The sequence below is a fragment of the Manacus vitellinus genome, unplaced genomic scaffold (genome assembly GCF_001715985.3).
Source record: "Manacus vitellinus isolate BGI_N305 unplaced genomic scaffold, ASM171598v3 scaffold_13_pilon, whole genome shotgun sequence".
Classification (NCBI taxonomy): domain Eukaryota; kingdom Metazoa; phylum Chordata; class Aves; order Passeriformes; family Pipridae; genus Manacus; species Manacus vitellinus.
The window spans coordinates 1,188,183-1,260,271 of NW_021938999.1; positions in this window are offsets into that span (position 1 = coordinate 1,188,183).

A 72,089-nucleotide genomic window follows, 5' to 3' on the forward strand; every position below is an offset into this window, starting at 1 on the left:
TCTTTGTGGTTATGGTAGAACTTCACATAGGCAAAAGGTCTGTCCACACAGAACAACTTCGAGACTCATGAATACGTATTTTCTCCTTTGCGACACATGCTACCATAAAGTATAATGATAATTTCTTACAAAAATGATATCACCTGAATTGTATTCTTCTATATACACATTAAGATTCAGCTTGATATTCCAGACAACTGATTTAGATCCAAAGTGTTTGCCTGTTAAAACGAGATTTTATTTTACTTCTATCAAATTATATCTACTCCAAATGAAGATATATTTAGGAAATTAAACCCAAGCTTATTCCAAAATTAAAAATAGGTAATTCAGTTACTGTTGCATGTCCTATGTTGCAAATACTGCTATGTGGTTTCACTTCCAGGACAACAAATACAAGAAGCAGAATTGTGCCAGAGTGTTTTCATACCTGATGTGCAAAACTAACGTTCCCCAAATGGGATGTCAGATCACTGATCATGCCAGCTTTTGCTACTGGCATCGAGCCAGTACTTTCCCACAACACATAAACTACTCAGTCTCAAACACTGAAAAATTCTTCTCAATCCTGGGAAGCTCAAGATAAAAGTATTAAGGCATTCTTCCCACACGAAACTCAATCCACATTCCTTTTGCAATTAAAACCACAAAAACAAACCAATCCAAGAAAAGAAACCAACAACAAAAAAACCCCAAACAACAAAACAAAACCAAACATCCAACCTTATAAGCACCCAATCCATACTTTGAAGACTCTCCTCAAATATTACACAAAATTCATTGGTTCATATAGTTAAAAATGGGACTTATGGTCCCTAAAAAACATATGATTTATATGCGATAAAGTAAACCATATTATTGCTGCTGACGTACCTATTAAAGAGAATCTTAGCTCTATATTCATAGAGTTGGATAATATCACATTTTGGAGTTCAGATAGATAAAATCCCCAAGAACAATTTGCTGAACCTCATTCACAAACTTACTTCCCAATTTCATCACAGAGAAGTACATAAATCTCACAATAAAGATTTAAGAGAGTGAGGTTTAATGTTTTCTTCTGCCAAATGATGAACAAACTATTTCGTAATTGAAGCACTGCTGTAAATACTACCTGTTCAAAAGTTTAAAACTACTGATTTGTTTTCAGTCATGTTCTTTCAAGAAAAAAAATTACCACCTTGATTTCATAAGAGAGCAAAGTCTGTTCAGTTTTTCCTCAACAGGAAGGAGTAAATAGAGCTTTGCAACACATTAATCTGTAGAATCACCAGGTCTCACTTGAAACAAGGTGTGCCAGAATCTAGCAGACATTTCAGATGTACAACAGCTTTCACATCTTTGTATCAATAAAAAATACTAAGCTTGTTATTAGTATAACACATCACTACCACGTATCTTATCCTGCTCCATACAGAAAATTTCAACAGAACTACCACATCAAAAGGTACGTGCCTGAAGAACAATAATCATACACATAATTACTACGACTTCAAAAATCACAGAATGAGTAAGGTTGGAAGGGACCACAGTGGGTCACCTGATCTGACCTCCCTGCTCAAGGAGGGGTCTCCTAGAGCACATGGCACAGGATTATATCCAGACAGTTCTTGAATATCTCCAGTGAAGGAGACTGCAAAACCACCCTGGGCAATCTGTTGTTTAGCCTGGAGAAGAGAAGGCTCAGGGGACACCTCATTGCTCTCTACAACTACTTGAAAGGAGGTTGTAGCCAGGTGGGGGTCGGTCTCCTCTCCAAGGAAACGAGCAACAGGACACAGTCTTAAGCTGCGTCAGAGGAGGTTTAGGTTGGACATTAGAAAGAAGTTCTTCACAGAAAGAAGGGTTGGGCATTGGAATGAGCTCTCCAGGCAGGTGGTGAAGTCACGGTCCCTGGAGGTGTTTAAGAACAAACTGGATGTGGCACTTAGTGCCATGCTCTATTTGACACACCAGTGTTAGGTCACAGGTCAGACTCAGAGGTCTTTTCCAACCTACTTGATTCTGTGATTCCAGTGCTTGGTCACCCACACAATAAAGAAATTCTTCAACATATTCAGGTGGAACTCTCTGTGCATCAGTTTCTGACTGTTGCCTCTTGTCCTATTGCTCAGCACCACAGAGAAAAGCCTGGCTCCATCCTCTTGGCCCCCTGCCTTCAGGTACTTATAGACACTGATTAGATCACATCTCAGTCATCTCTTCTCGAGACTGAAGAGGCCCAATTCTCTCAACCTATCCTTGTAAGATAGATAGATACTCCAGCGCCTTGGCTATCTTTGGTGCCCACCCCTGGACCCAATCCAGAAGTTCCATCTCTCTCATGTACTGGGGACTTGATAGAACTACATATGACCACTACATAAATTTACTTGAGGCTGTGGTTACAGCACATCACTTTACACTGAGGCCCATTTTAAATATATTTCTCAAGGAAGCAAGAAAGCAGAAGAGGAAAGGAGCATTACAAATACTTCCTCTATAGTTCCAGATTTACTGCAGGAGAACTGATCAGCTCCTCTGCACTGTTCTTCTCCCCAAGCACAGTAAGACTCTAGATAGTAGCTTTCAGATGTCAGAACGAGATGATCATCTTTTTAATAAGATTTATTTATTGCACAGACCACCACACCCATCACGGAGCTGCACACTGAGACTGCAGACATGGTGAGGCACAGAGGTTCTATATACTTTGCAAGGCAGAGAGGATTAAGCCTACTAATAGTAACAAGGGACATCTTCGCACACTGCAGCAAAAACCTGCAAATCTACGCTACCAAGCATTTAAGCTTCTTTAACAAAAGCTCAGCATTATCTGAGGCTGCATGTTAGAAAGGAGTTTTAACCTTTGCTCAGTAGCAAGCTGATCTCACCAGGAAGCTGGGTACGTCTCAGGAGAAAATACTCCCTGGTGACAGCCACCACTCACAGCACTGTTGGTATCTCTCTCTCTTGCTCTAAGGGATACAGAAACCCATGCTCCATCACAGAACCTCTTCTCATCCACTCATCTACCGTGTGTAGGCAGCATCTGGCACAGTTTTGGTCCTTTGCAGGATTAACAGAGCAAGTCACTGGCCAAGCGGTGCCCCCAGCAGAGAAAGCATTGCACATCAGCTCTGGGGAGAAGGGGCAGCAGCAGCACAGCAGGCTCAACACACAGAAGGACTGTGCTATGCCTACAAGGCACTGCACAGTGGGATCACACTGCACATATAAGACTGTTGCTGGTAACTGATAACCTCCATGCTGTGTGAGGCACTCAGAACCACACAGCTCCTGTGGTACAGGCAAGTCATTACTACTGGTCCATATTAGCACTGGTCAGGTCACCATTTGTGGGTAATGAAGTGGAAGATGCTTGGAAATGGAGAGGAAGTCAGTTAGTGACACAGTCCTTAACAGCTCAAGTGACTCACTTCTTTCTACTGAAGACACACAAGACAGCCCAGTCCCAAAATCTGCAGTTTCTAGACTGGCTTCTAAGCATGAAGATATTAAAATAAAGATCTATAACCTACATCTTGGCTGGGTACAGTATCAAAACCAGTATCAAAAACATAACCCATATCCAAGAAGAACTAATTTGAGGAACGACATCCCTCAGTAAATGCAGTTCCAAAACCATTCAGGTATCACTAATGTTCAGTTCATCAGCAACCACACAGCCAGCCATGCCAATTCCCTCAACCACCTCACCTAGTAAACTCAAGAGTATCCAGGCTGATCTAAAAGCAGAATTAATGTCTGGGAGCAGGTCAGCAGCTTTCTACCAGCAGCAATACTAGCTTATACCAGCTTAAATGTTTGTGAAATGATGACTCAACTAAATGGTGATCAAGTTAAACAGATCAAGAAACAACAAAAGATCTTTGCTACTAGGAGATGGTTACTTTCTCCGCAGAGAAAAGACAACTGGAGAATGGGTGGGAGAAGTGAAGGAAGTCAGCCAGACACAAGAAAGCAAGTCATATAACTAGAGGGGAGAATGTGTCAGGTATTTCAACGTTAATTAAGATTTTAACTGGACTGTCATGAGAACTAGCACATGTTTGTATATATAAACACATTGTGCAACTTTCTGCCATTAAAACTGACTCAACAACAGTGCACATTAAATGCAGGGCAGAGTTTACTCCAGCAGTTCTCTCTGTCCTGATAGTCTTCCAAAATTTCTCCTCTCTTCCACAAAGTCTGTTCCATATCCTCTTAGCACTGAGGATGTATGAGGCCAACAAGAGGTATGAAATGCTAAATTACAGCTTAGTCTGCAAATGAAGATACAAACTATTTTTGCATCACAAAAATATGGTACTGTATATGGGGAGCAAAAACAGTTAAATAATTCCAGAAGAGTACCTATTGTTAATGCCCTGTAAAAAGTTTAATGTGATTGAATTTACAAATGCGTAAAATACTATTTAATAAGTAGTACAATGACTTGTACTACTGAAGAAGGATAAGGTTTTTAAATTTGTGGATAATACCAAGATGCAAGCAGATGGAAACAAATTACAGGGTAGATTTAGATTCACAAATTATCCAGAAACATATTCCCTTCAAGAAAAAAAATCCTAAAATCCTCTTGGGATGTATATACCCGTAACAAAAGCATGAGGAGGCTATGCTTGGATTCATGGTTAAACACAAAATTTTAGATGATGAAGCAGGAAGCTAGGAGCACCTACTTATAATTTGCAAATGCTTAAGCTAAGAAATGCTAAGAAATGAGGTTTCAAGCAGCAATACCAGTTTAAAGTTACTTCCTTGTCACCATTCTGTCGTGGTCTCATGTCACAGAACTTTAGGTCTAGATAACATCAAGAACCATGAAAATTTACAAGACAGGTGAGCTCCCCTGCCAGGCTGCTCCAGCCTACTCACCATTTCTCCAGCCCAGACCACATGATTTTGCTCACTAGGGAACCCCAATGCAGTAAAAGAGAACATAACTTATGACAGATTAGTGGACAACTTTCAAGAGTGTTGAGAGGCAAAGCGCAGCAGCATCAGGTTGCTAATTTTGCTCACCCATCTCATGGTCTCACTGCAGGACTCTCAGATTTCTGAAACTAATGTAAATGATATTCTTCCTGAGAATTTACATACAGTCTTGGTTTCAGATCAATGTGTGACTTCTCCGAGGGATCCTTCTAAACTGCAAAACAATTACAATAATTCCAGTACTGTTGGCAGCAAAAAGGTTATGCAGCTGGCCACTGGCAAATAAAACATGAAGATTTACATTAATTAAGCCTTAGATCCTATAAATTCTCAGCAGATTTTAGTGAAAAACTTAGAACTGAACATATAAGTAGAAAGACTCGCAGCCATAGCACTCACGTGTCAATTCCCTCACTTCACTGGAACTGCTGGTTTAAAAACCAGAACCTAAGTTCTATTTGAATAACAAATTCTCTTTCAACAATTCAAACCTTTAAGAATGTGTTCTCTGTGTCTGCTGTGGATTCATCTAATGGACACCTAATCTTTAGGCTACACAACAATCTGTACACAGGCAAGTATAGTACCAATTCATCTTATGACCTTACCAATAAAAAAAAAGGAAAAAAAAAAGAAGAAAAGGAAACAAATTCCTTTACCTGTAGTATAATGTTTCCCCAAAAACCTGAAAACTGAACATGCAGGAATTCACTTTTTAAATATTAGCTTCCCAAAGTTCCACTAAAATCTCAAACTCTATATTATCACTCTCTTCTTAAACACAGAGTTCTCATTAAATGTGGGTGGTCACTGGATGGCTGTGGTCAGCGGTTCAATGTCCAAGTGACTAAAACAGTGATGAGTGGCATGTCTCAGGGGTTCCCTAGGAGAATAGTGAGACACTAGCACAGGTTTGCCAGAGAGGCGGTAGATATCCCACCCCTGGATGCATTCAAAGCCAGGTTGGAGGGGGCTTTGAGCAACCTGGTCTACTGAAAGGTGTCCCTGCCCACAGCAGGAGGGTTGGAACTACATGCTCTGTAGGGCCGCTTCCAACCCAAACCATTCTGTAATTCTGGGTAGAGCACATATGCCCTGAAGCACTCGGGCCGCACTTAAGAGAGGCTAAGCAGTAACTTGTGGTTCTGTGAAGCAACTTTTATTAACTATTTACTCTTACTGGGTGAAACGGTCAGGACCTTTGTAAAGAGACTGAAGTAATGGCTTGCAACAAATCCTGTGCTTCCTCCACCCCGAAGTGATTAGATGTTATTGCATTACAATACCAAGCTATCAGCTTGTGAAGAACCTACTCGCAGGCTGAAAGCAAGTCACAAAACTTGCTTTGCCACACAAACCAACAGATGAAAAACATTTCTTCATACTTAAAAGAATCCCTAGGGGAGAATACGTGCTAATGAAGACACTCATACCTTGAGTACTTTTGAAAGCTTAAAAAAACCCCAAACCAAAAACAACACGACCGTTGTACAGTCATTAACCAGCTATTTCTGGTATGGGTTTGTTGTTTTGAATTATTTTTTTCCTAAATAATTCCCCTATTAATATTAAATAAATAATACCATGTTGAAAGAGAGGAGCAGTCAGACAGATTCACCAGCAAAGAGCCAACAATGGGCCCTAAGCCTGTGTGGCATTATAGGGCACACAGAACATTACAAAAAATATCTGGTATACGTAAAGATCTTCACACAAGTCTGGAGTTATTACGTCATTATTTAACCTCTTAAATGAGAGAAAAAGGGCAGACAAACGGGTCAGGTGAGTTACACATCCCCCCCCAGCGGCTCAGCCAAAAATGTGGCTTAACATATGGCAGCACTTATCTACCAGAAAAAAAAGTACATAAATTTCTGTATTTTTCCTACTTCATCAACTCAGAGGCCAGAAACCAGAGACACACAGGCTGCTTCGACAAGTATCTCTCTGCAAACAGGACATTCAAATTCCTTATGAGTTCACTGCTGCCCTCCGTACAGGTGTATTTAGTGTTTCAGTCAAGCCCTACGATCCATCTGCCAATAGCGCCTGCGACCAGGCAGGCGCTTTCTCCATAGAGAAAGCGGTGGGAACACCACCACCGAGAAGCAACACCACTTATTTTGCACCGCGCCGTCTTTGTTTCAGCACCAAGGGGTGTTTCAACAACGCCAACACTTCACTTGTTTAACTGGACGGGGTGTCCTGTCCGGCCGCCGCCACCGCCCCGTGGCCTCCTCCAGCTCCTGCTCCCCGCCTCCGCCGGCGGCACCGGGCACTCGCCCGGCCGGAGGAACGGAGAGCGGCTTGCCGCCGCCCCACCACACCTCCAGCCTGGCCCTGAGCCCCCTCGCTGGGCAGGCCGGCGGACGAGGGAAGAGGACGGGGAGGAGAGGAAGCGCCGGGAGGACTTCCGCCCGACGCGCCGCCGGCTAGCGGGCCCGGGACGGGGATGCCGCCTTGCCTCTGACCCGCAGCCCGGCCGGCCTCACCCGACGCGGGCGGGAGGGAACGAGGGAAAGGGGTAGGGGCCGGGGAAGGGGCGACCGCCGGGCGGGGGCGCTGAGGGGGAGGCCGGCAGAGGCGCGCGCGGCGGCCGGCGAAGGCGCGCACGCGGAGCCGGTGGCGGGGCGCAGCGGGCGGGACGCCCCGCGGGGGCTGTGCCGCCCTCGGCCCCCAAGAACGGAGAAGCGAGCAACCACCTGGGCTGGCAGGGCGCGGGCACGGCGTGCAGCGTCCCCTGCGGCGGCCGCGCCGCACAGGCTGCCCCGGCCCGCCCGCCCCGAGCAGGAACGAGCGCAGCCCTCGCCGCCGCGCACGCGGAGGGAGGCGGGGCGGCCGCACCCGCCCCCTGCCGGTGGCGACCGGGACCGCGGCAGCTCCGCCCGCAGCCGCGCCCCGCCCGCCCCAACCGAGGCGCAGGGGCCGTCCCGGGGACAGGGCGGTGCTTGCGAGCCGCGGTGGTTACGCGGTCCCGCAGGTGCGAGCGTGCTCAGCCACGCATCTGTACCGGGGATGCCACGTGTGCCCCAGGGTCAGTCTGGTGCTCGGTCCGGGAGGGGCTGGGAGACCAAAATGTTTTTGCTTGTTTTCTGTTATGTTCTACACACCCATTTTTTTCCCCAAGCACAGCACAAGTTTTCCTCTCTTACCGAACAGGAAAAAATATTTTCGGCTTTAAAACAAACAAACAAAACCCCCCCAACTTTTCTCTTAAAAACACTGTGGTCAGTAGGACAGAGCCAGACTGTGTTATTGTGTAAGAAGAAAAGGTAATCCCCATCCCTTCCTTATCCTTTTTTTTTTTTGGCACTGATGTTTCTCTAACCCCACCATGAGTTGGGGTAGGTAGGTGGGTGGGTATGGAGGTAGAGGTAGTTGGAGTAGGTAGGGAGGTAAGCGGGAAGAACAGCATTTTATTGTGAGGAAGACTTCTGCTAGCCTAACTCCATCAGCTGGACTGTTGCTGGGGTGGGTATGGAAAGTGCTAGGGCAACAGAGCGCCAGGCTCTTGTCAATTCCACTATTGTCAAACCAGCAAGAGAGCATTTTTACAAAATCAGCGTGGCACTTCTTTTAGCGGAGAACAAAGCCACAGCCAAAATGTAGGGCATATCGTGCATCATCAGTGTCAGGTAGACAAAAGGAAGTTTCCATGTATTATTTTAACAACTTCTGTCCAATAGATCTTTCTTTTATCCGTTTTAAAATAACAGTCTTTTATACCAAGTGGTCCTTGGTATGGGATGGTTATTTGAACATCAGTCAAGCAATTTCTTTAGTAAATTTTCACAATACATTGAAATTTCAGGCATACTGTATTCTCAAAGAAATATCCAGTGGGAGCACTACTAAAGAAAAGGAGGTATTTATAACTTTTAATTCTAAATGATGATATAAATATATCTTAGTTTGACAGTTATTTCAGTGCTTAATATATGAAATTTCACCATGTTCCTCTGATTACTTATTAGGTGACAGTCTACAGTAAGAGATTAGTTAAGTCATTTTTTATGCTAATAGAGGCTGACTCCTTTGATAAGCTAATGTTTGCAATAGAAACAAACATTTTAAAAATATTATGTAAGTAGCAGTATCAAATTATTAAAAGAAGAAATAATATTATCTGCACAATAACTAACACCCCAGAATACATCTCTATCGAAGTCAAAGAAATAAGTAAGACTTGAGAATGGCTACAGCTAATTCTGTTGATTATTTATCTGGCTGAAAGGGTGACACAAGGCATGGAGAGCGAAGAGTCACAGTTCCCTGGAAATGTGGCAGCTGATAGAACAAAAGACGAAGGTGTATGGCAGCCTCCATAGTGTATCAAAAAGGCTCCAAGTTCCTCTTTTCCCCTTTTTTTCTAATTTACTTTATAATTTTCCTTTTTGTTTTTTGGTGGTTTTTTTTGGTAAATTGCCTTATAATGATCATTAAGTAGAGGTCTTCCATAAGAAATACAAATAATATCTATACCTACAGGACCTTGCTCTTTATTATTGTCTGTGATGTTCTGTAGATTAAGAAGTTCAGTATGAAACATAATGTGTTTCATAGCTACGTACATTCTAAATGTTTCATCATGACCTAATGTGTTCTAAATCTAAATTTTTAAAATTCTAAAATGCTTATATTTATTTAAAAATAAAATAACAAGATAACTTGGTTTTATGATTACACTGTGTAGGAAAAACATATACTGTAACTATTTATTTTGCAAACATCAGAATCCAAAGTGTCTTAAGAACTTGAATACACTGGGCCTGAACAAAGAAGACCTTGTTGCCTTACTCCTCTCTTTTACAAGTTTCTTTGCTAGTTTCTAGCATTTGACCTGAACTTTCTTGTCTCTCTCATAACTACTTTTTTTTACTAAGTGAAATTTGTAGCACGGCACTATGTTTTTGGTTTTTATTGAAAATTAAAACATTTCCTTCATGTAGTTACAGGAAAACTAAATGTACTGCATGCCTCATTTAGCATCCCAGGGCTAACAGGGATAAATGAAAATTAAGTAAAATACAGAAGCAAACCCTTTCAAGTGCTTTACCTTTAGGCCGTTGATTATTGCCTCTGGCAATAGATTTTCTGCTGATCACTAATCAGTCTTGATTCTCAGTTCTGGTATCAAAGCAGTTCCTGGTGACTTTTAAGAGTACTATTCCCCTGCAAACCTATACTTCACATTTAAACTTCATGCTATAAACTAATACTTCTTCCCTAGCAGATCTCTCCATGGTGCTTTCAATGAGCCAGCCGCAGAGACCCATCTCTCCAAAACTTAGAATATCTGTGGCACAAAAGTTATTTTTCTCAACACAGTAGCAGAATCATAGGAAATACTTGTCTTTGCATTTGGTAACATCAGTATTACAGTGCTGTGATAAATAAGATGCAAATGCTAGACCATCTTTTAAATATTACAGAGAAAAAAAAAGAGAAAAAAATTCCTTAGAGAACACTGCAGGCAGTTTGCCTGGAAGCAATTGGAAAATGTGATTTTAACTGAGTAGTGAGTCATTTAATTATAAATAGAAACTAAAATGTAAAAGCACAAGAAGAAACCTGCTCCTCTCTTCTCTCCTGTCTCTCCAAACATGTGAGAACATGTATGAAAAAATCTTCCCTAAAATGACATTTTGTTACCTTTCTGACTGGTGTTATCAGTTTTATATAGACAGTGAGGGTGTGTGTCTGAAAGAGAATGTATTATTTAGTGTTTGCCCTATGATGGGATAGGATTTAAAATATATACCTTCTCATTTTTTGATTTCTCACCCTGTTGCTATCAGAAGTGAATTTGCAAGCAGCCAAAATAGCAGGTCTCTGATATGAGATGTCTTAGTAGCAATGGATTTTTTTTTTTAGTTGGTTGGTTGTTTTTTTTCCCTTAATTTAGGTCTATTTTTATTTCAAGTTAAATGCATGTAATTGTAAAAGGAAATCTCCGCATTTAAGTGAGCAACATTCCACTGAAGTCAGTGTAGTTGCAACTGCTAAAGTATTGTTCAACTCTTATAGATTGACAATAGCAGAGACCAAAGTGTTCTGTAAATTACATATATGGGATAGGTTAGAGGGAGCTTTCTTATCTGATTTGCTAAAGTGCTTTAAGTGTTACAAGGGCTATTCCTTTTATATGATATCCTATTAATTCCTTAGGAAATATAATATTCTTTGTGAAATCAGGCCATTTGGTGCCAGTGGGGACAGGATATTCTGTCATTTAGACAGAAGTGGGAGGTGGTAATTTTCTTTTGCCATATGAGACTCATAAAGATTTGTCTTAACATCTGATACATAGGTGTTACTACAGATGCTGTGGCTTGAGGACTTATGAGCCAAGTGTAAAAAGCTGGAGACCCATGCAAAATCTATCTGCAGTGATAAAGAGCAAAAAGCAGATCTTTTGCAAAACCTTCCATGTGGATATCTTATGGTTCCCACATATGACATTACTGAGTCTAAACGGTCTTCCAAAAAGCTTTGAAAGTCCTAAAAATCAGTTGTCCAGTTTTAGACGAGAAGCATATGGGGAACATTTCCAACTGAGATTGTACTCATTGAGATCAAGAACTAGCATCACCAGCTGGAAATTGGAGATGCCCTGAGACAGACAGACGATATTGTTCGTGAGCTGCCCTGTGAAAGGGCATGAGCACCACTCTGAACATCTTGTGGCAGCATGAGAATTCTTCTGCACAACGAAGCCACTCCAATTATAACTCCTTGTCATAGAAAGCATGTGAAGTTTGCTTCAAAGTTTATTAATCTTTCATTTCAGCAAGATATTGTTTCTCACCCCTAAGCTCTCAACCAGATCCTACCTTTCTCAAGGCAGAGCTCCATGTATCCCTGCTACTCTCTCACAGAAGGTAAATTCCTCCTCTCCCTCCCAGTCATCACTAAACTGCCTGTAACCATCGATTGCACGATTGTGTGAGCTATCCCATGACATCACTGTGATCTCAAAGAGATACTGTAGCCCTGAATTTGCATACCTATCTCTAACTGCTCCTGTTGCTTCTGCATGCTGCATGCATTCATGGATAAATATGTCAGATAAGGCACCCCATTGAGCCAACGTCCCAGAAAAAGATCAGGCCTTTTCTCGTAATACCATACTGTTGGCACTTCCTCATTGAGGTGCATTTGCTTAAGTTGACCTCTTTTACCCTGTTCTGTTTATTACACATCATCTCACACCACTTCCTTACTTGATTAAGGGCCATTATCTCCCTCCCTTTTAGTTCCTAGTTTAAAACTCTGCTTACCATGTTGGCCAGCTGCATGGCAGAGCTGCTTTTGCTCCCCTTTGTCAGGAGGACCTTATTTGTTCCTAGGAGTTCCTACCCTGAGATAAAATATTTCAAGCATAAAAAACCCAATCCCTATTATTGATGCCAGCTGGTGATCTGCAGTATCTGCCTACTCCTCCTCAAGCCCTGCCTTTCTTTTCTCTGGCAGGATCAACAAGAAAACCACCCGGGCCCCTACGTCCTTGAGCCTCTCCACCAGAGCCATATAGTTATGCCTAATATTTTCACAGCTTCCCCTGGCAATATCATTGCTACCCATGTGGAAGAGCAGAAGAGGATAATAGTCTAAGGCCCCACAAGTCTTTATTTGGTGTCTGAGATACAAGCCCAAGCAACAGGGAAATACCCTTTGCCAGCAGGTGAAATCAGCCTGTGAGGACCTCCTTCCCCATAGCAGGGAGTCTGCCCCTGTGATCGTTTGAAGGTTCCACCTGGTGTTGTTGCAGGGTCAGGCTTAGCTGGTGCATCTGCTTTGCTGGACTGAGCTCCTGGCCCTTCAGCTGCTGCCGGGGCACTCAGTATTTCTTAGGTGCAGATCTGCAGATAGGAGTGGGAGCCTTTCTCCTGTTGCTAGAAACCAACAAGCTCCAGCCCTCATCATAATTTCTTTCCTCCCACCTATATAAGTACGTGAGGAATGTGCTCTGTTTTTCACAATACATCACAAGTGATGAGAGAGGAGTTGATGGACAGTGTCTCCATGTCCACCTACACTTTAGTGCTTAATAAAGATAACCACTCTTCCTGTCTTACCAACATATAAACCATTGTAAGCAGTTATCATGTCTGTGTTTATCCAGTGTAAAGGAAAGAATCCCATCTTCTGAGAAAACTCTCAGGGTGATGGGGCAAAAACAGAGCTCAGCAAATACCTGCAGGATAGAGACAATACTCAGTTGGGCCCTTAGGTGCTACTATAATAAAAGCTATTAAATCCTATGTATCCAAAAGCAGAAAGCAGCATGTATAATTAAGGATTCTGCTAGCTCACACAGTTGTCACCAGCATGGAATGACCAGACTCCATCCATTTAAACCTCAAGTGATGAGTAAGATAAAAAGTTCAGGGACTTTGGTGATCACTGCATCTCTACTTTCATGCTTGGCTAGACCACAGAAAAGAAATTGCATCCTTAGCTGTAGATTGATAGGCACAGCCCTGAAGAGGGGATTCTAGCTCTAACCACAGAGTTACAGAACTGGTAACAGAGGCATCTGACTAACCCTGAAAGTAAAAAAGAGAACTTGGACACACTTTAGGTACAGCAGACCTAAATGCAGATGGTTTTAGGTCAAAGAGATTTATTTAGAGATCAGACTAGGCTCCAGCTAGTACAAGCAACTGAACTCTAATGAAAGGATCTGTGGCAACTGTGGAAACTCCAGGAGCAGATACCTCGTGATATAGCAGAGCTCACTAGTCATAAGACCACACTGCAAAAATTATTTCTTCAAGGGCCAGAAGATACAGTACCCTGAGATTAAAATACTGAAGCTGTGGCAGTTTGGATGATGAGGTTAGAAAACATTGCTTTGCAGTTGTGGGGAAAGGAACCAGAAACATGAGAACCTCTGGAATGACTTGGAAGGTGTCATTTAACCCATATGCCCTCTGATACTGTTCTCTTGCCACCTTCACACTGGTGTTACACCTCTATGGATCTCGCTGCTATTGCTGAGCATCTCAAAGTAGCACAGTAACATTCACAGTGAAAGGATAGCGGACTCTAGTTTTGCCAGCAGTTAATCAACTCCTGTCTCAAAAGCTCTTCACAGTCCAGCTGGGACAGAAGTTCAGCCTTGCTGAGCAGTAAAACAAGTGCAGTGGAGACTTTCTATTCACCACAGACATGGCAGTTTTCTGAGTTCAGCAGTTTAGGAGGAAAAAGTATTTCTCATTGATTACTTCCTTCTGCCACAGAGTTTTGATATAGTCACTGAAACTCAGATCTCTTTGATGGAGGCTTATCTCAATAGCCACAATGGTATGGTATGGTATGAGAACCAATCAACTTTAACAACAGTCTCATTAAGTGTGATACCTTGTCAGAACCGATACCTCCTTCTTGCAGCTGGACACACCTTCCCTGTACATCAGCACTTTTAACTGTTTCTCATGCTGCTAGGTGCAAGCCTAATACCACAGATTTTCTGAAAAAAGAATAGTATGACTTAGTAAATTTTAAACCCATGTATTCCATACGATACAATTACAGATAACTTAAATTTTAGTTCAAATAATGACACTGGAAGAATGTTTGCTTTGTTTTATAGCAATGTACTGTATGAACAGCTCTTACTATTCTTTTGTCTTTTGCCGTGTCTATTCACCCAGTTTGTTAAACTTGTGTACAAGTCTCAACTTAAATACTAGCTTGTAGGATGTCCAGAGAGCAAAATCTCCTAGATGCACCCCCTCACGCCACCCCCAAAAAATGTAGAGGTGCACAACTTCCCAAGGAAAGCAAACTTCTTCAAAGAGGCATGAACTTGTTCCTCCATCAGGTCTGCACACCAGGACATGTCCTGTCTTTCAAGCCTGTGTGTTTGCAGGAAATGTCACTAGTTCAAAAGGATGTGAGACTGTACATGTGACTGCCTGTGTATGTGCACAAAATGGTTTGCACGTCTTAAATAAAGTACTAACTAACAGCCCTTTCTAGCAACATTCCCAAAACAAATTAGAAGGCAATTTTGGTTTTTATCATTTGTATTTGCCTGAATGTGTTTTTTCTTTTTCGTCATTGTTTTTTGGTTTGTGGGATTGTTTATTTGTTTCTTTTTCTTCTCTCTCTCTTTTTTTTTTAATTTTTTAGCAATATATCTTGTTGAAATAAAAATCTATTTACTACTTTTAAAAAATTATGTATGCAAGACTTGACTTCTAAACTTTTATTACTTGCAATGAGTCTTTTATCCTGCAAATGGAAACACCATGAAGGAAAAGGAAAGAAAAATACTGGAGGAGTGAGAGTCTGTTGTGCTGTTGCGCAGTTAGTTTCTAGACAGGACATATTGGAGTTAAATTCACTTGACTTTGACAGGACAAAAATGTTACTGTAACAGATTTGTGTTACAAAGGATCCTTTTGATGTATTTTCCTTCTTGAAGTGCTGTACTTCTGTTAAAAATTCACCAAAGATGTTTCCCCCAGTACAGTGGTTTAAATTATCCCTAAAGCCACTACTTTTAGAATTTGCCAGAACTGACTGCTTTATCAGATAAAGTCACACATAGTTTCCACAGAGTATCGGGAAGTAGCTGAAAAGGGCCTTTGTTGGTCTCCTAACCCACCTTTCTATTTCCCTTCAGAATCATGAACCTTTCCTTCAGACTCCATCTGGTGAGGGAGGGTCTAGTTTCTGCAAGACATCCATACCATTACCTATCTATGCTTATGATCCTAACGTCTATCCTGAACCTGTGATATTTGGTCTTTTTGGTGTTTGAAGTAGCATTTCTTTTTCCTTTTAGAATTTTCACTGGTTTCACAGCAATTAATGGCATTAATCTGACATCTGCCTACCTACCCATAAACATGTTTATAGTCACAGAGTGATTGCTATTTACCTACTACCATTTTAAATTTAAATAACCAGAAAATCCTACACTTTTTGAACCTGATTTTGGTGCTACAGGATTTTATTTCTTGTAGCATATTAGAAGCTGTCTAAATGAACAGAAACTGCTTACAGAAAGATATACCAGGATTTCCGTAGGAAATATCCCCTTCCTGTATTTAGGACTAATCTGGTATTAATGTCTATCTTTAATCAGAGGGAGGCCTCTAGTTCAATTAATTGTTCTGAATTTAAGAGCATTTATGGGCATATAAGAAATGTGTCAGTGGAGAGCAATTAATTATCTTTTGGTATCAGCTTCACTTGATAACAATTTCTCTAATTGGAGCCTGAATGATGGAGCTAGAACTTAGATTTCAGCCAGAGGGAGGGATTCCTGGAGCAAAACCTCAGAATCAAATGCCACTGAATGTTCAGAATGCTTTGCTCATTAATCTGATCCTACAAAACCATGTGGGAGTGCAAAAAAAAAAAAAAATCCGTAAAAAAAATAGCTTTATCTACTTCCAACAGAGAACACTCTGGCTAGAAAATTTCTGATGAAACATTTTCTCGTCGGGATATGCCATTCACTGAAATCAAAATGTTCCACAAAAGAATTTCCATTTTTGACCGATTTCCAATGGAATCCAGGCAGGTTTCCAAGACAAATGAGCCTGCCATTTCTCTTCTTAACAGCCCTTCTGGCTGGTTCTAAGCGATCTTGGGCTTACAGACTGCTTTGCTTTGGGACTGACAGAGTGCTGAGAGCTGGGAAGGAAGGGACCTCCAGTTTATGGCTTCTTGGCAATCCCAATTGCCCAGACATGCGGGGGGTGAGGCTGACAGGCTTCCCCAGAGTTGAGGCAGCATACCATGAAAAGACTCAACACTCCTTGGTTTCATTCCAAATTTTGAAATATTAAAATCTTCTACTGGAAAAAAAAATGCATTTCTTCATGCTGCTCTAATGAGCCTGTATTCCAAATCAGAGCCTAATCCTGTAAGTGTGTGCATATTCATTTGTTACAAGCTGTTGTATGAAATTAAGAAAAAAATTTAAGGGGTTCTGGCAGGCTGACTACACACAGGCTTGTAAATGATGAAGGTCACACCTGAACGTGAGGCAGTAGTGCCCATGGTAATGTGGTCACATAGCACTATTGTTGCTAATGCTTTTCTTCACAATAACTGATCACTTCTATCAATATATCTTTGAAGTGATAGTCCATTTTAGAGGCAAAAAACCTGCTACTTGTAACCACAAAACATATCAATATCATCAGGTTTACTATTTCACAATCTGGCATATTCTGCTAAGAGTCTTAATTAAAATAAAATACCTTCGTTTTGCCTTAGATGATCATCCAATTCTTTCAGCCAATACAAACAACACCTTCCCTGCCTGTTCTTTTCTATCTTCACTTCTCACATGCTAGTCTTACAGTCCTTACAGCTCAGCTCACAGAGGGAGAATGTGACCATTTCTTTTCCACTTCTGTATGATGGCATTGCCCTGTCTCAAGCTTAACCTAACATGGCAACATGACCTGTGTACTGATGCTGCTTTTGCTTGGTGATCTACAGAAGAAGGACAATAGAAAACAGCTATGGAGATGGTAGTGACTTAAAAGGCACACCAGATTTTTCCAAAAAAGGCTACTTGCTATTCATCTTTTTCATGGTTGTTTGGCATTCACACACTTATATGTTTGGGGAAAAGCTCCAATATCTCTTTCATGAAGCACAAGGTCAAATATAGAAAAATATACCATTAGATTTACTAAAGTTGTTCACCTGGAGCAGGATAAGCCAATGCACTGAGAATTAACTGGCTGAGTAGGAGCACTGGTGGGGGTCACAGTGGATGCGAAGTTGAATATGATCCACTGACATGGTGATGGGGTAGGAGCATGTGATGTACAAAGCCTGAGGGAGTTTGTTCAGCCTGAAGAGGTAGCCAAGAGAATAATACAATTGCTGTCTTAAATTGTCTAATGAGGGAGGGATGATTTAAAGATAAGATATTTATAGTTCTGCATTGAGTGGGAGGATAAACCTGTCAACTTCTGCAAGTCCCTCCTAGTCAACATTTCTGTGATTATGTAAAATTATATTTTCTAAAATTTTATTTGATTAACATTAAACACAATTTTCTAGCTGAAACCAAGACCTCTGGAAGTTTCTTTATTGCAAATGAACAGAACATCATGGTGGGACATATTATGAAAAGAAAAGTTATGTTATATCCATGATTTTTCCTAACATTTTTTCTGCAAGTATGCAGTACTAGCCACGGTCAAATACAGAGCTGAAGTGACTCGTGACTTATCTACTAAGGAAAATACTAGTTCTAGATTCCTAAAGGAAATTATAATGGGTCTTCTGCATTCATAGAATGTAAACATTTGCTGAAGGTCGTAAAAACTCTGACTGTCTTCCAGTCAACAGTCACAACCAATAGGCCCAGTATGTTCAGATACTGTCTCTGAGGCAACAGGAAATCCTGGCACTATGCAACATCCATCGAAGTTTTTGTATTGATTCCAACGGAGCTGGATTTCAGGCTGATAGTTTTAATCTGCCCACTTACAATACTGTAAGCCAGTGGAAATTTACCACTCATTTGCCTAAAATTGATAAGTATGTGTATTTTAGAAAGTAAACTAAGCCAAAGAGTGTGCTTTTTTTAGGATAAATATGTGTTGGCAAAGATGAGGCATTGAATGGATTCATCTTTGACTACTTGCCTAATACTCCTTGCACATATTAAATGAGTTTTAAAATATCCTCACTTTTGCTATTATGCTGAATATACTGTGATGAATATGGGGGAAATCCTGACTCCTTTGAAGTCATGGCAAACTTTCTGTTGCCTATAATGGCCAACATCTTGTATGGACACAACTGTATGAAGCACATGAAATGAAATTTTGACAAATGTGAGCAAGAGCTGCTGGCAGAGTTGCATCTAATACCAAATTATCTCTTATGTGGTGATTCAGTTTTATTTTACACTTAGTCAAACATACAGTCATGTTATGGGACAACAACTACTATGCCATAGATGGAAAACACAGAGTGACTGGGCAGCAGATGAAAGGCTGGTGTATGAGTCTGTCTCAAAGCTCAAAGCTTTTCTTTCTATCTGTTACAGCATTCTTAGGCTAACCCACACTTCAGTTTCTTGCCTAAAGGATTATCTTATTCCTCAATTTTCTTTCCAAAATACTGGGGCCCCAATTTTACTCTCATTTACTTCAAAATAAGAGGATTCACTCCCTCTGTGGATATACTTTCATTTGCTGTATTGCAGTACTTTGTATTTAATGGGCTATTTTAAAATAAAATTCAATTTTTTTTGTTAAAAAACTTTTTTTGGTGTTTTGACTCAATCTGAAATTTATGAAACTTTGGGTTCCTTTTACTATTCGTCTTGGCATGCTTTGGCAGTTCTAATTCCTCTTTATGTTGCAGTGCTTGGGAACTCTACTGATGACTATTCTTCCTCTTGGATGGGATTTTTTAGTCTTATAACCTAACATTTCTCCGGAAGACAAAAAGGAAATATTGGGTGTAAGAGCAAGGGAAGGAGTTCTTTTTCCATGGTCAGTTGCTCTGCTCAATTGATTAGATAGTCAGGGAAACACAAATGAAAAGGCATTTAATACATATGAAGTTAAGTGCAGGTCAATTTGGCACAGAACGGAGAACCCCTCCCAGAGGGGTCGGAGATATCAGTAGAAGATTAGTTACACTATGCTCATAATTTCTGACATGGCTTTCCAGTCCAATATATCTCCTCAGACTTTCTATTCACAGCTTAGCTCATATACTGTCTAAATAGTTTCTGAGCTCCCTGAAATAATCTAAGAACCTAAATTTATTTGTAATGTGAATGGTCATCACACCCCAGTTACACTGCGATCTGGCTGAACTGACTGAACTGGCATCGTGACCACAATGGAAAACTAGTCTGCAGCACAGTGTGCACACTCTTGCTTTACCAATTTTAGCAGTAGGTGGCTGCTTTTATGAATAGCCTTCTGAACTACTGGGGGATTTTACCACTTTTCAAGGATTCCTAAGTATCTCAGTGGCTGCGCATCAACAAATCCAGGACACACAGCCACTTCTCAAGTGCTCTAGTGTATGGGCACAGCATGAGAGGTTTATAGCTTATGGGACCCACTGTGCAACTGATTTGCATATAAACTGGAAGTAAAACTCATTTTGAAAACTGATTTTGCAGTGCATGCATCGAAGTTCCATCTGTACATGTGTAACAGTTCTAATGAGTCTGGGATACATCAGGTACATATACAAACACATAGGAGCTGTGTTAGTCTGAAAGAAGATTGCAGGAGTAGTATGCAGGGTTGAAAGTATTATGACCTTTCTCTGACTTCATTGAGCTTCCTAACTGAATGAGATGCTATCCTCATACGCCTGCAGCATCAGTGGTTTTAGACAACATAAATCCTTCCCCAAAGGCTGCAAGACAGTTTGAAATAAGAGGGCCAGGGTGCTCATCATAAAGAAAACAAGTATTCTCATCTCAGCCTCATGCCCTGGTAAACTCTATGTAAAACTTCACAATTACAGATTTAGAATTAGTGGCTATGCATGAATTGTGACTTCATTAAATCCCGAGCATGACCTCCCCCTCAGCCTGTCTGACCAAGATGTACATCTGCCACACGATCAGACTAGAAAATGTCGTGTATGAAGAGGCACTGCTGTGTCTATGTGCTTTACATACTTAATGGCCAGTGTGTGGAAACTTTCTCACTAGTAGAAATCTGCTCCCTATAAGGACATGGTGCTATCCTTTTATCCCAGTGCTTTGAGAGCTCTCTCATGCAGCACAAAGCAAGGAACAAAATGTAAATCTGAATATCAGGTACCAAGTCAACAAACAAAACCAAAACATTAGTCTTCAATGCTGAAAGAAGACAGAGAGAGTAGTGTTGCAGTAGCTGCTAAAAACTAAAAGTAATTTTGTTTTCTTTATATGCAAGCAAACCACCAAACCTGCCCACAGAACTTCCTGAGTTTGAGCAGGCTGCACACATATGAGCATGATGCAGTATATTTCTACTGTGATAATTCCCATTGTGTAGAAAGGCTAGTTTTGAGTAAGCTGAGCAATAGTACAGTCATAGAACGGTTTGGGTTGGAAGGAACCTTTAACACTCACTGAGTTCCAACCTCCCTCCCTTGGGCAGGGCCACCTCTCATTAAACTAGGTTGCTCAAAACTCCATCCACTTGGCCTTGAGCACTTCCCGAAGTGGAACATCCAAGACTTCTCTGGGCAACCTGTTCCAGTGCCTCGCCACCTTCACAGTAAAATGATTTTTCCTAATATCTATTCTAAACCTACTCTCTTTCAGTATAAAGCCACTTCCCCTTGTCCTGTCACTACATGTCCATCAGAGGGTCTTATCACAAACTAATACACTTACTGCTTCTTACTTCTCCCTTTTTACTGACACACACCTGTACTCAGAGATAACTTCTATTGTAAGACATAGCTGTTGCAACACTGGTAAATACAATATTATTTTTCCCATTAGACTGATAAAGGAAACAGTGAAGCAATATCAGTTCAACCCTAACTGTAGTGACTTGAGGTATTAATGTCTGTAGAGCTACAGGTTTTTCCACTTTGTCTTGCCAAAGTACTTCAGCTGAGATGTAGAGCTTGTAAGGTGTTCTGATCCCCAGCCTGGGCTGAACAGAAACTATCAGTTGATGATCATTTTTGTGATGTAAACACAGACCTGTGTGAGATAACGGTCTCAATTCTCACTTTAAACTCCAGATTAAAAAATAAATTAGTTCAAATGCTGCTGTGCCTTTTAGACCTTCGAGCTAAGGCTTTGAGGGAAAAAAGGTATCTAATTTTTTGAAATTGTTGCTTGATGAGAGGGATATTAATATGGTGGTAGCAGGTTACAGCATTTAACACTTTAGCCTTGACATTTCTTATTAAATATTTAACTGCTGGAAACTGTACTTCAGAAGGACCTGTGAAAATGAAACCTGGTTTTGGGAACACAGAGTCGATACTGTAAAAATAAAGAAAAGGATATGGGTAAAAGAAATATTATAAAGTTGTCACATGATTTCTTATCTCCAGAACAAGATTTGTGGTTTTTTATATTTATTTGAATGCATAATATTTTTCTGTGGAGACAAAGGTCTGTAGACTCACTAGAATAAGTGCATTTAATTCGCAAACTGGTTTGGTTTTGCTTTTTTTTTTCTGGGTTGTAGATAAAACACTCCTTGTGTTTTTAAAGCAGACTGTTTTCAAAACATGATGGTCAAAATAAGACAAACAAGCAAAAGGTGGAGAACCTCACAAAGATACCAACACTGTACTCCTTTGTACATGACCTCAGTAGTATAATTTCTTCTGCAATGATAACACTAGGAAACATCTCAGTCATTTTGCTTTTGAGAGCTAAAAGATGGTGTTGATCTATGTCTCTGTAGGAATTTTACTCTGACAAACAGATGAAATATGGCAAATTAAGAATTATTTCTCTAGTTCTTGCATTAAAGAGCTACTTTTTTCCACAGAAATAATATGATAAATCAAGTAAATTCCCTAAGCACGCACAGATCTTTTTTATTATGTATTTGTTATAGACTGCACTTTGCTATCCATATTTTGCTGCATCATAAAAGAGCATTTAAATTTTGATTTTAGCAAGGCCTAGTAACACCTATTTTGAGAAAGGAATGCTCTAAGCTGCTAAGGAGTGACCCTGGCAAAGACTGCTTCTCAGAGACAGCCTGCACAAGTCCATCTCTAGTTGTTCCTGAGGACACTGGTTCATTATTTCGTCTTCAGTGTATTTGATCACTTGAATTAGTGATCACTTGAATTTTCATAATAAGGGGAGAAATACCAATTTAATGGCAGATTAAATAGACTGTAGTCATCTTACATCTCAAAAGCACAAGAAGTGGATGAACAAAACACTGATCACAAATAATGACAGTATTGCATACTTGGTACAATCATATTTAAACAATAGAATAAGATTCCTGCTTACATATTTGGAATATACTAAGCAGTTTATATTCTGTCTTATTCTTTCTTAAAAAAATCATGCATGCAGAATATCAAATCTATAAAATATATCACATCAACAGGCCTGGGATTTGAAGACCTCTCTTCACCCCAGCTGAAAGTCAACCATTCCTGAAACGAGTGTCAGGAAACTGGCTTTGTGCCTAGTGACTGCAGTGGAAGTGAGAATAAGTTTTTTTATATATGCTGGTAAGTCATTTAGCATGGTCACCTGATTTTTTTATCCATTTGAAAGAAAATGTGAAGGAATGCTTTAGTACTTCACAAAGCATGAGGCAAACACACACATACATTGCTCAAGTAATTGAGTGATGAAAGCTGTGTAAGGACAGATAAGTGGTCATGAGATGGAGTTAGTGGGGAGCTGTGGGCTCTCAGGCACTACATGCTCCCTGTTACTGCACACATCTCATGCCTGTCCCAAATGACAACCAAATGACCAGTAAGGGTTTCAGTCTCTGTCTGCTGGCAGTACCTTCAGCTCTTCTGCTGAAAATGCCAGCACGGATGCTGGTTAGTGGCAGGAGCAGTGATGATTTATTTTGTGATGAAGATGGACTAATTTCAGCAGACTGTACTACAACATCTTTCAGTCATTATGAGCCTTACTCAATTCAGATGAGCAACAGATTCAGAAAACGAAGAGGAGCTCAACTGCGCTTTGGAAGTGGCATTGCCATTTCTATTCCTGTTTCTATATGTATGTTTCTGCATTTTCTTAACACTGTTTCTGAGCCATAGTTATTTCTGACAGCTTGTTGCCTAATTTAATTCCCCAAGAAGAGACACAAAATTGGATGGCAGATGAGATGCTTTTATTAGACACACCTATGTCCATCAATATACTGGGAAGGATCAGGCAATCGATTCTGCCTTAATCTTGACCTTCCAGCATGTTCATTGATAATGGCCACAGTCACAAAGCAACTGTATGTGAGTCACTAGCTAATTTGTCCATCTCTCCACTGCTCTTTGGATGAGTCTGGATTGCTTTTGGATGAATGTGTTCTCTTTGTGTTCCTCCATATACAGACACCACAAAAAGTTTTAGATTGTGGCTAGCCCTTCTTGTTTCACACCAAGCTTGATGTGCAATTCTGTGTACGTGCATTGATTTACTGTAACAACAGTGTTGCCTCTTATTTCTTATTATTTTCTTAATTACCAGAGTGGTTAAGGCTTTCGGCTTGCCAAGAGAACTATGGTGAGCAACAAGCAAATCTCCAGCTGTGCAAAGGGTTTCTGTGTCATATAGTCCATAGGAGGAAAATAACATGAGGTTCAGAATAAAGAAGAACCCATTTGCACAGGAAATACCTCTGTGCTTCCATTTCTCCCCTAAAATAAAAGGAGATATTATGGTATCCAAAATGATACTGACCAGCAATTACAAAGAAAGACTTTTTAGTGGCAACTTTTATGCACAGTAAGTTATAAACATATCATGGAGTGTCATGACTGTATTATGGAAAATATTCAAGTTTTTGTATGTTATAAGTATATGAGATAATGCATTCGTATTCTGCTCTGCTGGTAGTCCCAACCTTTTGAAATTCCTTGACTATATTTAGTATTTTGCAGGCAAATCAACGGAATGCTTATGAAACGGAGTTGAATCTTCTTGTATCAACGGTGCATGTGGCCCTGTACAGATGGTCAGAAAGTATCAAGCCACTTTCTAAATGTTCAGTTCAATGCATGATGCTGGAGTATAGTTTAGATAACTAATCTTACACAGAAGTTTCTGTCTTTAGTTTAAAGCAAAATGTCAGTATTCTTTGTGTATCTAATTTCTGTGTATATGACCTGATATGCAAAATAACTTTAGCACACAGAGGTGCATAATCTAAAAGAATAATGCTTCATACCATGAGACTGAATGAAATAGCATAGAATAGCATAGTTAGTTAATCTTTTTTTACAAATTATGAACATAATATAATAATCTTTGTTTATAATATTGCTTCAGGACCAAGAATAGGCTGTCCTATATTCCCAGAAAAGTGCTGCTATGCAAAATAATAACAAGCAGAGGTGTGGGCTGATATCTGTGGGCAGACTGTACTTACAATGCACTCATCTGTGTGAACAATATGAAGTTCCATCAGCTCTATGACATCTCTGGAAATAATAAACATGTTACAAAAAAAGATTTGGAGCCTTAACTGAATTGCCCAACAAACCTTCTCCAGTCAATAAATAGAGATAGGCACCTGCAATTGGCTTGGCTGAGTCACTCTTTAAAGATATCTCTCCCATTTGCTGTAAAATAATACCCTAAGCAACAAATTAGGACTTCAGTTAGGAGCCTAAAATAACTGAGATGAAGTGCGTGAGTAGCAGCCCAAATTTTGCAACATCCAAGAAAATATTTGCACTTTTATATTTTAAAAGGGTATTTTCTTCTTCTTTTTTTTTTTCTGTATGCTTCTGTTGTTGCAGAAGGGGCACTAGCAGGGAGGCTCAGTTCTGCCCTGCTAGAATGGAGCTGACCACTTTCTCAAGAGATAGCAAATACTGGGACTGTAATCATTTCACAATCAGAGTATAAGGGGATGTCTTCTGACACCATTTCACCTTCTCAGGTACCTACAGAAAAAAAAATCCTGATCTTGCTCTTTATTACTGCTCCTTAATTGATTTCAAAAACAAGCAGCACTGCAGACAGAGAATTTCTAAATGCCACTTCCATGTCTCTAGCAGCCCGTCCCTTAGCAAGCAGCATCATAGCTTACAACAGTCGCACCTGAAGTGTGGTAATAATTACTCAGAAAAAGATTTGTTTGTTTGTCTGAAAGGAAGCCTTTTTCTCCTGAAGTTTTCTTGATAGGAATGTCAACTAAAGCCACAGACTTCCAAGGCTGGACTAAATCCTTTTGTTTTTTGGGGATTTTGGTGGGGTTTTTTTCATATCAGTAAAAACAAACTCTGCATAATTCAATTTCTAATTGAATCACTCATCTCAGACATAGCTGCTTGGCTAATTACTCTGGAAAATTTTTTTTTACTTGACTTGCTTTTAAGAATGACTACTTCTGTGATACTGCAATGTAAAAGTAATAAATTATTTGGGAAGTAAGGTGTCTTTGTGATCTAATGACTATGAGAAAAGAAAAATCTTCATGCTAGTAAAGTTTATTTTTAGTGTCATGATTTCTACATTAACTATAAGATAAATGCAAGCTTGGCATATCACATTTTGAAATTTTCTAGATAGTTTATGCTAATTTATGTGATATGCTGGATTAATCTGTCAACTCTCAGTCAAAATCAGGATGTCTGTCATCGGTTTTATTTACTGGAATGCAAAAATCTGACTGCATGAAGCAGAAGGACTTCATCTGAGTAAAGGAGCACGGTGGAACAGTGAAGTTGACAGAGGTGAAAGGTTGACCCTAGCTCTAGGGCATGATCACAGCTAGTAGCAAATGAATGGGCTTTCAGAGGTGTGCTTAGACTGAAGGAAAATTCAAAAGGAATGAATAATCTGTTTTCAGTTCTTTACCCTTTCTCAGTGCAAAGATATGGATCTTGGTACATGTTTAAAAATAAAGAGAACAGTAACAAAGAAACACACTGCCAACTACTTTTGCTCCTACATAAGTAGCCAACAACTTCATTTTTGGCTAGCTGCTCAGGATGAGGGGAGTAGCAGCATTACATAAAAATGCTTCTTTGTCAAGTATATTTTTACTCCAATTATGTTAGAACAACATTATGGTTTCGTGAGTCAGCAGTCCCAAAGGAAGCCGAAAGCAAAGGTTTCTTGTATAAAATTTCACTACCTGTCTCCTACAGAGTGAAACTAAAAGATGCTTTTAGTGCAGCATGACGGTGGGGAAGATAGGTGCAAGCATATCAGCAGATCAATAATTGAGCAGATACAGGTTGGGATTCTTCCTTGCAGCATGCTGTGGGGCCAGAAGCTTAGCAGAACCCTGCATTCTCTACTACTATGGATACTAACAGGCAGAGCTCCTTCAGCCTCTTGTGCCATCCCTCATGACTTCATGCATGGTTGCTGGTATTAGCTATTTAGATGATACAGCACTGTCAGTGGTCATACTGCTTTTTCAATATTTTTTTCCTAAATTTTAGATGTTCAGGGCCCCTTATGTTTGGATTTATTGAGAAACATGGCTAAACGAGGGAAGAATCTGACACAGAAATTAATTAGAATTGGGAAAGCACCATTTGCTATGCTTGCCAAAGCTTGAATGCATTTTAAATCTGAGAATATTCTCAGCTCTGGAAGTGAAGCATGATTTTTTCTGTAATGCAGCAAAACAAAATATTGTAAGTTGATTGAGAGACTTTGGCAGTGAGGAAGGAATTAGGAAGATAGAAAATTAACATTCTGAATGGTAGAAAAGCTTTGGAAGGATGGTAAAAGAAATTAGAAGGAAAGACACTGTGATAACTAACATGTATATCTTGATAATAGAAAACAAATTCCAAACTTGTGACTCTTCCTAGCATAGCATCTTATTATTACTTTTCCAGAAGTTCAAGTGATTAAATGAGCACTAGGAATGAAAGCTAAAATTTAAATTCAGAATTAGGGCATTAAAATAGAGGAAAGATTTTAAATTCGCATATTTAGAATCTGTAGGATGACAGAATTCAGGATCTCTGTGCAATTTTAATTTGCTCCTTCAAAGCACAGACATTGTGCTTGTCTTTAATAATATGAAACTGTACTTCCATTTTTCACTACTTTCCCACATCAGCCCAGGTTGGATTAAAAAGAAATCTCATTTTCTTTACAGAGCTTTCAGGATTGCTGTTAATAGAAAAAGCTAAGTAATTCAAAATCATTATTATAGTTATCTCCACAATGCAACTGTTACAATATATAAGCAGAGGCAGAGAAATGAAAACCCAGATTATCCATACAAAATATATGTCAATTGATATTATAAAAAAAATTAAATCAGGGCCCTAAATTTTCAGAGCATGAGACTCACTTATCAGCCAAGGCAAAAGATTAAATATAAAAAAATGTCTAGAATCACAGAAACAGCCTGTATCTGAGGAAGGTTCAGTCTCCCAGAAAAGCACTCAACTGTCTAGTCTTAAGGTCATCACTTGATATCCTGCTTTTCCCTGGCTTACCCAATGCATGTCTACTTATGTCTCTAAATGAAGCAGCCTACAATCTCTAACTTCACAGGTACCAGATTTGTCCCAGAGCATCGCCCATTCTTTTTGTGAATCTGGAATATCTTGTCATTAACTTAAAATTAAATGTGATATTATAACACTCACACACAAGGAAGAACAAGCTGAGATTGCACGAAGAGCCCTAACTGGAACATCTTACAGGCTTGTGAATGCTTGGCTTTACTATCTCATTTTTTTTCAATGGTTGTGTTAGAAGATTGGAACCTAATTTGAAACAGGTTTCCAAAGAGAACATGATCATCAGAATAGTGGAGTTGCACTGGTTCTTCAATGTTGGTAATAAAGCAGCCAACAATCCAAGTAATCTTACAGTAACTGTTGTGTACTCAGATGCTCAAATGAGTAAAAAAGAAGGAATAATTACAAATTTCAAAGCATAGTGCATTTTTTTAATTAAATGGTACGGGACAGTATACTGCAAATTCATTCTTTTGCATGGTGTGTTAATTACCTGTTATATTTGAGATGGTCGAGTCTAATCCAGCTCACACTGAAATGTGTGAGAATCTTTTTCCCATCTTGAACAAGTGCAATGGTATCTCTGGATGGCTCTAAGGTTTGTTGACATTTCACCTGAACAATGCAGATTCAGCACCTGCAGTTTCATCTTACTGTTGTTAGCACTTTTCTCCTAAAAACAGTGATTTCACAGAGCTAAATCATTCTTTCACTTGTCTGTGTGAAATTATGCTTTGCAGTCATTGTATCATCATGTATTTTTAAGCTTATGCCCTGTAGCAGCTGAACCAAAGAATAAACTCTGCAGAATTGTGAAGAGAATGTCCCTACCTAACTGCAGCTTTTCAAGGAGCTTGTTATTGTTCTCATTACAGCTGCACAAATATGAAACTAGAAAGAGATGGAAACAGCAAAGAGTTATAACTAGCAAGCTTCTACAATACCCATAACTACAATGAAAGTACAACCACAACAGCAATCCCTTTTGGCTGGAAAAATACCAAGTGTGATTTGGACAGAGTTCAACACTTCTGCAAACTCTGTAATAATAATTATCACTATTGCTTGAATGAAGAACTCTGTAAGGTCAAAAAAACCACCTCTTTCTCAAACAATCCTACTCCATGCTATCAGGACCATGTGGGCTGTGTCTCATACACTCTCCTCTGAACACACAGAGGGACCATTGCATCAATGTGCAGGAACAGGGGTATACTGCATCCCAGGGCTCCTATGTCCAACTGCAACACTCCAACCCCTATAAATTTGCCAGCCCATTCTTGGTTCTCCCCAGGGAAACCTGTCCATCAGTGCTGCAGGGTGGGTGCCCTAGCAGATGAGTCTGACTGCAGCTGTGAATGTAAGGAGGGGGAAGAGAGAGGCAGTGCACAGTGCTGGTGGTTCCCATATCCATGGCTGGGGATGACACTTCACATCACCTTCTTTTCTAAATCAAATTTTATGTTTTCTTGTTTTTTATTCAGTACAGATTGGCCAAGTTTAACATTTCTTGTAATAATTTGCTGTGGTTTTCTGTGCTTTTTATATTATCACCATATTTTTCTTGGGATTGCCAGATTTCTAACAATGTGACTAGATCTTACTGCTCTGATTGAATTTCCCACTGGGCAGCTTCAGGAAATCACAGAATCATAGAATGTTTCCAGTTGGAAGGGACCTCCCTCAACCTGCTGGCCATGCAGCCCAGGATAAGGTTGGTCTTATGGGCTGCAAGTGCTCCTTGCCTGCTTGTATTGAGCTTCTCATTAACAAAATGAGTACTCTCTACTGCTTTGCATGTGAAATGAGTTGGAGAATATGATTTCTGTAATACATGGAATATCACAACTGCAGCTGACTCATTGACCTTGGCTTGGCTGTCAGACATGCACCCAGCTGGCCTCCCCCCTCAACATGACACAAGGAGAAAATAAGGTGAAGAAGCTCATGAATAAAGAAGGGAGATCACTTGCCAGTCATTGTCACAGGCAAAATAGTCTTGACTTGGAAAAGATTAATTTAGTTTATTATCTATTAAAAAAAAAAGAGAAAAACAGTAAGATAGTGAGAAAGAAAAAATCAAAACACCTTCCCCTCCACTCCAGACCTTCGTCCCAGGTTCAACTTCAATCCCTTTCTCCCAACTCCTCTAACTGTTCTACCTCCTTCTACCCCAGGTGGGACAGATGTATGGAGAATGGGAGGTTGCAGTCAGTCCATTACTTCTCCTCTCTGCTCCTTCTTCCTCCTTACACTTTCCTTCTGCTCTAGTGAGGGTCCTTCCCATAGGGCACAGTCCTTCAAAACCAGACTGTTCCATCGTGGGTACCTCAGCTCTTTCCAGGAAACCTGCTCCTGCATTGACTCTCCATGAGCTGTACGTTCCTTCAAGGCTGCATCCACCAGCTGTGGCGTGGGGAACTCCATGGCCTTCAATGTGAATAACTGTTCCATCATATTCTATGGACTGCACCTCCTTCCTCTCCTTCATTTCTGATCTTGATGTCTCCAGGGCTGTTTCTCTCACATTTTCTCACTCCTCTCTCTCTCTGCTGCTCTGCAGGTTTCTAACCCCTCCTTAAATACATTTTTGCAGAGGTACCACAGCTTGGCTGACAGACCCAGCTGTGTGTCATGTGGTGGCTCAGTTTTGGAGCCATCTAGAACTGCCTAATGCAGTGGCAGATCCTGGTTTCTTCTCACAAAGGTCACCCTTGCACCCCCCTGCTGCCAACACCAGGGCATGGACACCCAATACAGCTGCTATAAACTCAGCAGTAAACCCAACCTGTCCAAAGAGTACCAGATTGCAGGAGATATCCAGCTCAGCTCTGCAACCAGTCTGTGACAGCATCTGTCCCACCCATAGTGAGTCAGTGTGCAGGCTGGGTATAGCTGGCCATCCTCATGGTTCATTGCTTCCCAGAAGGCTGCACCTGCCCTTGCTTCCTGTGCTTGCAGCTGCGTAACTCTCTTGCTCTAGCATGCCTCACAGCACGATATGCGGATTCAATTTGTTAATCCAATTAAAAACGGCTCCCTTTTCACTTAGAGTTAGCTTTCTGACAAGTTTGTTTCCTGACAGATGGTGACCATCCAACTTAGTTCAGCCATAAGGTTTAATTGTATGTGTGAATAACCATGATGGGCACTGTCCATAATGTACATGCAGATTTTTTATTCCCAGAAAACCCAGATGAAAATATGGGATGCTTTTTGAATGCGGAGTGGGGAGAGGTATACATGATTTAAAAGAGTTGCAAATCCCATGGTAGATTCTGTTACAAACTTAGGGCTTTGGGGAAGAAAATGGACAGGCTTGCTGGATGCCCTACTTTACAGTTTATATACTCCAGACAAAATTATCCCAAATTGCACAAAACCAGGCAAAGAATAATAGGCAAGGAAACAAAAAATCTCCAGCTGAAGGCTCAGAGAAGGATAAGAGTGCTCTAATGTATGAAAGCAAAGGATTTGCTTTATAGACAAGGCTATTCAGCCAGAAGCATCCCCCTGAGATACAATATGATAGATGCCTACAAAATCATGAGTGTCATAGTGAAAATGAAGGCTACAAAACCCCAACCTCACACAGCCATAGTATTGCAGGAAATGACCTTTTATTTACTGGAGGATGGATAAAGGATGGGAAATAAAGACTGACACTGTCCCGGGTGGAAAAATATCAGCCATGAAATTCAGTAGGGACTTCTTCACCAGTGATCTGGAAAGGGAAATGCAGCAAAATCCTCAAGTTTGAAGATGATACCAATCTCTTATCATAGGCAGTGAGGAACTCCAGAAGAAATTCACAAAACTGAATGGACAAAAAGATATCTATTTAGTTTCACTCTATCTAAATGAAAAGAAGTGCATCTAGAGAAAAAGAATCTGAAGTGTACCTACATGCAGGATTCAGGACTGGCTATTCCAGCTCGGGAAAGTGATCTTGGAAACATCGTGGTCAGTTTGCAGAAATCATTGACCTGGTGTTCAGTACCAGCCCCCTAAAAAGCCAGCAAAACCTCGATCATTGACAGGAAAGGTGTTGAAAATAAGACAGGGAACATAATTTTGCCACTATGTAAACCCCTCATCTTGCAAAATTAAAATTTCTTGGTCCTCAAAAAAACACAGTGGAGTTAGACAAGGTACAGAGAAAGGCAAGTAAAATGATGATGGAGATGTCACAGCAGCCTTATAAGAAAAGATTAAAAAGGTTGAAGTGATTTAAAAGAGAAATGAGAAATCTGAAAGGAAAAAGGACTGAGATTTACAGAATTATGAAGATGGTGAAAAAGGTCAATGCAGAAGTGAAATTAACTACATCTTGCAATGCCAGGACTAGAGAGCACTTGGTGAAGCTAATTTAAAATAGAAAAATTGGAGATACTATCACAGCCTTGAAAGGGAGTAGACAAATTCCTTAAAGTGATATATGTTACATTCTAACATATTTTAATCAAGACTTGTGAACACTAGGAAACTATAAGAAAGTGGTTTCAGATAGTGGACTTTTTTCTCCCAGTAGCATCTTGTAGTGCCACTGTAAAACGTATTACAGGCACTGATTGTTTGTCTCACTGACTTTAACAATGGGATTTTTCACGTACTCTTACCCTCAGTCTAAATAGGCTGGACTAAATGAGACATATGGAGTACCTTGTCTCCTCACAGCTAACACATACAAAAGCCATTACTTTAATTTCTTCAAACCCCTTAAAAAAAAAAAAGGAAAATACAAAAGAAATGTCACTACTTTCTTACTCCTCTTCATAAAAGCATCATATTTTTGATCCTTCCTTTAGAATGAGTTTAATAAACATTAATCACAATACGAGTTGTGCAGTATACTCATATTGAATACTAATATAAAAATACAGGAAGTACAATAAACACAAGGACATGACAACATTAATAAATAATAAATACTGTATTTCTCTCTGAAAGCCCCTCATCCAATAAAATGGAAGATTTTAGTTTTGTTCTGTGCCCCGCACAATGATCAAATGAAGTGAGACTAAATTTTGAGTTTTCACATCTCTCTTCATCTCAGAAACCTACAAAAGGTTTTAATGTCCTCCCACTCTGCTCACTGCTCCTTCAGCTGACGTGCAAATAAAATCTGCTCTGCTTCCTTACCAGCTCCTTTCCTCTCACTGGAACTGATAAAGAACAAAACTAGAGTAGCTTTCTGTTGCTGAGCAGGCTTGAAACTTATCTTCTCACTTCCCTCTCCCATTCACAATCATATAGAAAAGAAAGGAATACTACACTATTTCCTTCTGGTATCCATAAAACAAAGCAAGTCAAAGCTTTTGTTTCTTCCCACGCTCTCCTCTCTCCCTTATCCTAGTTTACTTCCTGTCCTCCTAATAACCCCAACAAGATGGCACAGATATCTTTAGTTGTTTCATTTTCTTCAGGTGTCTTTATCCTTTTCTAATCCTCACCTATTCAGGGTTCATTCATCCTCTTACCTTAGTTGAGTGGTTAGTTATGACCTCCCACGTGTATCCCCAACCTGCACCTAAGGCCTAGTTGTTCTGTTCACTTTGAGTTGCCCTTAAAGCTGTGATGCTACCTAGTGTTGCCTGTTATCCACCAATCCTGAACGGTGACGTGGCAAGAGATTCCACAAGCACAGCCCAGGAACACCCCAGCCCTGCCACTCAGACAGACATAGTGCAAGGGAGACACACGACCCCTTGTCCCCAGTGCGTATTCAGTGTTATTCATGTTGAACTGAAATGAGTAAAGGTAAGTGACTGGAAAATCAAACTCCCACCATTTCTGGGCTCAGAAGATTTAGAGCACTCCTCTGGATGTTGTTGGTTCAGTTGTCCTGAAGCAGAATGGCTATTTGAACTCAAACTATGCTCAGCCACAGGAAGTGTGCTAACCAAAGGTACCTGTCAAGTGGAAGTTAATCCATCCTTGATTTCCTTGGGCCCAGCAGAGTGCAGCTTCTTATATTACGCATTCCATTTACTCTAAAACTATTCATTTATCCATCTGAATTAAAAAAAAAACCCAGTATTTTAAGTTAGTTAAATAGCACTTTTTTGAAAAGTTTCTATTCTACCACTGAATTAAATGAGCCATTAGTCATAGAGGCTTCACATAATGGAACACTTAAACATCTAAGACAGTCATAGCAGAATATGTCTTATCTAGATAGATCCCATTGTTTTAGAAAGAAAGCATAATTGTGCAGTATTTTTGTAAATTAATGTTAAAATAAACTTTTTATAACAATTACAGATATTTGTTCCTAATTCTTATCATTTATTATCCTCTATATTTACTAAAAAGTTCAAATGCATGTGTGGCATGTGAGAAGATGTGACCTTTTTATTTTAAAGACTGAAACATTACAAGCTTTAAGATAGAGTAGTAAGTCAGCTTAGAAGGGGGTGATGTACCCTTCTATTGAGTGTTGCACTGTGTATTTCAAAAAGAATCAGTGCTCAGAAACTCATGGTGAGATGGTCACATTCCTCAGATAATTTATGTGTTGCTGGGGCAAAAGTCTGAACAACTTCCAACACATCAGAGATAAAGCCAGCAAATCTGAAATAATTCTGTAACACCTCTGTATGATACTGAACACAACTCAAACAGTGTGCAGATCCTGTCCAGTAGAATCCAGAAGAGCAACCTCCTGTGTGTCTTTGAACAAAATACTCATTGCAGCAAGTGAAATGGCTACAGCAAATTTCAGGTAGTTTCTGGTAATATATCGTGATGCACAGCACTGATATGAGCAGAAAATCATAATAGACTTAAATAACAGATTTTACTCTCTACCTTCTAATTCCTGAGAGTAGTGTTCAAAACTCATTTAATTTCTTCTTTTTCGAATTGAAAAAAATACATCTTCTAGTTTCTTCCAGTTTGAGTACTATATCACAGAATCACAGAATATGCTGAGGATGATAAAAATAAGCAGAATGCTACTTCGAAAACCTACACTATTAAAATAGCTGTGAAACTTAGATCTTCTCTTGTAATTATGCAATGTACACCTAAAGAATGCAATGGTTTATGTATGCAAATTGAACCTCCATGGGAGCAGAAATGCACCTGATGTATAGTGGCATTCTTAGGAAATTGAAAGACTACAGCAGAAGGCTCTTGGTCAGGGAGACTGCCCAATGGACTGAACTGATAGTATTCTAGAGACAAGAGATGAATGCTACCAAAGCTAAAAACATAGCTGAAATTTTGGTTGTCTGGGCGTACAAGCATTTGACAAGTATTTATCATGTATGTTGAACAAAATATCTTCTGTGCACCTGTCAGAAAGACAAGAAATTACATGAAAGAAGGCAATAACAATTAAAAAACAAACAACTGAGTTCTGGGTGTTATCATTACAGTCATGTAATAATTTCTCAGATAATCTTTGCCTATTTTGGTTATCCAGTGCAACGTGGTGTGGAACAGCGACTGCAAACACAAGAGTTCAGAGAACTACCGTTCAAAAGAAAAATAAACCCTACTTCCAGTTTTAGCCAAGTTATAAAAGAATTGATCTAGATAAAGAATTTATAGAGTGTGAGATTTTTGTCTAATAATTTGCTGCATGGTATGCAGTTACTATGTACACATTTATTATGACATTGCATTAATACGCTTACATATATTATGTTTAAAATAAGAATTGGGAAGATGATTAAAAACTCAACTGACATCCCTATAAGTCTGACAAGACTCACAGTTCTCTGTTAAGTCTGTCTGACCAAGAGAGAAACACAAAGATTAGACAGATAAATATAAAAGGATTTCTCACTCTGAGACAGAATTTATAATGAATGCATCAAACTCTGTTAAGCAACTGAAGAAGCCTTGGGTTATAACAGAGGCCTCCATAAATGTACAAGTTCTTACAGGAGTTTGGCACCTTGAAGTGTGTTTACCACCTCCAGGTGTTAGGCAAGCTGTTCAGCACCTTGAAGAATGAGATTTTACATAGCTGCACATAAATCTCCAATTAATGTGCATTAGATTTGCAGGCTTGACAAAGAAACAGATTAATTCTCATCTGCCTGTTTAGATATTGCTAAAGATATTCTTATAGTGCTGAAGAGCTCCTATCCTTTGAAAAGGAAAATTTGTGGGTTTAAGTAAAATAGATTAAATGTATGTTTTGTTATTCATAAAATCTAGAGGGAATACAGAATTTGCCTATGAATTATATTTTAAACAAAAACTGAAGCAACAGAATAAACCAATTATTCATTTAATATGAATGATCTCCATAGAGGAAAAGATGTTTCTCAAGGTGCGCAAACCAAAGCTAAGGACAAAGTATAATCAGTTGACAAAATCCATTCTATTTTTTTATCTGTTCCCTGAAGCCACAGTAGTAATATCCACGTTCATGCAAATTTGTCCCAGGCCTATTTTTCCAGGCTACCTCATTTTAGATTAATTTTTTGGAGCAGTTTAAAAATCTGGAAGATCCTTACACTGGAGGAGGAGATGCATTCTCCATGCCTCTGAGAGTCCATTTCTGGGAACCACGTGCAGTCATTTTTGCAGTAATAAAGGGTTGTATTCAAAACTACTGGTAAGTGATGAAGATCTAGAAGACAGTAAAGAATAAAGCTTCTTTGTTGGCAGTATTCATTTTTTCTCGGAAGCCCGTAAAGTAGCTGTGACCACCATCACTAAGGTTCTGGTAAATTTTATATTGGCACCTTCTGTCTAAATTAAGAAACAAACTATAATCTCTTCCTAAGATATTAGGATGTATATCCTAAGATATGTATATCTGGCTGAGAGAGAGAATGTGGAGTTCAAGTAGAGTTGATTTCATTTAACTCGTTAACAGGGGTATAAGTCATCCATCTTTTTGGGCTGGATTTACCATCGCTGTGCTCTATGCATTGATTATTTTTCTCAGGTCTGAAATGAATGTAAATTGACTTGTCAGCAGCTAACCTCATTGGTACCAATGGCTGCCTAGGCTGAAGTAAAAGGGTGGTTGAGATGTGCTGCATGCATCTGGAGCAGACATGACAGAGCTGCCTTCCTCTTGGTCTTGTCAGAGGGATCTCTTTGGCAGTCTGTCACACTGCACTGCACAAAACTGTTTCATTCTTTCCCAACTTCAGTGAGCAAGGTCGGCTCAGTGATCTCGGTAAAGCAGGCAAATATGGTTTTTTTTTCCCCATGGTTGAAAATTAAATGTATTAATTTGTCCTCATACTGGGTCAGAAAAAGATCAATTTTTTGTCAGCAACAAAACTGCTCACTGAAGTGTTGTCTTCCATGACCAGCTGGGAGCTCTGAGGCTGAGCAAATCCCCCTCTCTGCAGAGATATCTCATGTATCTCCTCCCTCCATGCCTGGACCCAGAAAGTGCCTGCCCCTCTTTTCCCTCCCATCTCCTGTGCCAAGCCCTATTCAGGCAACATCTGCTGACCAAGGAAAGGTGAGACAAGGTAGTGCTGCCCACCACTGGGTTTCCTCTTTGCTCTCATCTCTCTGCTTGGGAATCACCTTCTGCTAGTGTGGCTGCTGACCAAAAGATACAGAGGTAGATAGAAAGCAAGGGCAGGTGTGCAGGCAGTAGCAGACAGTTGTGTACTATAAAGGCTGTGGAGTTTGCTTCTTCTCTACCCTCTGAACCATCAGAACATATTGAGCCATGGAAGAGACACTTTGCCACTGTTACTGAGCCAGTGTGGATTTTTCTGTGATCATCTACTTCACCTCTTCTCAAAGCCAGTCCTACTTTTGAAAGACCTGATATTTATTTAGGTCCTTGTTGTCAAAAGGTGAGCTATGGGGATTGATCCTCTTCCTGGGACATCAATTTCTTTAGTCTGTTTTCAGTGAGAGTCTGTTTTCAGTCCAGATGCGAAAAAGAAACTGAGTTATGTATCTGCTGAACCAAAAGTAGCATTTGGAAAGTTTCTGAGGCTCATAAACTTTTTTCCTTCCCACATTATTTGTCCAAAGTAGGCTGCATAAAAATGTTCTTCACTAAACAGTGTTTATCATTGTGATTACTAGAGCAGGAACTGACAGGGAACAGAGGCACTGGATATTGACAATGGAAGTGGCTTGCTGAGAACTGTAAATATTGTTAAAGTTAGAATACACTGTGCTTAGACTCCATGTGTCTGTAAACCTACAGCAAATTGATCTGTTAATATTAAACGAACAGACACTATTGTAAGCAATGGACATTCCATTTCAGGTCAGCACTAACTCCACAGGGAGGTGAAGATGTGTCACATGCCTACCAGGATAAATCGCAAACAAGTTAAGACTGCTTGTATATCAGTGGTGCCAAGACAACTCTTGAGAATTTAGCTGTAGTGTATTAATAAAAACCAGAGGGCACTTTTGTGTAGTATCTACTTTTCCTATGTCTAAAGTGCTCCATGAGTCAATTCTGTAAGCTAATGGGACAGTAACAGATCAATAGCAATAGCGTCAGAAAATGTTGCTCTAGCACACAGAAGCCAGCAGATAAGCTGGTTAATGCTCCATCAGTCATCTGGTATAACAGAAATACTCATTATGAAAGGATTCCAGTGCGTGATCTCTTTGGAAAATAAACACTTGAACCTGACTTTTGTTTTTTTTCCCATAAATGCTGGAATGTTCCTTAAAAGTATTTAGGAAGAGGCCAGATGCATTGACCACACACAATGTGTGGAAAAAATCAATTCTCCAGCCATAACTGTTCTTCAGCCATAATCCTGAGAAACACAGAAAGTGTGGTTTTTTTGTTCCTCATGTCCCTTTGGTGTCAATAAGACAAAAGAAACATCCTTCCAGGAATTACCTACAGAGGTATTGGTTTGATTGGATTGATTGGATTAATTGGATTGTTTTGATTTGGGAGTGTATGAACAGGGCCATTCTGTCCCTCACTTTATGACCCAGGGGTGTGTAGGAGAACACAAGGGCATAAGGATATGAGTAATGCAATTATCTCGTGCTATTCTGAAGCAGCCTTAGACTTTGGAACCCAAAACTGAGAGCAGGATTCAAAATCTCAGTAAATATATAAAAGCTGAGCGAAGCTTCACCCTGAAAGCTGAGAAACCCAAATGCTCCCCCAACCAATTTTAATGGAAAACACATTTAACAAATTTAATGGAAAGCACTGAATGCTTTCCTAAGGGGACAGGAAAATCTTCACTACCTGAGGAAAGTTTAGGAAGAGTTGAACAGTTATCATATGTGAATAGTGAATTACACATTCCTATCAGCAAGGGTTCCTTCCACCCTTGAGTTTTTCTTCCTTTTGCCTTCAGATGGCTGTCAGTAGTTAGTAAAATTTTTTTGGGTCAAGGGTTGTTTTCCAGCAGACCCATTTCCAGCTGCCTGCTTTCTGTAAAAGAGCCTTGAAGATACTCCTGGCATCTCCTCCCGGTACAGTAAGCTGCAGCTGCAGTGTTGGCAGTGGCATCACAGTGTTTCTGCCTTATTATTTACCTGTCCGTGTCATATACTGCTTCTGTGCTCAGTTCGTTCAGTATCAAGACTCTCTTATCTACCCCAGGAGCTCTGGGGTGGTGCTATCCCTGCTTCTGTTGCCTGTTTCTCCAGGCAATACCCAGCTGAGACAGGATGGTGCTCCACAGCCAGAATGGTTTCCAGGCACTGAGTCCAGACAAAGGAGAGTGCAAATCCTCAGTCCAAAGCCTAGGTTTCAGCTCTGCGAGGACACTGTGTTCCTGAACTGAGAGTTTGGATGAGGCAACCTGTTCACTCAGGTGTTTTAAAGACTCACCATTTTCTTTTTTTTTTTTCCGCTGGCCACTCTCACTTCCTGGAAACTGTTGCTGCCTCTGTTTCTTACCATCAAGAGCAGTACCAGCTGCACCCTGTACCTGTCTTGGGGAGATCTGCTGTTGCTGTAGGGAGTGAGGGAAAACTGGGTGAAGGAAGTGATGGCTGGAAGGTCTTTCTCTGTCTCCCACCCTCACCTTCCACAGGGAGCAGTAGCAGTGCTGTAGCAGCTCGTTCATAGCCTCTGGAATAGGCATCTGTCTCTTCAAGTGTCATTCATACTTGAATGACTATTGCATCTCCTTCAGGGAAGAGACCAGATGGAAGTGTTCTGTATGCCAGATTTGACTACAAGTTGTCAGTCAGACCACACTGAGTCAGACATGGAGACTCACTAGTTTTCAGCAGAAATTCAAAGGATTTCTAGCCAAACCTCATTTTGCTTGGCCTGAAATCATGCAGAAGATGCCTATTCCATTCCCTCCTGCGTGTCCTCTGTAGATGGCATCAGAGCTCTCTCCATCTGTGAGCTGTAGCCTTCAGGATTAATGATGCTTTTGTCATTTTCAGTCTTGGGTAATTCTCATGTGTGGCATTTTTAAACTTACTACAAACCTGCTCTTTGTTTCAGTGGAACAAGTTGATTCACACAGCAATAAACACTGGTCTTCAGATGCCCTTACAGAGTCTAGATGCTGCAATGGAGACCTGTGGCATGAGGCACATTATCTGCTGCGAAATACCAAAGTTAATCACACAGGTAATGCCTACAAAAATATGAAGTGCAGGAAGATGCTGTGAACTAATTTAGGCTTAAGCATGATGTAAAATTATGCTCTCAGAATCAAAAGTTACCAACTGATTTCAGTGTCCCTTTGGGTGTTCTCACTGCAGAAGAACATGACAGATTAGTATCTTATTAACTCATTCTTGGTTTTATAAAAGTTATTTCCTCTTTGAAATATCCCTCAAGGATTTGACCTACCAAACAACATTCTCTCATGCAGCCTGAAGTATTATTTGTACAATAACAATTCTGTCATTAGAATGCAAGACACCACATTATTTTTAGCAGCTTAGTATCCAAAATCATTCGACCACAACAGAAAGGATCCCTTCTGAGAAAACTCATGAGCTTGATCATCCATTTATTACCTGCTAAAATGTTCTCATTTGCCTTCACTGTGCAGAATTTGTCTCTCAGTACTCAGAATCAATTTCAGAAAAGATATTTTCACAGTAATAAATCTCTGCATTGTGTTAAATGGGGTGAGTTGGAGTGGAATGTGGGGCTGTATACAGAGAAATCTGGCTCTACGGCAGACTGATAGGCTCGATTACCTGTCTGATCAAGGCAAGATTGTGGCAAAAAGAGAGGAAAATGAGCCCACTCTTTTAATGTATTTCAAACTCATTTAACCAGCTAATAGTGACTGGATGTCTCAGTCAGCCTTTCCTGGGCAGAGAGCAAAGAGAGCTATGTAAAGTGCCTGGCTGAAAAGACCTTTTGAAAGTCTGAACATTTGCCCTCTCAGTTCATTTGTGTGAGGGGCTGTGTGAAGGCAAGGAGGCATCTTTCAAAATACTTTTCTTCTAAGACGGAATGAGCAGTAGTCTGTCAGCTGCCATGAGACTAGGGGTGACAAAATTGTGAGCTAATCTATTTGGCTTTTTATGATGACACTTTCTAGACAAAGCATCTCTGTGTCTTGTAGGCATAGATTTGGGAATGTCGCTGCCTTGCAGGGAGGAAGAGCTGACTGTGGCATCATCTTTTTTGTCTCTTCCCAGGGAAGGATGCTGGCTCATGCATTTTCCAGAAGGAACACACTGGCTGCTCCAAACATTGCTTAGGGCAAAGCCATGTCCTGATGATGCAAATCAGGCCAGATTTGTTTTGGAAACCTGCTTTTCCAGAGTGGTCTGGCTGCCATACTAATTATTCCCTACTCTTGGCAATTTCTTGCTCTGACTGAATGTCCTTTTGAAAGCTTTTGACAAGATCTACAAACCACCCATCAGAGCCTGGCCTGCACATCGCCTGATCTACACACACAAAGTATTATTTGCTAAAGTTCACAATGTGCAAGTGGGAGCTGGACAAAAATCTTACTGTGAAGATGGACAAGGAATAATTGTGTTTGGCACCACTGCAGGTACCAGGGTGAAATTGATATCACAGATCATACACAGAGAGGCACTCCCCCCCTCAAATCCTCAGGTATTTTATTTGCAAATGTTACCCTGACATTCTGTCATTTTAGGCAGTGCAATGTTAGTGAGCTCTCTTGGTTATTGTCAAGAGAGATTGTTCTCTGGATTTGTTTAAGTCAAATGTTGTAGTACTTGATGTCTTCCCCTTTTCATTAGAAAACCTTCTTAGGTTGCTACTGGTTTTGCTGTCCACAGTCTGAATTAAAAATAAATCTCTATGCAAGGAAATGCAGATGCAGCTGTATTGCCAACATATTCAGTGGCAATGCAGAAACCCTGGGAGAAGCTGAGGCTTTGAAATGGAAGGCAACTGTCTTCACAGGATTGTTCTTTCCTTGTTTCTGTGGCTGTTTTTCTGCTTATTTCTATATATGAGACATCTGTTTGAGCTATTTTCCTTGTAGTGAATTTTCCACACAATATTAGCCCTGAATAGAGATTTTTTTTTTTAAAGTGTGGTTTAAATCCAGAGTACATTTCGGTTTTTCATCTGCTTCTTCATGCTTCTAGTTCGAGGATGGTTCCGAAATCGATTACAGGACATTTATCTTCATTTGCTTGTAAGTGCTAATGATATAAATCCTCAGTACAATATTATTCAATAAGGAAGAGGAAAAAGATGAATGGAGCAAGGCAGTGGCTAGTAATCATGTTAATTTTTTCCTTAAGAGAATGGAGTTCTAGCAACTGCTGATTTTAATCTGCTCCTGGCAATTTAGATTACATTGTTCATCAGTTATAACCCAAGCATGGAATGAAGCAGATTGTTGTCAGAAAGCTTTGGACGAATGATTATTGAACTTTGCAGTAAAACTCTACTTTAAAAAAAACTCCATTACAGAGCAAAACATCACCTCCAATGGTAGAAAATCCCCCAAATTGAGAAAAAATATTGATTGAACAAGGGGGGTTGACAAAGTGTATCTGATGGACTTCTTGGCCTCCTGCCTAGTCATGGCTGTGTAATGTCCTGAGGTTCACCACAGGATGCAGCCTGCTTGCGCTTCCCTCTCTCATACCAGGTATTGCTATGCTGCATGAGGGCACTTCAAAATTGGCTTTCAGTTGTAAGGCTGAAATTCCTCAACATGCTCTTATTCCTCAAACCTTCCCAATCCTCTCCTGCCTACATAGGAAAATTTCTGTAGATTTATATAGGAGAAAGACGGAGTCATTATTTCTCACTCACTGTAGTGTTTGCCCCCTGGTTTCTTAGGTGCTTATAGCATGCTCCAAACTAGTTTCCTTCATTTTGTAGAAATCAAAGCTAAGTGTGGGGGAGACCGAAGACCTTTTTCATCCTTGTTGACTAGTTCAGTGTGGGAATGTTTGTGAACCAGGATAATGTGCTCACAGCAGCCGAGAAGAAAGAGCATGCATGGAGAATCACACACATTCCACTTCACCTCCTCAGCAGTGCAAGTACGCTGAATTTTGCCACACCAAATGAATTAGGCATTTCTTCCACAAATATGGTATGGAATGTCAGAGGGTGGCATGGAGAGCTGAAGTAAGAGCCCAGGGAAGTGGGGCTTGCAGCCTCTGCAACATCTATGGGGTATGGAGGGACAGATGGGTGATTATATCATGTGTCAGAGCCACTTGTCCTGCACAGCAAAGTCCTGCAAAGCTCAGGACACCCTGCCCTCCCACTCACAGCAGCAAGACCAGTAGGTGACCTGGCTTTCATGACTCTTTCCTGGGCAAGGTGGCTCCCAGGCTGTGATAATCCTTCCTTCTTCCTTTCCTCCTTCTTCCTTTCCTCCCCCAGATTCCTGCACCCTATCCATCTGCCTGTTCACCTCTGCCTCAAAGCATCCTGAAATATGGTGGAGCAGAGGTGACCTACCTGTGCCAACCCAACGGCAGACTTATTTCCTGAAGAAAAGCACAATTAAAAAATAGAAAAAATGTAAATTCTTGAAATACTTTATAGTAGATGCAGTTAATGCAGAAAAAAATAACATTAGCAATGTCCACTAGGAATGAACCCATTTAGTACATAGAAAGCTTTTATTGAGCACTGGCAGTATAATTTCCTATCCTGCAAGGAAAGCTTTGCACATACTTCTCTGTTTTCAAGAGCTCACTCATTAATATTTCTTCCTCATCTATAAAGTGAACTCATGACTTGGCATAATCACTCTCTCTCCTGTATGAGACAGAACCGAGCCAGCATTGCACATAACATTACTCTTGAAGGGCAGCTTCCAGAGCTGCATTTTAATTAGAGTGATAGGTTGTTTTTTGTCTAACGCTTCAGGCAGACTAGTGGGTTTCTGAACCTTAATAAGTCACTACATGTCAGCCAAGGCAGGTGACTGCCAAGGTGTTTGCTTCTTCCCTAGTATTTGTCAAGGAAAACATTTTTTCTCCTATTAACCTAGACTGAAGCCTTAGCTGACACATTTTAGATCACATTTGCAGTAAGAACCTCCAATCAATTACCAGTAGCTTGTTAAACTGCAGGTGAAATAATCTTATCTCTTCCTCCAGAGTGCTTAGGCACAGCTGTGACACAGCCCATTACATCTCCCTCAGGGGAGCTTGGTTAATGGGAAAGAGCAAAGTCCATCTTCTCTGCCTTCTATTTCTTAAAAATGCATGAAAAATGAACCCCAGGTTAATTACATAGGTTTGCTGTCTGCAGGAGGAAAGATAGTTCTGTATGTTAATGGTGAATCCACAGACAGGTAATTTCATACATTCTGATTATAAAATAGCACTGGGATTTTCCGATATTGACCCTTTCTTCCAGTGAAGCAGATGCTGCAGTAATTTGGCATTGAAGCTTTCTTGTGTTACCTGGTGTCATTTAACCTTGCTTGAGCTTGTTTATATATACAGAAAGTGGGGAAAGTAATGCTTGTCTTTCTCACAAGGCTGTGAGGAAGCTTTTGTTGAATAATGGCTGTAAAAAGCCCTGGGAATCTTGGCTAGGAGAGATAATATAAACTGTTCGTGTGCTCACATTAATTGGGGATTTATCTTCTACTGTTAGTCTACTACAGTAGAACTTCTAAGATCATTTAGTCTTTCCAAGGAGACATCCAACATTATAGTTGGAAGTCTTGAATGTATTTCTCTTCTAGTAAAGTAAACCAAAACTCATTTTGAGCTTCTTATGCTTAAATGCTAGAAACACAAATGATGTCCTGTTCAGGTGTTGACTCACTGCATGACTCACTTCTGAAGCCGTGGTTGTTGCTTGAAATGGCTGCCAAATGTACATGCTTTATCTGCACACTTTGGAGACATGTCCGCAGAGCAGTCATGTCCACTCCGCAGCTCAGAGCAGTGTTTCTGCGTGTTCTTGGAAGCCTATATTTAGACTGCAAAGATAAAATCCAGAGAATCCATCAGGATTACAAGGTCGACACACAACAAACATAGATGCCAGATAGGCTTTACAAGTACAGAAGGATAGGCTGTCTCAATTGCTTAGTTTCAATTGTTCATTTTAGGTAGATACCCAAAATCCAGCTCTTAAAGAACTTGCCATCTAACTTTCAAGATGCTTTAAGTTCACAGATATTCATGTTTGCCATGTAAAGTATTCCTCAGGTATTTGAAGTTTTTTCCTTGTAAGTTTTGGCATCTATAAAAGCTCAGCACCTGTTTCACGCTAGGCCACATAATGATTTGTACAGTGGTATTTCTCCCATGGGGACTCAGCCCAGTAGGCATCTACATTTTAATGACTAGACACATCTCTCCCAAACACATGGCTGGAGCATGTGCTGGCAGTGCTGTTTTCCTTCTTTTTGTGGAGATGTTAAAGGATTAGAATTCAAGAGGAAAGAATTTGGGTGTTTCTTCTTCTTCTGCTGGTGGGGGTTGGAAACTGCAAGCCTAAACTCTTGGGAGCATCCACACTCTGGTTGCATGTTTTGCTGGAGATGGTGGGTTCATCAAAGCAGTGGGATGACAGGGATGAGGATTGCGAGGACAAGTCAGTAATCTGATGATTCAGGCACCTGGAAGAAGACCTGGTCTCTGGTGTGTGCTCTAATCTGCACGCAAAGCATTGATGAGAGCAGAGACTGTTCTACTTACATGTAAAGGTCTGATGACACCACAGGATTTAAACCCAGGCTCTCTACTGTTAGGTAGATGTTTTATCTGGCATCACGCTGCTGCCAGAAGACCCAGGTTTCTCTTGGGTGGGCAAGGCTCAGAGGCTTAGAGGAAAACCTAAGACTGATACTCACTTTAGCCCAGTGAGTAATGATTTCTGTGCAAAGAGGGACTCTTTATGTTATATGGTTTAAGGCTAATCTCCATAACCATGAAAGAATATAGGAGCAATGCAAGGCAAAGCAACCCAACATAGTGCCAGCCAAGCACACTTGTTCTCTGGGCTACCAGCCCCACTGCCAGTGAGGCTCTCCATGGTTCACCTTACAGACTGGGAGTGTGGGGGGATTCCTGCCTCCAAGGTTGTGGGATACATCATGGAATGCTGGCAAGAGCATTTTCAGCATGTAAGAGACTTATTGTGGGATATTTACTAGAGGAACCAAAGATGGGGCAAAGGGAAACATCAAGGTCATTTGAGGAGAAACAATTGTGGAATAAGAGAGGAGAAAGGGGATAAAATGTGTAAACAGGCTGTTGTGTCTAGCAGTGCCCTGCGCCTCATCCCCACCATAGGTGGGTGTGTTGGTGTTGGAGGAGGGGTTGGGGGAGTGCATGTGTGCGTGCAGGTAAGAGTACCAACACCTAGACTGTGGTGACAGCTTGGGGGTGCCTATGTCCTAGTGACAGTAGCAGAGGAGACTGGGATCCAGAGACAGCTACTGGTCACATGCATATATATTGACATGTTTTCCACTAATGGGCTTTCATCCTGATCAGACAGAGGGGGGAACGGGATCAGGCCTTTTGTTCTCTGCTTGCTTCAGTGATGGGTTTTCTGTCTGTCCAGCAATGCACGTGTAGATACATCTGTGTATGTATGCAGATCTGTGTGCATGCTTTGTGTGCATGTGTATGTGCCTGTTGGAGACACGTGCTCACCCTCGCTACTGGCTGGACTTGGGGCCAGGAAGTTGTGGCCTCACCTCGAATGGGCTACTGGATCCGGCAGCTTCTAATGGGTACAATCCAAACCATGAACTCGAGGACCCAGGGGGGAGTATGAATCCCCTCACAGAGAACAATAATGAAGACACCAGCATCTCCTTTCCAGTCATGACTCTAGAAGAAGGCTGTGAAGCTAGGACATGTTGAAGCTCTTCAGTGGCACCCTGATTAAGGTACCTAAACTTCAGAAGGAAGGTTTTTGTTCACTTTTTTTTGTAAGGATTAGCCTAGATGGCTACCTGTTCGCTGAACTTATTCTCCAAACTGCATTGAGGCAATTGATTCAGCCTGAAGGAAGCTCTTACTGCTTGGCTCACATAACAATAGGCAATATTCTTTCTAAATGCCTCTATTATGAAAATTTCAGACTTGTTTAGTCGTGTAAAAAGAAGAGAGAAAGAGAGGAATGTATATGCTGCTCATTTTTTGAGTGGAAGAACTGAATTATACAGAAGCAGAAACTACTGTTTCTCAGGACTGTAAATAACATTCCAGCTCTACAACTGTCCAAATACAAGTATGTGATTGGATAAAAAAATATGAAGAAAACTCAATATCAACAAAGAAAAGAAACAGATGCCTATGTTTATTGGCTGCTGCCATGTATGAAGGTCTGGTCCTGGGGAAAATGCCTACTATTTACAAAATAAACAAATATGTGCTAATGCTCTGTCCCCAGACAACTCACATGGAATTATATCACTTTACTGAAACAATGAATTCACCAAAATTTTTGTTAAAATATGCAGGAAAAGAAAATATACTGAAGAGTATCTTGGTCTGACCGAAGGTAGTGAGAAAATTTCCACCAAATTGTACCAGAGAAAGATTTCTTAATAAACAGAACAAGGCTTAGTTATAGAAAAGTACAAATGAAATACTATTGGGATTAACTGCTAGTCCTTAGTATGGATATAGTGATATAGTGTTTGGTTCAGTAAAAAAATGAAGTACAGTCACAAATAGCACAGGAGTGCTTGGGATTAACTGAACCAAATATGGAGACTGGGAGTAGGAACCCATGGAGAAGGAGAAATTTCTGAAAGTTTCATTAGCTGATATCTGATTGTAGTGCTACAGTCTTCCAAAATGCACTGGTCAGGCTTTGCCTGTGTGTGAAATATTTGTGATTGGTAATAAGAATTACAAGATTCAAACAAGCATTTTTTAACCTTTTCTTGATAAAAGCAGGAGATTCCATCTTTGGAGGTAAGAGTACAATCTTTCTAGGAAAAGCTATGAGAAGAATTTAAGAACTATACAAGGAGAAGAGAAGCAGAATCAGTATTTCATAGCATCTGGGAATACGTTTTTGTTTCATGTCTGATTTGCGTCTGTGGTGCTTTTTAGTTATTAATATAAGCTCACTAATAGAAGTTACTTTGAATGTTTGCACTAAAGCATAATTATGGGAGAGAAAGTCTGTCAGGGAAAAATTTTCCCAAAAGAAACCTCAAGATTCAAGATTTTCATATGATTGTACATGTAATTTTCTTTTAATTCAGGCAGTTTAAATGGCTTCCATAATGTACTTTAACTTGGGGTTGGTGCTGCAAGTCTGGTTCAAAAATTGCCCAATGCACATTCCAAGCTGATTACATCCACTTACATTTTTTCTAATTGCATCCACTTTCAGTGATAAGATCTAGATACAATGGAAGGCAATATTTCCCTTCAGAGATTGCAATCACTGGTGATTTTGTCTATTCATATGGAGTATCAGGCTCAGCAAGGTGCTGCCTGAAACATACTGAGCACTTCAGAAAGCCAATTTTTTTCAGCTGCTGCAGAAGCCAGCATTGTGTAGCTGGCAGGTGTTTGGCATGGTACAGGGCAAGTAGTGAAATTACATTTTAGAACTTTTGCTTGTAATTACTTTGCCTCGTGGGAACTCTAAATTTTCTTTTTTCTTTTTCCTCTTGTAGAGGTTACAGCCATGTGATGGCTGAGTGTAAACAGGACATTTACGAATGCCATGCTTGCCATGCTTGTCACCAATAATGTGATACTTGCAATTATGTACACGGTTGTGTATGTAGTAGGTATTGTGGCTCTACTTACCTTGAAATTAATTTAAACTTAAAGGGCTTCTTTGTAGTCCTCTCTGCAGGAAAGACACAACAGAGAAAGAGCTGATTAATTTATCCTCTATGGGGAAAGTGTCATTTATCCAAAGCGATGAGAATTATCTCCTTGCACTCCCCACTCTTCATGATTCAGAGACTAAAAGCTTCACACACTCTGTCAGATTCACAGCTTAGTGTGAGGTTTGCTGTAGTAGGTCTATAGTATTCATCAGCACCTTCCAGCACAAAGTTACACTCTCATTTGAATAATGATAATTACTGAACTCTGTGACTATGGAGAGATTCAGATGGAAGTGTCCAAGGTCACTTCATTTCCTTTGGTGACACTGGATCTGGATTTTGATCGGAGTCCCCTCACTGGGCCCTTGGCAGCTGGCACACTCGGTACAGGGATAGATTTGAAAGATGTCATTTACGTCTGTCCTCAGCATTTTCTTTACTTCTATTTAAGTCTGATCCCATGTTACTACATACAACAATTATTAATCATGCTTATAATCAAAGAATCCAAGGGATGTGCTTAAAAACTGCAGCCAGCTTTCAATAAGTGCAAGGATGGTACATGCATCCTTTCAGCATATGAATTATTTTTTTACTACAGTGAAATTTGAGAAAATTAGAAATCGGTATACATCAGAAGTGGACATACGATATGTTGTGATAAATGCATGTTCAAAACTTGTTTGATTTTGGTAAGAAATAGTATAAATCTTAATGAAAGACTGATACAATGAAGCTTAAGTCATTGCTTTAATAACTGCATCTTGTGACCAAGAGTTTTTGGGGCTTTTAGTGCCATCTAGTGAAATTTGGGCGGAATTGAAATGTAGCTATTTTCACAGTATTGCATACATGTATGAATATATCCTACAATAAAAAACTCTTCTAGATTAGCAATGTTATACTTTTAAAAATATAAATAGCTCTTTAAATTCTATTACAAATGTATTAATAGCAGAAATCACATATGTATTGATCAGATTTGCTTCTAGACTGCAGCATATTGAATTCTGAAATGCAGATACTTCTGAAGGGAAAACAAGTCAGTAATTATAGCATTCTTTCTAAAGGACAAAAAAAGAGAGGTGCATACAGTTTGAAGTAACTGCAAAACTCAAAGGGCCACGAAATTGATAAGAGGACTGGAGCACCCCCCTATGAAGACAGGCTGAGAAAGCTGGGGCTCTTCAGCTAGAAGAGAAGGTTGTGTGGAGACCTCATAGTGACCTTCCAGTATCTGATGGGGGCCTACAGGGAAGCTGGAGAGGGACTCTTCATCGGGAACTGTAGGGGTAGGACCAGGAGTAATGGGTTAAAACTGAAAGAGGGGAAATTTAGGCTACATATTAGGAAGATATTCTTTACTGTGAGGGTGGTGAGGCACTGGAACAGGTTGCCTGGAGCTGTGGCTGCCCAATCCCTGGCAGTGTTCAAGGACAGGTTTGGTGGGGCATTAACCAACCTGGTCTAGTGAAAGGTGTCCCTGCCCATGGTAGAGGGATTGGAACCAGATCATCTTTAAGGCATCAGGTTCCTTCCAATTCAAACTATTTGATGATTCTATGATAAAGCAGGAGAGAGCAGACATCTGCTAACTTTGTGCCCTGCAGTTCTGGCCCTGCATCATTCCGGGCTTCCTGGTTTTTCTCCCACCTCCTTTTCTACCCTGTAACATCTATGCATTGCTTTGTCTTTATTGAAAAAGTTAGTTTGATAAAAAAAATAACTGAAGAAAAAATTCATCAGAGAAACTTCTCAGATCCAAACCACAGGTAAGGAATTTACCTTCCACACTGAACCCCAGAATCACCCTGAGATTACAGCCCTTATTTGATGACATCCACATGATGTGTTCAAGGTCTATCTTTAAAACATATAATAGCTGGTTTTGCTGTATACTTATATCTCTTTCTCTGGATTTCCCTGTGAATTGCTGAAAAACCTTAATTTTAGCATGTGAAAAAGAAAAAATTTCTTTTCTTAGGATATGAAGGTTTTTTATTGATCAATTCAGTCTGTAATGTTACAGTGTCTGAATTTAAACCAGACAATTTTTGAAACATTGGTAGTATTATAGTCTTATCTTCAAACCCTAGTTAGATTTAAATGGTTCTTTACTAACTGAGAATAAAGACTACGTGAAGTGTGAATTCCAGTCTTGGCAGTGTACACAGTCCAAATCCAGATTGCAACTAAGAAAATTGAAAACCTGGTTTTTGGAAGGCTGTTAAAAAGTTCTGAAAGTGTTTCTGTCTGAATAGTGGGTGCACTATTTGCTCCACCAGTGCTCAGAACTGATGGAGCTCTTGCCTGAGTGCCTGGGGACTGAGCTGAATTAAACTGCCTCAGCACTGCTGCCTTAGAGTTTTTGATTTTTTAATTTTTATAGACTTTAGAAGTAGTTATGTAGTGAATGTAGATTTTAAATGTAGCTGTATTATGTTTCTCACGGTGTTATATTTTTTACCAGTATTTTCCAGTAGAAGTAATGGCAGTAGCCTAACAGTTGCACATACCAAACTCCCTCCCATGTAAATCCCTCAAAAGTCTGTTAGCTGTTTAGTCTTCTTTTAATGTGGAATTGCAGAAAGCACCTTAATACCTGCACCCCAGGAGATGTAAACACAGGCAAAGTGACCTTCAAACCCAGGACTTTGGAGGAACTCCAAGGACTGTACGTGCTGTGATGAAGAGGAAGATGATGAAAGAGGGGTCCCAAACTCCCCCATACTCAGTTCCAAAAGGGGTGTGCTGAGGGGTGGAACAGGGCAGAATCGGGGGGGGGGGTGTGGATGAGCGGGGATTGAATGGACATCATTATAAAATTGTAGCACCTGGGTTGGAAGGTGCATGCTATGGTTTGTATTCCCCGGGCCTGGAGGCTCGTTAAAGCTTCTGCTTTCTTATCTTATCTCCTACCTATTTTGGCCTGGAGACCCTGGAGACTTTTTTCATCCACGGTCTTTTAGGCAACAGCACCATTCTCTAACTGCTGGAATATCTGACTTCTGCAGGGCATGAGTGTTATTTGGTGGTGCCCGAACCCCTTTGTATAGAGACACCCTCTGTAAAATCTGTGTAAAGTATACACTTTTGGGTCTTGGTAGAAAAAGAAAAAACCCCAAGAAATATACGAACAAGAGCTTACTTTCACTATTATATTTAAACTATATTTCAGCCCAGCCCCGTTAAATGTGGCAATGAAAAGGCACACATTTCATAAATTCTGAATGGGAGAAGACACTGGCTAATACAGAGAACTTGCTGGATGGAAAGACCAATTTCCCCCTGGAACACCTAAACCTCACTGATGGGCCAAGGTTACCGCACTGAAGAAGGCAAACTAAGAGCAGAAAGAATTTACCAGGTGTTTTTGCATCTGCCAGATGAACTGATGAGAGAAGCAGAACACCAGCCTGAGTCAATACCAAACATTAACATGAAGCAAGTTGTATTGAGGGAGTTTTTTTGTAAAAAGTTGCACAACATCATCACTCCCATTTTGCCTTTGGAAACTGCTTTTAACATGTTTTATGATTTACAATAATTATTCATGTTGAAGATCTAAATTTCATCCACAGCATCACATGTTGAGACTAGCTGAGTTGTGGCAGTAAATCTGCATTATATGAGAAACTGTGGTTTAAACATGTTTCAAAATGGCTTTTTGTATTTCTGCAAAGTCACTGCTCCTTCCTCCCGACACCCTCTGTGAAGGACTCTTATCTGCCATGCAGGAGTGTCCTGGGAAGATGTCCTGAGGTCTTCTCATTGGACCTTGTTAACCCCTTCCTGTGATTGGGTGTTCCTGTAAGCCCTTTGAGACCTGTGAATCTCCTAAACCTATATATGTAACCAACCCATCAATAAACTCTCTCTCTTGCCTCCTCTCCACGTCCTGTGTGCTGTCTCTGTGGCTGCCATGGGACCTTGTGAGTGGGGGGAGGGGAGAGCACCTCTCCCCTCCAGGCTCAGGACCTGAAGAAACCCCTGGTGCTGGAGTTCCCCCTCCCTATCCACCTCAAACCGTTGGAAATGGAACCCACGATGGGAGGAAACGCCAGCCAGACTGAGTATTAGTTAAATTGGGGCTCAGAGTCCCAAAGCATATAAGAGAAGAATTTCAGATAATTTGGCAAATCTCCCCTATGACAACAGGACAAAAAAAACACTGATGACTTTCTATTTCTAGCTTCAGAGACAACAACCATGACTCAAAAGAGTTTCTTTTATCTCTGATGTGAAGGGATTGTATTCCTTCCTCTCTGATGTGGTCCTTTGCATTCCAACATGTGAGAAATTATTGCAACTACCTGCTGATCTTGAAGACCAAATGGAAATTAAAATAAAAGTTAGTGCCTGAATTGCACAGCCTCAAGACAGTGCCGCCCAGGAGCAGTATTGACATCAGATGGATCTAGCCCAGTATCAGTGTTAAAAAGGGGTCTGTCCCGACCTTTAAAGTTAGAAAAAATCTAGGTCAGGCTTTCAGAAAGGTTGATTTTTCTTTCTTAACCTCTGAAGCGAGTTCAATATCTCTGGTTTGGAAGAAGAGGGAAAGTATGGGGGAGGAGTCTATTTCAGCTTCTTCCCTAAAACATGATCAGTGACAAAACATACCTGCAGCTGTGACAGGCAGTATCAGCAAGCTCTGTCATAGCACATGATATCAAAGAGGATCATGCTTACAGCCAAGTACCACACAAGCATTTAAGTTTATGGAGCTAGGACCCAGTGGGATTTCTGAAGGCTGTGGATGGGGAGATCTGCTAGCCTCCCTGGTCCTGCAAGCTCCTTGTGGGGATGTAGAAGAAAGTGTTGGGACCTCCTGTGGTAGGGGAGGCTCTCTGCCCTCCTCAACTCACTTCCACCCAAGGTTCTCTGCCCTCATTTATGGCAACACTTCCCTTCTGAACAGAGAAATCTGCCGAAAAGAGCAGAATAGACTGTGCAAAACATGGCACAGGGCTAGTTACAGGGGCCATGATACTGTGTGCCTTCTGTTCCCAGGTTCCCTGGTGTTGTCTGGTAGTGGTTTAGCAATGTGGTAGTACAGCAGCATCTCTGTGTTGCCCTTCTATGACTTCAGGGTCACAGCTTCAGGGTGTGCCTTCTGCAGTGTGACATGGGGATCAGCCTTATCCCAGTACATCACACCAGTCAGAAAGGCAGATGCTCATTCTCCTGTTAGAGGTGATGGTTTACATGGTGAATGGGAACAAGCACTGAGGGCAACCCCATTTAACCTGCAGTGCTCCTGTACACTTGTGAGCACCTCAGACTAGTGCTTGAAGTGAGATTTTTAAATATTGGCAGTTCTGAGTATGAGCATGCTGTGGTGGAGTGTAATTGTGCTTTCATTTGCATGACTTGGTTGTAGACTAGATTTACACATCAATATTTATCAAGATTAACAACTGATGAAATGCAGACATTTATCAAATCCAGTTAAGCTTTCTAATTAACTTTCAACCTGTCACAGCCAATCACAACCACCAAGATAAGCCCTGTATCACTTGCATGATGCAGATTTATTTCAAAGGTTCATGAAGAAGTCAACATTTCAGAAGTGATTTCAGCAGGAAACTCATTAAACTTAATTCTATTGAGTTCATTGCTTTCTGAAATGATCAGCGTGTCAGCTAAGCAAACCTTTCATGAGTCCGTTGTTTGTGATTATTTCAATTTCATTTGTCCAGCACTTTTTCTGAAATCCATGGTAGATATCTATGATGTTCATATTCAGAAGATGACAGTTTCTCTACTGGACTGGACTAAAGGTTCCTATAAATCCAATATCCTGTTGCTGATACTGGCAGAAAAGTGGATACCCAGGAAAGACTGTAAGCATGGGAGGAGCTATGCAACGTGTTTCTCAAGCACCCTCTGATCTCTAACCAGACTCAGATACCACCTAAGCTACATTCTCTATGTTCTTTTTAACACATTTCTGCAGAACTCCATCAAGCCTTCCCTTGAATCAATACAAACTTTTAACATCCACATCCTTAAGCAAGGAGGTTTACAGCTTAACTACACTACGTGAGAAAAAAAAATAAATCTTCTTTTATTTGTTTTGAGCTTGCCTCTTCACAGTTTACTTGTTATCACCTAACTGTTGTAACGGAAGAGAGAGTGAAAAATCAATCCTTGTTGTCTTTTTATGCCATTCTTCACTGAACAGACCATGGGCAACCATGATCAAACTTTTATTCTCTGTATTTCCATCACCTCTGAGTCTTGCCTGCATTCACTCCCTTCTCTTCACATCAGTCTTCCTATGTTCCTTGATGTAGAGGCTTTCATAGCCTGGCTGTATCTCCCTGTCTCAGAGACCCCATTGGTGCTTTTTTGCACCCCATGATTATAGCCATGCATTGAGTCAGACAAGGAATATTTAATTTATTCTTTTTGACAACACTGAAAGTGGCTGCCACTTCTGTACACAAAATTTAATGCAGAATAGGGCTCTTGCAGGTGGTCTCAAGAAAACAAACAAACAAAAGTCAGATGTCTTTGAAAAGCGTCTGTCTTGATAAATCTTTGCTGAGGCATTGAGAGCATTTTGGACTGTAAGTTACAGGAAAAGCTAAAGCAGGTGTTCTGACAAATCTTACCACTACTCAGAGCAGAAAAGAGGCTAGTACTGTGTTTCAGCTAAATCTATGTCTCTTGCGTTTGATTTAATAACTTTTTGCCTGGCAAGCTGCCTGTGTACAGTGGTTCACTTCACATTTTAATAAAAAATAACTCAAGATAGAAAATTGAGTAGTGGATGGTAATATAATGTAGGGGGTTTTGATGACCTGCTAATACAGTGAATTCAACTTAAGTGGTTTGTGAATGACAGAAAACTCCTTATATTAAATTAGAGCAGAGTGTATGTTTTCAATCATGCACTCTTTGCTCTAATTTATAGCAAGAAAAGAAAATCCAAAACACAAATACTACAGTAAGACATGGATTCCTCTTCATTAGGACAAACCAGTTGTTTTGGGATGTTAATAACAGAGAAACCTAGCTCCGTTTCTTTAAAATAAAAACAAACATGTATGCACCTTGATCTGTTTTGCTTGGAGCTGCTCCAAGTGATAAAAAAGAAATGTGAACTGAAGAGTTAACCTGTCCCACAACTCTGGGGGGTTTCTTTGTGTTAGAGATGGTGCAGGTGGGGGAAGGCAATTGTGTCCTAGCAGCAGAAGCAGCAGCACAGCTGCATTTTGGTATCTGATGTAGAAGTAGGATTATATTTGATAGAGTGAAAGAAGGATTACAGTGCATCTGACAGTAGAAGGGGCTTGCAGGAAAATTGTTTGCCATGGATTATAAAACATAATCTTTTAATGTCCCCAGTAAATGTTGATTTTGGAGGAAAGATAGATCAAGTGAATATTAGTCTTTATGGAGAGAGGGATTGTGTATTTAAGTTTCCACAACCTAATGTGATTTTAATTTCTTATTATTGAGAAGGATGTTGCATTTTACAATGGTTTGCATAGACAATAGGGGCCCCCTGGTGGTCTAGAGGTTAGGATGCGGCGCTCTCACCGCCGAGGCCCGGGTTTGATTCCCGGTCAGGGAACTCCTCCGGGCAGATGGAGCTTGTCAGCCCTGTAAGGCCATCCATCTAAGAGAAGGTCACTCTAAACAAACCTACGTCCTGAGGACCTCGCTGCCACTGTCCGAGATGAACTTCAGGATTAAAGGGTGGGCTCAGTTCAGCACACACTGTGTCTCACCTAAAAAATCCACTGCGCAGGCTTGAAGGGTAAAGACCTTTCCCAAATCTTCATTCACGAAGACTGGCCATGATGACATAGACTATGATAAATATCACGGCTGTAAATAACAGGCATGGAAACAATAAATAATGCTGCATTTCTTTAGCCAATTTATTATTGATGTAACTTCCTACTAGGACAACAAGTTTTGAAGTCATTCTGTATTGCCTATCAAGAAAAAAAAAATCATGTTTAGCCTTTTTAAATTGAAATCATAAAATATATATAATACTTGATGAGTACATGAATAATCTGGTAGTGTTTCATATTCCCTAGTCTTTAAGAAAAATTGAGCAGAAGTACATTTAAATAACCAGTATTGTTACTCTCTTTCACTTCTGAGAACTCATTTATCCTCTAAAACTTGTGTGAACAAGTTTTTATTGTGGGGATACAAAGTATTTGATATCAAATTCAGTAAAAGAAGGTGCATATCCCATTGAAAATCCTTCAATTTACCTCTTGCCTCTACTTTCTCAAGTTTTCTTCCTTAAGCACCTACTGACAAGGAACTCTGGCAGCCCTGATGTGCAGTCTGAGTACCTACAGGATTGCTGAATGTCCCTTAGGTCTCACAGCTGAAGAGCACAGCTTGGCTTACCTTTGGTTATTACTTGATGCTGATGAAGATAGAAAGTAGTATACATATTGGGGTGTTAAAAGCATATCTAAGGCCAGGCCAGAAGCTCAGGTCTCAGGCTGTTTGAATTTGTCTTTCGGCAATAAAGGCAATTGACCTAATTCTTGTTAATGACATCCGTGGGACCAGGATTTTGCTCTGGAATTCTCTATTACAATGTAATTATACACAAGAGGATTACAGGAAAAGTGTTTGAGGCTTAGCTAGGAACTTCAGAACAAATAAATAAATAAATACAGAACAAGGCACTCAGTAAAACCATAGCACCTACCCCAGGAATTTAATTAATGCCTCCCAGGCACAATCTACTTATCTATATTTGGTACTCAGAAACGTGGGAATCACATTACCCTACACCCTGGCTTCGTTATTTTCTTTTTAGCAGAACAGTCCTCCTCATGAGGATAGGAACAAATAGCACTGAGCACACAGTGACAGAGAGTCGCAATAACCCCGCGCAAGGTCCCACTAGAGGCTGTCCCCATCTGAGCTGCAGTACTTCTACTGTTCAAGCAAAACAATTTCATGGTGAACAAAAAATAGCCTTTGTGGAACTGTGAAGGACCATCAAAATCTTTAGAGACCAGACTGGATGAAGGGTTGGATAATTCCTCAAGACAGATGCACTGTGTCATTATGCCCCATCCAGGGACTTAATTTACTGACAAAAGTTGAGGACAAGTCGTTGAGGATCAAACCTTACTTAAGAGCAAGTACTGCTCTACTCAAGCTCTTGTTTATTGCCACTGAAAGCAATAGCAAACCTTGAGCTGACATTTAGAAGAAAAGGGTTAGAATTACCTCATTTTGAAGACTATGGATATATTTATATATCCATATATTAACTCAAAATATTAGTTTTGAGTAATGGACATTGTTAGGAAAAGCAGCTGAAATACGTATGTGACTGACTGCCAATGTGCAAGTTTTCATTTGAAATGTTTTACTTATCATCTTGCAATAGATTTCTGCATGTAATTAATCTAAAAAACCTAAAAAATCTTCAAGTATATACATATTATTCTCCAATAATCTTCTACGGTTACCCAAAATTTATAAAAAATATTTTGCTGACTACATGTGATTAAGGCGACGTTTTGCTATTCAGGGAATTTTTACTACAATAGCTAGACTATGACTAAAACTGACTGGAAGGGTTAAGTGGATTCCACTTAAACAATCATAACATAAATGACATTGATTGTCACAGTGTTTTATATGGCAGCACAAGTATGACTGAAATTAATATGTAAAGTAGAACAGTGATTCACTTTTCCTCTGGCAAAACATGACTTTATGCTATTGCATAAGAGGTCATGGTGGTCTGCATCTTGAGCAAATGTGATCTTCAGAATGGAAAAAAATTCTTTTTAATATAATAAAAAATGTAGATTCACAAGCTATCTGTTTTCATTGACCACATTGCATTTCTGGCATGTAAAGAACATCCTGCATGCTTGATAGGAATTAGCCATTTTTGTATACCTGAAAAAATTATTGCTCTTGTTATAGAACTAATAGAAATAATTTTTAAATAGAAACTCAAATTTAAATTTATAATGTAGCATTAAATTCTAGTAGTTCCTCATTCTAGTACAGCAGTAACAGGCCACTAGCACAGTAAACATTCAAAGAATTGTTACATCTAAACTATATCATACATTCATAACTGAACCATGTATAACATGCTTTCTTTAGAAATTAAATGAAGGTATGAAGACTGTCTGGAATTAGCTCAAGTATGAGTTAACATTAAAAACAGATGCAATGGAGATTGCTTCCTGTATGTCGCCCAAAGCACACCTGACCACACAGGCATTTTCCATAACAATGCAGTGATCACTTAAAATTTGAAAAAAAACCCAGATATATTTCTTATATACTGTCCAAAGACTGAGAATGTTTATTTCCAACAACTAAGAAATATTTTGCAGTTTGTATTGTGAAGTGCAGCAGGTGATATGTAAAATGCAGAATTATAATGTAGAAAAATACAGAAGGCATGTGGTTCTGTGTAAACACACACAAGGAATTCCTCTTGGCTTTTGGAGGAGCTGAGCCATTCTGCTCTTAGGAAAAGAGTTTAGGTGTTAGAAACTAGACTTTAGGAGTTAAGGCTGAGCAAGGTGGTAAAACATTCCTTTCAAAGCTAATGGAGAGAAACAGGCACTTTTGTAAAGCAACTTACTCTCTTCCTGTGACAGGCAGGTCAATCTCATTCAATATGCCATAAACTTCCTGGGTTTTGGAAAAATGCAATGGATTGTGGATCATATTTGTTCTGGGCAGACACAAGGAGCTTATTGAAAATACAGAGAATTTGCAGGATTTCTCCAGTCCTAGTTTTAACTAGTGTGTCAATGAGTTACCACCAACTTAAAAAAAAAGGTATGCTATTATTTTACGAATTAAATGTAAAAAATAAGCCAAAATGTAATTTCCCGAAAATGCTTCTGGGTGCCATGAGAATATTAGATTAATTTTCCGCATGAGATAATAAGTAGATCCAGGATTCATAGTATTACTATATATAAAATATCCATTTTCCTTATCATACCTTTAAACATGAAATTGGTCCTTGAATTAATTAGTGAACAGAAGAGCTACCAGATTATTACAGAAGTAAAAGGAGGAGTTCAATATGAAGATAAGATAATAGAATTTAGCATTAATACAAATACCGATCCAAAAGGAAAAATGGAAAAAAAACCAGAAATATCATGAACATGTATCCAGTTGTGGACTGGAAGATTACCTGTAGAAATTAATTTCTCCGGGTACTCAATAACTACAGTATTTGGTTAGCAGACTAGATAAGGTGCTAAAGTGTCTGCATGGTATTGGTACATCTCACAACTTCAGATTAGTCTGCAATAAGGTTTTTAGTGAAATTTGTCTTCTTCAAGAAGGCAGCACTTCTGATAGTTCAGCTGAGCTATGAAATTCACTTTTATATTTACTCTAGGGGTAGCTGCTTGCAAACCACATTATCCTGGTTTGTGAACCTATCATGGTCAAATCAATACTGTACCAACACTTGCCACCAGTGAGGCCCTGCTATTCCTCAAGGCATCTTTACCTATATTGCTGTTGTAGGGACTTTCCTGAACTTTAGTACAAAAAAATTTAGTCAGTCCAGCACGTGATTTACCTATAGCTTGGTATTAAGGGATATATACTGTGAGAATTTCAATAGAGTGTGGTATTTCTTTCCTTCTCTAATTACCTTTTTGTATGGATTGTCGTCATGATGTTGTAGGACAAGAAATTGTGCAGTTCTGGGTAGGACCTCAGAAATAATTTCTAATTTTTCTCTTCCTGAAGATAAAAGACTAGGTGAGACACACCCTAAGAGTATGCAGAGCAGTATTATGGATGCCATAATATCAGTCAGAATCCTGAAGCTATGGAAAAGATCAGATTTGCCTTGCCTCAGCAGGGCAGGAGAAAACGTGGCAGTCACAACGTCTCTTGCAATACCAGCTTCAGGTGAATTTGGTCACAAAAGTGACCATGGCATCATTTGGCAGCAGCATTTGAATTCATACCACCTTTGTTAGCAATAGAAAAGCAACATGTGTGCTTTGATCTCCATGGGGAGACCCGCTGTAGTGTATGTCTTCTGATGCACTGTAGCATGTCCCCAGGTCAGAGGGCAGGGGGACAACTTGGGCTCTTGACCACCCTGGTGTCACTGTGAGGGTGGGAGCCAGCAATGCGGTTGGTAGGAGAAACCAGTGCTGGAGTTCTCTGGAGGTCACAGGGCTATCTCCATTCTCCATTTCAATACCACAGGGTCTCTGGTGAGAGAATTTCATCTGCAAAACTATTTCTATGACTTTTAAATGTTTATGACTTGTTAGAGAGTTCCCAAGCAGCCAGTTAACTCAAAATGCTCATGGAAAATGACACCAGAAGATAAGCCTAAAGCAGTGGGATCTGAAATGAGAGCTACGTTAAAATATAAAGGATGTAAAGAGAAACAAATCCAGGCATTTAAAGATAGAAAAATCATAGAGAAAGTGAAATGAACCTGCTGGATTAGACTTGTATGTTGAGCTCTAGGCAAAGACAAGATTAACTTTTTTGAGGTCAATAAATAAACCTCCCCTTCAGAAGCAAATTACTTAATTTAGCTCTGTGGTGAGACGGAGCCATCTGCAATGCCCACCCATCGCCAGAGCGGTTCTATAAATAGCTACCACTGTTGCACTAAAGCAGAAGAGGATTAAAGCTCTCTTTTAGCTCCCTTGCAGAGACAAAATATAAAGGTTTTACTGGATGTGAGCAGTGTAAGTGGTTGCTTAATGCTAGGTGAATGATGGCCATCACAAAAACCTCCCCAGGACACAGTGAGACACGCATGTTTTCCGCTTTTGGAGCTAATATTTTCAGAACAGTAATTTAAAGAGAAAGCCTTCCCCTCAAAAAAATAAAAAATAGTAGGAACTAAGTACAATTGAAAACCAAATAATTGGATAGGTTGAAATCTGAGTTACCAAAACAATTTCAGACACACACAATAACTGCCTTAAGGACCCTTTTATATTTCTTCATTTTTCTTGAATACTTATTTTGATTGTATGGGTCCTCTGTCAAATGCAAATGAAGAACACACTGCAAATAAGTTCTGTTTGAAAAATACTAACCAATTCAGTGGCAGTTTAATGTTAGTAACCAGAATAGGTTCTGCTTTTTTTTTAATTATTGTCTCTAATTGAAATCTTACTATGAATGGCAAAGGGAACTAGACAAAATGCAGTATGTTATACTGAGTTGAGAACCATAAAGGATAGAAATAGAGATATAAAGATGGAGGAAAGAGTATCAATGGCCAGATGAATCTGTATGATAGGCATACACTCCTGTTTGTCATTGCCCACATAGCTCCCTAGAAGCTGTGTGGATGTAAGGTTCTCATAAGGATTATAAACTGCTGAAAATAAGACATTTTCAATACCATTTTGGGAGAAAATTTTAAAGAAAATTTTGGAGCAATTCTTTTTGGGGAGAAAATTAGCCTTCAACTTTGGTAGTGGTGAGTAAAAGTAATGGAAATGGGGAGGCACCTTATTCATTTATCCTTGGGATATGTCTGCAGTTATTATTTTTATCCATGCATGTTGCATTTTTTGCTGCCTGAAATTCTACAAGTCATTTGCAGTATCAGCTGATACTACACTGGAAGGGGTTTTCTAGAGATCTACATCAGCAAATATTCAAAGGCCCTGATCAGGTAATTATTGCAAAGGTTTTGCTGATGGAAACCCTTGAAGACATCTCTCCAGCAGCTATTCACTATGATCTAGACATGTAGTCCTCTTTGGAGGAGACCAGGTGTAGGGAAACTTTTTTAATTTGGCATCATGGTTTTCTACCTCCAAATAGACCCGCATTCTTCTTTATGAGCATGCAATTTTTGTTGTTAATAAAATCCAAGAATCTCAAGTCACCTTGCCAGCTTCTCAAGCTTGTCCAGATCCCTCTGGATGGCATCCCATCCTTCAGATGTGTCAACCACACCACTCAGCTTGGTGTCATCTGCAAATTTACTGAGAGTGCACTTGATCCCTTTGTCTATATCATTAGTGAAGATATTAAATAATGCTGGTCCCAATACAGACCCCTGAGGGACACCACTTGTCACAGAATCCTTTGTGATAAGTGATTTGCTGAATTTATATCAACACAGTCTGCTTGTCTAAAATGCACTTTGATCACCACACACATGGCAATAAAGAAAATTGAAAATGATACATTTTTATTCACAAATAAATCTGTTTAAATTATGTTTAAGTGAGAATTGTTTATTTAAAAAAATAGAATATGGAAATTCATCAAGCCTGTGAATCCAAGTTGCAGTCCTAGGGAACTGGGAACCATTCTTTGAATCCAAGAGCAACTTGTGACTCCTGCTTGAATTCACACAACTAAACATTTTGCCCTTTCCTTCCATAGCCATTGTGGTCTCATTCACACTTCTCTTTCAGAAAAGACCCTGGCCTGTCCTAGTAGTGTGCACAGCACCTAAAATGGATCACAGTTGTTCCCAGGAACACCAAGTAACGAAACAATGTAGACAATCATAAATAGAGCTGTTTGCTTTAATATCTTATTCAGAAATGTGTTATTTGGAAATTCATTCCTTGAGGCAACTGTCTCTAAGTCTTGACCATTATAATATTAAAAGTATTTTATTTGATTTAATATAAATATTAATAATACTTACTAGTATTTTATACTGGAGGCAATTATCCCCTTAATTCAGAGAGATATCAGATAATATTTTTTTTTCTCTTTTTCATTAATAGCTATTTGTGTCTTTGTAGGACTGTTAAGTGCTTACTAGTTTCTGATCAATGGTTTTATGGTGATAAAAAATTAAGCTTTTTTACTTCTGTTTTAAGTAGTTTTCATCCTCCTTTTCCCTCTGCAACTTGTTCCTGTCCATCAGCTAGAACAGGACCATTTGGATCAGAACAGTTGAGAGGATAGAGATTTCTGGAACTGAAGTAGTGTAGAAAAGGAAGGGGAAATCCTATCACTAACTCTCAGGTCCCCAAGATGTGCAGATGAATGTCAAATCAACTGGCTACTTGGCTGCCTTTCAGTCTCTGGTGTGTGAGTAGTCAATAGGAAAAAGAGGTTTTTAATCTCTTTTTATTCCGTATCATTTTGCAGCTGAATTCTGTGGGCAAAGTGAGTAGTCAACATTTCAAATCACAGATGGAATTGTTGCTCTGAAGCTTTGGCTTATGTAGAGAACAGTTTTAATACCAAATTGGTAAAGCTGTTTTTGGGAGCAAGATCGGGGTTGGCGTCCTGCCTGGATCACACCATCGTCAGCAGAAAAGTTTCCATTCATACTGGTTCCACTAAAGCTCCCCACAGAATCCTTAAAATTTCTTGGTCCAAAAGTGATTATATACCTCTTTTTTTTGAAGGACTTCAGAGTTTACTCAGCTATCAAGCAGAAGTGTATGTAGGAGCTAAGTGAGACTTTCAGGCTCTAGGGCTATGATTTTTACCACTAAAATACCAATAAAAATGTCACTGATAAGTAAAAGCGGCAAAGTAATCTTGTGTCTCGGGAAATGGACGCAGACAGGAGTGTTACTTTAATTGATGATAATCTTTAGCAGTTCTTCACTGCACAATTTAAACACAGCAAATGTATCTCAGTTTTACGCTAATATTTGAATGTCAGCAACAGCACTGTGCTAAAGCATGCTGTCAGCCACTCTTTTGGCTCACGCCATTGTCTCATCTCATAGCAGACACCTATTACAGACCAAAACTACTTCAGAGTCTAGAACTGGGTGGACATGTCCTGCTGGCCATGCAACTCCTGCAGACCTGAGGTACAGCAGTTCAGTGCTAGCAAGACCGTGCTGATACTAGTTTGCTGATTGCCATGCTAACTAGGGGCATTACTGTTCCCATAAATGACCAAGATGTATATTGCCATTCAGTGCTCCTCAGAGAAATGTTCTTATTGTAACTGTAAGAGAGATTATCTATCACATCCCAGGATCACACAAACTGTCCACAAATATGGGGTGAGATTAGGCATGTCCATGCTGTATGCCAGGACAGGTGCTCTCAGCCTATCCACCTGTGCTCCTGGTGAGACATTTCCAGCGTTTCCACTCCTGCTTCAGACTTTCTGAAGCTTCTATACCCCGTTACTTTACTGTGCTATTGCACTCAAGGGTTTGTATGCAGCACTGCAGCTCAGTGCCTACCACAATCTCTCTGTGCCACTGTAATATGCTCTGATTTATGGTACTGAGGAAATTATGAGGGAAAAAAAAACTGTGTCCAGTTCTGGACCCCTCAGTTCAGGAAAGATATTGAGGTGCTGGAGCAGGTGAAGAGAAGGGCAAGTTCAGGAAGGATATTGAGGTGCTGGAGCAGGTGAAGAGAAGGGCAACGAGGCTGGTGAAGGAACTTGAACACAAGTCCTATGAAGAGAGGCTGGGGGAGCTGGGGTTGTTTAGCCTTGAGAAGAGAAGGCTCAGGGGAGAGCTCATCGCTCTCTACAACTACCTGAGAGGAGGTTGTAGGCAGGTGGGGGTTGGTCTCTTCTCCCAGGCAATCAGCAGTAGGACAAGAGGGCATGGCCTTAAGCTGTGCCAGGGGAGGTTTAGGTTAGATATTAGAAAGAAATTCTTTACAGAGAGGGTAATCAGCCATTGGAATGGGCTGCCCAGGGAACTGGTGGATTCTCCATCCCTGGAGGTTTTTAAGATGGGGCTGGACGTGGCACTTAGTGCCATGGTCTAGCAACTGTGGTGGTAGTGGATCAAGGATTGGACTTGATGATCTCAGAGATCCTTTCCAACCTGTCTGATTCTATGATTCTATGATTCTATGATTTTATTTTGGGAGCAAAAATATTCTATTTCCGAAAAAAAATTAAAATCATGGTTTCTTATTAGTAGATGATGGAAGGAGGGAGCTAAAAACAATTTCAAACTTTTCTATGAAGCTATGTCGTGAAACAAGAAACTTTTCTGATCCATTAAATGTAAGACAGCCACTGTTTACACATAGCTATGTACACAGCTATATGCACTTATTTCTAAACATTCTAGAGTCCATCAACTCTAGAACTTCCGTAATAGAATTACGTAAAATGTCTGAATGAGGGGAAAGAAAAGGCCTCCAATCTGTACTAAACAAACAAAGATGTGTAATAGTCTTTTCAGGATAATTTAGATGAAGCACGAGAAAATTATCCATTGCCATGAAGGACATATTTGAAATATACATGCCTTATTATATTATGAATAAATTCTGAGAAGCGTTGAGTAATAGCTGGCCATCACACATCAGGATTTGGGCAGAATAAAGCCTCCCACAGTGATGTCAAGTTAGATGAACCTTCTTTAACGTGTTGTTTAAGTAAAAGCTGGCAAATTGACAGTATTACACTATGTGGAACAACTGAAGAAACATACTCTAGTGTAAGTGAAAGAAGCAAGCGAGTAGCTGGGAAAACATACTTAGGCTAACTGCTGAATTTTGGTCAGTCTACAAGCATAATAGGTTTGGACGTCATGGGCAATAATTCCTTTCTTTTTTAGTTTTTTTTCTGAACCAGAATATAGATTAATTTGACACAGATGCAGAAAGATTTTTTACAATGCAGTTTCATTTTAGTTTGCAGTGAAACGCAGTATCTGCTGAAATATCAGTAACTGGATGTTGGCACAAAGAAAGCTGAAATAAATTATTCATAACAATTAGCATAGCAGTGTGGAATTTCACAGGAGGGATTAAACTGGAGATACTCATTCAATCTATCCTGCTGTTTACAGAGGTCTCAATAACCTAGAGATGGTGCAAAAGAATTGCCATGAGACTCAGGTCAGGTAAAGAGATGTTTTGAATGAGTTGACTGTAACAGCCATGCTTGAGTAATGTGTTGTCTGAAATAGGGTGGAAAGGTGCTCACAGTTTCCATGAAGTGGGTCTTTGGCTAAATACAGAATAGCAGGCTCATTCACAGATGGTGGATGCATTAGGTCAATGGAACTAGTAATCAAGTCTATCCACAGAGAGTAATTCAAAACACTACTCAAAGCAATGGGGTCATGATCAGACATGATCATGACATGACACTGCTGGATATCCATATGCGTTTGAGGCAGAAAGCAGTGGTAATCAGAAAATAAAAAGGTTTCAAGAAGCAGCAAGAAATGAGAGCTTCTCTGTCCCAGAACTTACAGAACGTTCGGATATACCATTTAAAAGCAAAGAAATTGCCTGTTTATTGTATGCAAGAAAACACCTTTATGTACATCCCTTGTAAACAAACAGAATTCAGCAAAAGAAATCCAACTCTTGACAATTTTCCCTTTGTCACAAATAACCTTGCAAGTGCCTGATCATAAACTAATAACTCCAATTAATGGGGCAAAATATAACCAGAAGCAAAAACTTAGATAGTAAGATAGTCCTGTAAGGGCCTTAAACATGTGCTTGTATCAGACGATGATAGTCTGAGGTCCTTAATAAGCATTTGTAATTTGTCATGCAGCTTGAAGAGAATTCTCCCTGGAGCTGTGAAATTGCTCATAGTTAAAGCTCAGACTAAGTTGTGACAAGAAAAATTCAATTTCTCTGTAAACCTATGCCCATTTTTAAATAAGCATGATCAGTTAGAAGGATATTTTGTGCAAGAAATATGTTTTGGCCCAATTCTTTAAAAGCTAGTAATTAGTAGGTAATTTAAAATTAGCTGAGTTTCTGTGTTGTATCCTCAGCATTCTTTCATTATTGTAACCAATAATTCCTGTTGGTTACAATGATGTCAGAGTAGCCATTTTGTGTAAGGAAGACCATTTGGCAACGTCACAATGTCTGTAGATCTTGAAGTATGGTGGCATTCAGGTACAAGTCTTCCAAGGCATAATTTTGCTACAAAGAGAAAGAATCAGAGGAAGACTTTGACAGAGAATTCATTAATTTAAGTGATTGGCAAGTCTTGGTCAAGTTCAGGTATTCAGAATCAATTCTGAAAGCTCAGAAGTATGCTGGGAATTTTTTCCAGGATGTTAACAGAAATAATTGCCATTTTTGGTTATCAGACTATCTCAGTAACTCCTAAGTTGGTTCTGTACTTCTGATAACAAGAAAAACTACAATGACATTTGCTTAGCCATGTATTCACCAGCTTCATTTCTGTTCCACCTGTAGTCTGCAGAATCACAGACAATAAAAGTTCCTGGGAAAAAGCTTCAGGATTTGATAAGTACAATATTTTGTAAGACTTGTTTTCTTAGTGTCTCTTGACCCTTTCTTTTACAGAAGCATTTCAGTATCTTTTATGGATTTCTGCATACCCCCTTTGTGCAAAAAGTGATACTCCCATACGGATACAAATCTGTTTTTCCAAAGAAGCTTGAATTCTATGACATGAAAGGATTATTAAGTTTTATGTTTTTTTATTTTAAGCCTTATCTTTCTGTGAATTATTTTAACGACTACGGTCTTTCTCATTTTGATGGTTCAAGTTCTGGCCTCATGAATCAGTCTTTTGCTGTTACTTATTTAATATGACAGTATTGTTTTATGAATACATAATGCCAGTGTAACTCTATTTTTGTTTCCACAACTATATTTTGTGTTATACAGCAAAAATATACTTCAAATACAGTACAAGCACTTCAATTACCTAAATGAAGGAGAACAAGAAAATAAGTATGACTGTGATGGGAGAACAGAATAGAAATAAAAGATCATTGAGATGCATTCGGCACTGATTTCAGTGAGGATCGCAATGTTAGAATTAGAATCATTAAATTAAATTTGAAATGCACTTCCAGAGGTCATCTAGTTCACCATCCACCTCTCACCCCGTGCCCCACCAACTCAAAGCAAATCTAATCAGAGCAGATTGCTTAGGCCTGTGTCCCGTTGATTCTTGAGCATCTCCAAGCATAAAGAGTCCACAGCAACTCTGGCCAACCAGTTTTGGACCAACCTCATGTTTAAAAAATAATAACATTTTGTTGCTCGTCATAATGAATCACAGTTTACTGTGTTCCAGCTTTTCTTCCTGTCTTCCCAGGGAAAAAACCAATCTAGTCATTGGAGATGAGGATATGAACATGAAAACAATCATAATCAAGAAGGAAACAAAACTCAAAGGCATTAATGATCTTAAAATTTTTATTTAATTAAGGTGAGTAAAAACTCATGTAATCATTTGGAACACTGAGTCATGCTGAAGAAGGAATTGCCGAGTTTCAGAGAGATTAGTAACAAAGGCTTTTAAAGATATTATTGACAGTGAGTTCTCAATGCTTGCATTAATAATCTGGGCAGAAAAATAACACTTTGTTAATGCAATTTACTGACAATATGAACTATGAAGATAAAAACAATCAAGGGAGAAATCAGAACTGTGTAGACACAGAAATAGATAACCTAAAGGTGAACAAAAATCATAAACCCATCAGATTTAATAATGTAAAATGCACATAAATCAGCTCACATATCCCTCACATCTCCCAGTTCACACTTTTTAAAACAGATCCTATCTGTGGGCATTGATAACTTTTTCAGGATAAGGTTCAGACCAAGTATAGGGTTTGTGCTAGATTTTGGTGCTAGTGTTCAGAGAGACAATGTTAGACCCCCACCACAATCTGCTTTTGATATGAAGTGTCACTGTATCAGGTTTGTATGACAATATTTAGGTAGTGGAGAGGCTACAGGGGTGGCTTCTGTGAGAAGCTGCCAGAAGCTTCCCTCATGTTCAAAAGAGCCAATGCCAGCCAGCTCCAGGATGGAACCACCTGGAGCCAAGTCCAAGCCCATCAGTGATTGTGATAAGGCCTCTGGGATAAGAGATTTAAGAAAGGGAAAACCTGCTGCTTAACAACAGCAGTGAAGAGAGGAGTGAGACTGTGAGAGAAACAGCTCTGCAGACACCAAAGTCAGTGAAGAAGGAGGGGAAGGAGGTACTCCAGGCATCAGAGCAGAGGTGAGGCAGCTGTGCCCCTGCAGCCTGTGGAGGCCCATGGTGAAGCAGAAGTACACCTACAGCCCGTGTTGGACCCAATGCCAGAGCAGATGGATGCCCAACAGAGGCTGTGAGAAGTAGGAAGCCTAAGCTGCAGTAGTTCGAGAAGAGCTGAAGCCCATGGGGAGGACTCATGTTCGTGTTCATGTTCCCTCTTCTGTGTGAGGGACCCCACACTGGAGCAGGGGAAGTATATGAGGAGTCCTCCTTCTGAGGAGGGAGAGACAATGTGTTATGAACAGGCTCAACCCCCCTTTCCCGTCCCTCTGCACCACTGAGGGGAGGAGATGGAGAATTTGGGAGTGAAGTTGAGCCTGGGAAGAAGGGAAGCTTGGGGACAAGGCGTTCGGAGATTTTGGGGTTATTTCTCATTGTCCTATTCTGATTTGATTGGCACAAAATTCTATTAATTTCCCCAAGCTGAGTCTGTTTTGCCTGTGATGGTAACTGGTGAGTGATCTCTCCCTGTCCTTATCCTGACCCATAAGACTTTCATTACTTTTTCTCTCTCCTGTCCAGCTGAGGAGGAGAGTAATAGACCAGCTTTGGTGGGCACCTGATGTCCTGCCAGGGTCAACCCACCACAAGCACTAAGCATTTTCTTCTGTTGTGTTTGCATTTCTAAGGTGAGGAAACAACCCTTAGCCCCCAGACCAGTGAATACATCCATTCATGAAAGCACCAGCCCTAACATAATTAGTATCTGTCACAGCAAATATAATCTACAAGAGAACAATATAGCTTTTAATTTGTCTTACTCTAGAGTCAAACTTTATATTTCTCAAATACCAAAGAAAAAAATAAACTCATGTAGGCTAGTTATGAGCATTCAGCATTGGATTGGACATACGTATGAACATAAGGACTGATACAGCATTTATTAGGGGTTTGAAGACTTATTTAAATCACTTAACACTGCTGAACTGGATTCATTTTATATGGAAGAGTCTGCTTTTGCTGTACATGCAGGTTTTCCTAACATCCTTGTTTGAAGAGCTGAAATATTGAAAGCAGGATCAGGGCAGTGGCAGAAATCACGTGTGACAGTAAAGTAATTTTTCTGACAAAGACTAGAGCACAAACAGGATGGGCAGAAAAGGCTTCTAATAACATCCATGATGTTAAATGGGTTATTGAGTGCACACAGGGGAAATGAAACTAATTAGGAGGTTGCATAGGATTCTCCTAACATTTATAATCTTATAAGTGACTGTCTCTACTTATTTTTTTTTCTTCACTGCAAACAGAGAAAATGAGATTTGGGAAGAGAGAAAAGTTTTGAAGAGCACATTATCAGTGTGCATAAGGGCTAATTTCAGTGTTGGCTGTAGAATGTCCTGCTCACTTGTACACTTCTGGTGTCTGGGGGTCCTGAACACACTGTTCAGCTTTGACTTCCCTTGGCTCCTACCTACACTGTCTTACACTAGAAGTGCACCCACACAGGAGATAATAACCTGTCTTATTAGTAATGTGCTAAATAGTGCCGTGCACTTTAGGCTTCATAAACAGAAAGAGGTACAGAATAAAATTACTGTTCTACTTATTAAGGGCCAGAGCATTCCTACTATTAAAAAGCCAGATCAATACAACAAAAATCATGTTATCCAGCTCATGAGATTGGAGAGGAATAGAATTTCTCCCACTGCTGAATGACCTCTTGAATCAGTTACAGATAGGTTTTGCTACCCAGATCTGTTCGCAGAGACCATTACTCCCTCAGGTATTCCTGGCAGCAGTGGATAAAGCTGAGAAAGAAAGGATGTTACAGTGCTTCTGCACTCTTCAGTGTTACAGGATTAGAAGATGGCTTTTCGATATTGCTTACCTGTCTACTTCTCTCAGTTAACGCTTTAACTGTGCCCTTACCTGTATACAGTTATCACATCGTGTAGACAGTTGTTCACTTT